Genomic DNA, 72,089 nt, shown 5'->3' on the forward strand with positions numbered 1-72,089 from the left:
TCATTTTCTTATAAAATGTTTTGTTTTGTTTGGAAATATATATCCTGGATAATTATACACTCAAAATGGATATGGTTTCCATTCAAATTAAAATAATCTAAGAAGATAAAAGAGTCTTAAGATGGAGATAAAATGGATAGGTCAGGAATGAGATAATCAGGTAAGCACAAAAATTAATAAAAGGAGGATTCTGGTTACTTTTCCCCTTACTTATAAAATTCTACTATGACTTTGTTTGCTGAGTCCCTTGTGTTTCTCTCCCATGGAGGAGTGCTCATGAATTGCAAGCTGATACCTGGTTCCATCAAACTGAAGGAATGAAAATATTTTTTAAAAAGGCTTGCAGAAAAAAAATCAGAAGAGAAAGCAAATTGTACTTTTACACTATCTCAAATGGAGCCTTGTGGACACTGAATCATGAGTGAACACAAGAATGTGCTAGGCAGAAGAGATAAGGTGATGGTATGGAAAGAAGTGAATAGGTGAGAAAGCCAGAAATTTCTTTCAAGGAGTCAAGATTTTTTAGAATGTGGAAGAGCACAAACTTTAATAAGTTCTTCCATGAGCCCAGGATAGTCATACAATGTCCGACAATATTGGGGTCAATAAAGGACTGCATAAGTGACAGCAGTCCCATAACATTATAATGGAACTTTAATCCCCTAACACTCACTGGTGTTATATTCTCATCATAACATTACAGCCTAGCACATTATTAAACAAATTTGGTGATGTTGATTGAAAAAAACCTACTATGTTGCCAGTCACATCACAGCATAAAACATATAACTATATATAGTACATAATGCTTAATAATGCTAATAAATGACAGTGTCTTATATAATTTCCAATACCAAACAGTTTATCATTATTTTATGATGTATTATTATTATTATTATTATTATTAATTATTATTATTATTATATGATTATTATTATTTTATGATGCTTTTACTTATTTAAAAAAATGTTACCATAAAATAGAATGTGATGTTACACCAGCAGCAGCCTCACCCTTCTCATGTTCATGGAGTCTCCTAATTGTATTATTTTTCTCTTGTGTTTGGTTTAATCTTGCATTTGTATCCATCATGGCCCCTGGACCCATAAACTATACAAATGTGTATATATATATATATATATATATACACACACACACACACACACACATATACATGTGTGTGTATGTGTGTGTGTGTGTGTGTGTGTGTGTGTGTGTGTATAGAGAGAGAGAGAGAGAGAGAGAGAGAGAGAGAGAGAGAGATAGTATGTGATAGTGTGTATATGACAGTCTAGGTGTTTCCCAATCTAGATTTGTGCAAACATGCTCATACTTTATAATGTTTGCCCAGTAATGAAATCATCTAATGCATTTCTTAGAATGCATTCCCATCATTAAACAACATGTGATTTTATTTAAATATATTTTAAGAATTTTAAGATATTCAAGTAAAAACATGATTCCTGTTTGGATTTTACTTCTTCAACGGCATCATCAATTTATGAGCAAGAACCTTGTAGACCATAGCATTAATAAGGTTGCAGAACACTTATTAATGCCTTAGCCATCTGACCCCATCCCATCTGTTTGGTCCATGGCCTGAGTCATCTCTGGGCTTCCCAGTTCCTCCTCTGGAACCAAATAAATTATAGCACCTCATAATTTAAGAATTTGCAGTTTGTCAAATAGCTATGTGAACAAAACAAGTTCTGTTTCCCTGTACAGGTGAATCAGATATCTTTGAACTGCCATTGAGAGTCAGTCACACTTTAGGAGTTTATAGATTGTCAAATTTGACCCCTATTTGCCTGAATCTCTTTGGTGTTTGGGATCCAATTAGCTTATTTTATAATCCTGGATCCTGGTGTTACAGAGGAGCACTATTATCCTGCATTCCATTATCAGACAAATATCAGAATGTGTATTCATTTATTTATCCTTTGTCTATGAAATAATATAGAAAATATAAGAAAACTTCAGCAAAAAGTTAGCAGATTAAAGCATGATGAAACAAGATAAAGAGTAAAAACAATAAAAACTGTATCAAAGAGATTAAAAGAGAGAGAGAGAGAGAGAGAGAGAGAGAGAGAGAGTAAATGGACCTTCTAGAATGCATAGCTAAAAATAAGAATATATCATTAAGTCAGGGTTCCAAGATACTTTTTTAATAATTAGCATAAAAATAATTTTCTCAGGGACATATGTAAATGCAGATCATTGCACATGGATAACCTAGCTGTTTTGTAAAAACGAAATATAAAAATTTCTAAAAATACAAATTTATTTTTTTTAGCAAGGAGAGCTTAGGGGTTGAGATAAACAAAGACCACATTCCAGGGAGATATATATTTATATGCTAGGGTCACTATCATTTAATTGATGAATATGTCTCTTTCTTCAACAATCCTCTGTATTATATTAATTTTTGCCTTGTTTACAAAATCAATATTTTTGCGCATAATATAAATTTACTTGTTTAATTTTTTTCTTTACAAGTCCCATGTACCAAAAATATTTGTATTTTTATTTGACATTAATTGTTCCTTGTCATGTTCGATTCTGATTCCATGTAAAACCTTTTTTTTTTTTTAACATTTCTTTGATGAAAGTGTTTCTTTCTTCTCTAAAATCAAATGTAAGATAAACCTGAATTTATCATAATAACAAATTTGGTTACTCTTTTAGTTTAAAAACATGCCATAATAAATACCATGGACCATTTGATTTAAGCATCAGAAATTTATTCTTCGGTACTTATGGAACTTAGAAGTAAAGATCAAGGTCTCAGCAGGATTGGTGTCTTCTGAGCTCTTTCTCTTTGATGGCAATAGCTGTGTTTGGCCTGGTTACCTTTTTTCTACATGTTGTCTGCATCTAAAACTCTTCTTATAAGTTCACAGTCATAATGTTCTAAGGTCTACTCACATAAATTCATTTTACCATAATTACCTCTTTTAAAGTATCATCTTCTCATATTGGCACATTATGAGGTATAGAGATTAGGACTTCAATATATGATTTTGGAAAGGACCCAATTTAGCTCATGAAAGTTATCTGGTATTCTTGTAGCATCTCTGCCTCAGGTCTCTCCTTTATAAAAATCTCATCAGATTCTTCCTTGTACCCAAGTTAGAAAGAACTGTCCAGTGTAATTCCATCTGCTATTTGCAGAGGTGTAGCCTATGCAATGGCTTTGTCAGCTCTTTAGAACATTTTATGCAAGAATAAAGAGGACAAAGTTGCCTGCTGACAAGCCATATTTTTATTTTCTTCTTTCTTATATTCAGTAACACCAGAGTTCAAAATCACCATCATACATATAATACATAAATAATTTTAAATTGGGGCCAGAAATTAGCTACAAAAAGCATCACGATTTATAAAAAATGGAAGAGATGTTTCAAAGAAGTGAAGAAAGCTTTTTTTTTTCTCACAAGGAAACACAATTGACAATACTATTAGAAAAACTCAGTAACAGGAAGGATTTGTCCTGGCTGTTATACTTGCAATTGTTATGATGTCATTTAGCACAAACCCTATGAGAATGGTCTGATCATTCCCATTTACACCTGAAATTCAGAACTAGAAAGTGACTCACCAAATAAGAGGTGAAACCTAGATTCAAACTCTGCTAAAATCTAATAGCTCTTGTATCCTTAAACTGCACTGCTATACCAGAATTTCTCTGTACAGATAGTTAATTTTTTAAAGCAAAACATTTAATATATCCTTATTAAATCAATGCCTTATAACTATAACTTTTAAAGCTTTATTTTATACCCTAAAATATTTTTCTTATAGATCCCTAATTTCTTGATATTTAGTCTTATTTAGTAAATACAATTTTCTTCAAACTAAAGCCCAATATACATTTAATGGCATTGAGTTTGAATGGTTTAATATTAAGATTTTTTGTTCTTTTAAAAATATTTCTTCCAATTTGTGTTATCACTTCCCTTTCAAAAAGTTATTTGAGTCATATATACTTCAAACAACAAAATACTAAAAACTAAAGGTCCATCTGTTGAGGAAATGGGGGACATGAAATTAAGGAAAGTAAGCAAGAAATACCCATAAGCATGGCACTCCTGCCATCTTGTGGGATTTCTGTGTTATCCACTGGCCTAGATCAGCATTTTACTTCCCCTCCGGGTGTATTTTGAAGGAGCATGCTGAAACTTTTTAAGACCTAGAAGGTCAATTACTCAAATCTTCCATACTCATCAACTCATCAACAATAAATAAAGTAAGTAAGAGAATACAAAGTTCAGCTTATCTCTTAAGTAGTTCAGAGGATTGTATCTATGCTCATATGGATAACCTACACCTATATTTCTATCTTCACTTATACCAACATGTATACCAATATCTATACCTCTGGATAGAGAGTGGAAAAGAAAAAGCACTAATGATAGACAAATATGGTCAAATTATATTAATATATGATTTTTGGTAATGTACTCATTCCTGCAATTCTTCTTTTGGTTTAAAATTATTTGCAAATAAATTGCTAACACACACACACACACACACACTGTATCTTACCTTTTTAAACATTGTTTTAGCAATTTTATCTCTTCATCCTGCATCATTTAGTCTTTCTACTGAATCAGTTTGAAAAGCTGTTACCATTTCAAGTCTCCATCAGCTATTACAAATTTTCTTTTTAGCCTCTGTCAGCAAAATTCCATTCAAGAAGAGTCTATTTTTCCTGTGTCTTTTTATTCCTCCCCAGCTCTGTTGTAAACCTATAGCTCATACATAAAATCATTAATAATTAAAACTGAACTCCTGCCTTCCAAACCTCCTCTCTCAGCAGTCTTTGCATTTAATGGAAACCCCTTTATAGCCTTCTTACTTGGGTTACTTCAATAGCTTTCTAACTGGTTTAATCTCCATTCTTGGTTCTCTAGAAGTTATTCTCAGCAAAGTATCCAGAGCTACTCTTTTAAATGGAGTCAGATCAGGTCACTACTCTATTCAAAATTTTAACTGCTTCACTTTGGGAGTCCCAAAGTCCCTACAAAAACCCACAAAGCCTTTTATGACCTGCTCATTTTCTCAGCACTCATCAGTCATTCCCAGGCTCCTCTATTGTTTATCTGATGACTTAAACTCTGGTTTCCCTAGACTCCTTGGTTCCAGTGAACTCATTATTTTTCAAGTATATGAAGCATGTTCCTATCTCACTGTCTTTGGACTTCCATAGCCTGCCTAAAATTCTTCTTCCTTCATTATTTGCATTTGTGTATTTTATTCAACTTAAACATTACCTTTGCAGTGATCAAGTTTACATTCATAACCACTCCATCATGTACCTAGGCAATCCCTGTTGTATTCATCCTATTTTTCCCTCTTTTTATTATACTCTGTGACAGCTGGGGATGTGACTCAGTGACAGAGCACTTGCCTAGAATGCAAGAGTCACTGGATCCCCTTCCCTCCAGCACCAAAGAACAAACAAAAATGATATTACTATAAATCCACCAGATAGGCTCCATATTTGCTTGCATATTTGTTTATATCAATGTACCGATCTATGATGTCAGTTCCTTGTGAACAAGAACTTTGTTAGCCTAGAAAAACATCTTAAATCATTCTCAGTAATAACTAAATTCTATTCAAGAATAATTGTCTAAGTTGTCTTTTCTGATTAAAATTGAAATAACAGTGGACTTACTGAATGATTGATTAAAAGGAGATCCATATGTCACAAAAAACAGATGGACAGTATTAGGTTGGAGGTTATACTTTTGTTTCCAGAATTTAAAGAATACAACCTGCTTCCTTGCAATGGAAAACTTAGTCAATATTTAAAATAGTTTCACAATCTTATGGCAATATGTCTTATTTGTCCCTCTATTCCCTCCATTCTTCTTAACACTCTGTAAAATGTTTATGTATTCATTCATTCTGAAAATATTTATTCAGGGTTGACCTAGAAAAACTTAATATTCCCTAAACTTGACTACATTTTAGGCAGTTTTCTAGGCCCTTAATCTCTCCTTTCTTAAAACTTTTACTTAAGAAAATCTGTAACTGTAAATTCTTTCCCTGTCTTTTTGAGATGTAAATCTTTTTAAAAGCCTATTGCCAGTTTTATAAACTAAGATTGTCTTTCTCAAGGACCTGAGAACCATCTCTTTGAGATGAAAACATCAGGGATAGAAGTAATGCAGTCTCCCTGCCCAAGAGAAGGCAGAAGCCTAATTTTGTGGGCACCTTATCTCTAAGTTGTAAAATTACCTCTGTCATGAAGATATGAGAAAATTTATATTCTTTTGGGTAAAGTCAATTAACAAACACAGAAAGTCTAAGATTCCCCACCCCAGCTCTTACTAACTCTCTGGTCCCCTTTTCCACCAGAGCTGGTCTATATACTTTTCTCCTGTTGCTAGCAAGAGTATTAGAATAAAATTAATTTCTGTTTGCTCATCTTGTCCAGTGTGACATTTTTTCTCTACAGAGTACATTTTGTGCCAAGAAAATACTTTCTATAAATAATCTTTGCAATAAGGACAAAAAATGTGCCAGAATAGAAAATAATTTATATCAATCTTGACTTTTTCTCAGTGAAAGAAACTTATATTGAAAGTTAGTTTTCCTGATGCCATTTTTTCCCAAGGAGACTATGCCATAAAAATATAAAACCTGATTTATTAAGTTTTATACTTAAATGTGCATGTTTTCCCCCGCACACATGGGAATCTATTAATTTGACCACAAAAAATTATAAAGTAAAAAAAAATGCATTTGAAATAATACTAGTGTACATTTTTTTTTTGTACTAGTAATTGAACCCAGTGGCACTTAACACTGAGCTTCATAAGCAACCCTTTTTATTTTTATTTTGAGACAGGATCTCACTGAATTGCTTAGAGCCTCAGTAAGTTGCTGAGGTTGGCTTTGAACTTGAGGTCCTCTTCTCTCAGCCTCCCAAGCCACTGGGATTACAGGTGTGCACAACTGCACTGGGCCCATTAGTGCACATATTTAAAGTGATATTTGTATTTAATTTAAATTAATTTGATGAACTATTAAAATTTATAAATTTTAATATTCAAAATTGTTAATTTCAATATTGATATTTAAATAAAAGTGCTATTTTCTACTTCATCACATATCCATTTTGCCTATTATGAACTTTAAAAAAATTATATCAATCTCACACAATATAATTTAACTAATTGATTTGAATAAAAACAAAAAATCATTGATTTGTTTATTAATATTTAATAAAATATTAAAGCACTAAGCTAGATATAGATATTGTTTTATTTTTTACAATTTATATGATAGCAAAATGCATTACAATTCTTATTACATATATAGAGCACAATTTTTCATATCTCTGGTTGTATACACAGTATATTCACATCAATTTGTGTCCTCATACCTGTACTTTGGATAGTAATGATCATCACATTCCACTATAATTAATTACCCCATACACCCTCTCTTCCCCTTCAACCCCTCTCCCCTATCTAGAGTTCCTCTATTCCTCCCATGCTACCGCTCCCTAGCTCCCTATCCAGCTATGAATCAGTCTCCTTATACCAAAGAAAATATTAGGCATTTGTTTTTTTAGGATTGGCTTACTTAACTTAGCATTATCTTCTTTAACTCCATTCATTTACCTGCAAGTGCCATGATTTTATTCTCTTTTATTGCTGAATAATATTCCATTGTGAATATATGCCACATTTTTTTAAACCATTCATCTATTGAAGGACATCTAGGTTGGTTCCATTTCTTATGAACTGAATTGTGTTGCCCCACCCCCCCCAAAAAAAAAAGATCTATGTAGGAGTTCTAATTCTCAGTACCTCAAAATATGACCATATGTGGAGACAAAACAGAGGAAATCAAGTACAATTCAGGTCAATATGATAACTCCGGTTATTGGTGATAAGTTCTTCTTGTCACATGTTGAAGTATAACATTAGATAAGCAAGCCAAGGCCAACATATAAAGCAGGGTTTTGTTGTTTGTTTATTTTTAAAGGGGTAAGGGTAACATGGACTTCTCCAGGGAGAGAGATGAATGCCAGAGCTGGTATCCTGATATCCCAAGAAAAGTGTATTTTGCCTTTTTATGTGTCCTAGGCTTCCTTTGTTCTCTTGCTCTCTTCCCCTTATCTTTCTTCTTCCTGTGAACATGACTAGGCACAAAAAATGCCAAAAGCTGAGAAGCAGAGGGATGGGGGAAGGGCCAGATGGAATAGCCCAGGACACATTAATTAACAACTTTATAACTTCCTGCAGAGAGGGTCAATTCCTGGGACAGGTTACCTTAGCAACAGTTTGCAGCAGGGCCAGGATCTTGATAAGGGTGGAAGAAGGACTCTGAAGGAATTAACATTTCATTCCCACGGGGGCAGTCTCTGCCTTCTGGGACTCTCTCAAATTGGCCTCCTTGATCTGACCTGACTCAATTTACCTATCTATACTGACTGCCTGTCTAATTCTGGCTTCAATTAGAGTGTACTCTAATTCACTATGATTGGTGTTATTGAACCCGCAAAGCAAAAACCACTGACTCTAATTTTAAACCAAATTAAAGCAATATGAATTGTGTACATAAGAGAGCTGATCAGCAACTGCCTCACCCAAAGGTTTGGCAGAGGACAGCACAGGGTCTAAGGGCAGGGAAGGTTTTTATAACAAAAGTTACAGAAGCAGGTATCTTGGAAACTTATAGCTAACAGGGTTCTGGCAAGCATAATACAAGAGCAGATAGCAGATTAATGATCTACATGGCTTAACATCTGAAGGTAGGGAGCAAACTCAGATTCCAACATCAGAATTAATGAGGAGCAGTTGGTATTTCAGGGAGGGTTGTTATCTGGTCAGGGAGAGCTGGGCACAGGTAAGTTCAAAGCACAGGCAGGAATCCCAAGCAAGTTTTTAAAACATCAAAGTATGGTCAGGTTACAATAAAATAGAAATGAAATTTCCATGACCTTGTGATAAGATGGTCCTCAATCTTAAAATGGAATTAGGCTGGGTTCATCAGTATCATCAGATAAAAAGGGAAATTTGGACACAGAGACATGTATATGAAGAGACTGTAGTGGCACCCCCTCCTCCACAAAATGTCTTAACTGGGCTTCTCCAGAAATCTTCACCATGCTTAATATTAGGACTGTCAGCAAAAGAGTCTCTACAAAAGAGTTCAATGTAGATAAACTTAATTTTCCTGTCCTCTCACTTCTCAGGAGGAAATGTGATAGGGATTTAGGATAAGAAGAGAGAAATACTGAATTTAAAGGCAATGCCCACAAGCCACTGAGATGCAGAAAGCATAGTTTTCAATCTTAAGCAACATGCTCTTGGCCTATGCTCCTATAAAATGAGAGAATCACACAAATGTAGGGAAAACTGGCCTGAAATTGTGCAGCTCCACCCCAACTCCACCTCCAGGCCACCATCTGATGGAGCACTTCTGTATTGAACACCCAGCCCAACTCAGGGATTCTCTCTAGATAGCCTGAATTCTCCCTTGAAGGTATATCTATCTACCTAAATAAACCTTTGTCTATACCTTTGTTGGTTTATGCTGAAATTCTTTTCTCTGAAATGAGCCAAGAACCACACTGGTCCTCAGTTGAGTTTCCCCTCTTCTTTAGGAACTCCTCAGAAACTTCTCTGAACACATCTCTTTTCCTGTGATAGAACCAAGCCTGCAGAAACTTGATTTTAAACTTCAAAACTTCCAGGATTATGACAGAAAAAAAAATTCTATTGTTTAAGTTGCCAGATTTTGCTGAGAGCCATAGCCAAGTAGGAATGACGCATGTCATTTTTGGTTGAAAGGTGACACCAGCAAGCCATTGAGATGATAGATTATGTTAAGATCTGCATTCAATTGGATATTAGAACCCTGCTGACCACCTGGGCCTGCTACTTTGGAGCTCTAGCAGGACTCCAGGAGAGTTCCCATTGGTTGGGGAAATGCGGTAGGAGGGATTTCCGGAGGAGGGACCTTCCTGTTGGAGTAGTGTGTCGGGGAACACCACGTGTGTGGTTCCGCACATATTTCCCGGGAGCGCACGTGGCATTGGCAGGAGTGTCAGAAATAAAGTTTGTTCCTGCTTCAGTGGCTCATGATTTTTTGCCCAGCCAGACTGCGGCAAGATTTGTATTTTGTTACGGTAGCTATCACAAATGAATACATCCCTTAAACCAAATAAAACCTGTTTAAGGGGCTGGGGTTGTGGTTCAGTGGTAGAGTGCTTGCCTAGGGTGGGTGAAGCACTGGGTTGGATCCATAGCACCATATAAAAATAAAATAAAGGTTATTGTGTCCACCTACAACTAAAAAACAATTCTTTTAAGAATCTGTTGAGGGCTGGGGATGTGACTCAAGCGGTAGCGCGCTCTCCTGGCATGCATGCATCCCGGGTTCGATCCTCAGCACCACTTACAAAGATGTTGTGTCTGCCGAAAACTAAAAAATAAATATTAAAAAACTCTCTCTCTCTCTCTCTCTCTAAAAAGAATCTGTTTACATATGATTATACTTTTTTGATGGTAAGTTAAAAATTAAAATGGTTATCACAAGAAATAAAGTTATTTGAGGAAATTATTCTCTATTTGGTTATTTCATGCCATTAAAGAAAAGTTAAGAAAAAGTTATTTATTTTTTATTTGTGAAATTGTTAAGTAGCTACTCAGACATGAATGGTTGTGCAGAGAAAAGATAATGAAGGACCACTGGAAGACACAAGGGAGCATTAAGTTGCAGATAAGCACCTGGAGGAAGGGGGCTTGGTATGCTAAAATCTCCCTCAGTCTTAATTAAAGAAAAACACAATTTCTGAGACATGTCTTCATTATCTTCCAGAGCAAGTCCAAAACCCTCTCTTATCACTATTTCACAGGTCCCAAACTTTCTGATAACCAAAACATTAATATATTCACAAACTCGATGTTACAGGCTATTCGAAGTATAATGAACTGATTAAGGGGGCAGAAAAATGAGACAAAAGTAGGGTGACTGAATTCCTTGAAAAGTTTTACTCTGTGAGCTAGGGGTAGCACACCATGCTCTCCTGGAGGTGGGCCATGCAATTCCTAAGTTGTCATTCAAAAGTCAGATGGTGACATCGGGTAGCATTCTGAAGAGACTCCTGGAACAGGAAGGACAGGAGGGACATGCAATTCTTCTCCCTTCTGAAGGGACCTACTTAGTCCCTGGAAAGTCTCCCTCTTTACCATCTCTTCTAATAAGTTTATATCTGAATCTTTCTAATTTGAACACAAGAATTTGGATATGAAAGGGAACCTTCACACTGTTACCCAAAGACCTCAGGTCTATAACAAAACCAATATATAAGATTATTACTCATCAAAATCTAAACCATCTCACTTTATGTACCATACCTTATTAACATCTACAAACTGCCAAAATATATGTAGTTGTTGTTATGATTTAGATATGAGGTGTTCCCCAAAAGCTCATGTGTGAGACAACATAAAAAATTTAGATGTGAAACAACTGGGTTATAAGATCCTTAAACTAATCAGTGTCTTAATCCATTTATATGGATTAAGTAGATGTAGCAATAGACAGGTGGGTTGTGGCTAGAAGAAATAGGTCGCTGTGGGCTTACCTTTGAGGTATGTATTTTGTGCCTGGTGAGCAGACTTTTCTCTCTACTCTTTCTGGTGTCACATTTCCCTTGCTTTCCTCTGCAACACTCTTCTGCCAGGATATTATGCATTATCTCAGGACCACAGCAATGGACTTGGCCATCTATGGACTAAGACCTATGAAATCATTATATCCAAATAAACTTTTCTTCCTCTAATTGGGTCTGTCATGGTCTTTTGGGCACAATGACAAAAAATATATATATATAACTAAAACTGTTGAACTGAGGAAAGATATTTTCAATTCCTTCCCTTTTAACATTTCTCTCCTTTTATTGAATATGACAATATAGAAAACAATGTTCAAACCTATTGGCATCAGATTATTGGTGATTTTGTGAAAAGAATAAATCACCCAAAGTCTATATAAATCTCCAATGACAGCTGCAAAATTGATCAAGTTCAGACGATTTTTACTATTTTTTTCGCTCTTTTACTTCTTCACTCATCTCCAGTATAAATTCCACTGGGATATTTTTTTGAAATTTTCATTTATATACCTGAAATCATCCTTCCAACCCCATAGTATCCAATTCTATTTATATTGGATTTACTTTAATTCAACTATTTGATCTTCATGCTAAAATTCTCTGGAGTAGTTTTTTTTTTTTTCATGTTTCATAATGTAATATCACACCAATGTTCATTCACAGCCCAATATTAAATTTTCTGTTTTGAGCCTACAATGCTAGATAATTGCCTATTAGCTATTATTATTCATTATTCCCTCAAGGTATTCATCATTTTAAAATATCCATGGCTCCCAACATTTGTTTATTTGTTTGTTATTAGGATTTATTTATTAATTTAATTTTGGTCTTAAATTATTTTTTTATTAATTTCTCAAAAAAGGTAGAGGAGGGAAAATGAAAAACTTCTGAAGTTAGCTAGTTTTGTTATTGATGTAGGCAAAGATGAAATTTGCAAGAAAAAAATATGATCTTCCTATTTTCATGGATATCATGTTTATGGCTGAAAGGAAAGCTTGCATTCAAATTATTTAACTTGCCACAATGTCAGTCTGCATCACCACATTTTTTTTCTGTGTCACCTATAGATATAAGGTGGATAGGAGAATTTAAAATGGACAAAAACACAATATATGTAGACAAAGATTAATTGACGTTCTGTGTCATAGATTGAGGTTATTTACATCCTTTATTTATTTTTAGAGTTACATTATGTATGTGTACATTATAGAAAACTGATAAATTAAATAATAACTAGTCACTAAAATACCAAGTAATGGTATCCAATTGATTATTGTCTTGTGGATCAAGTATATTTTGCATGTATTTATTAAAATTATTTTAGCATTTTATCACTGCATACAAATGTGATTTTTTAAATTTTCCTTTAAACAAATTGTAACATCTTTTTAGTTTTCTCATTAACTTATGAATTAAAACAGCTGGACATGTGTTCATTGCAAATTATTCATATGAGAATTCATGATTATGAATTCTAAAATATTCTTTGAAATACAATGAATAAATGCAATGCTTACTTTATGTTAAACAAATTATTGGGAACTAAAGAAAATATGTTAGCAAAGCATATTAATAACCTTTTCTGCAACTCAAGCATTACAGGTTACCTTCTCCTAGTGACTACTACCCCAGCTCTAAAGATAAGCAGATTTCAAACCTACTAACATTGTGGAGAGGAACTTCAATCACATTCAACATGAGTATATATGTGTGCTCACACATTTGTAAATAATACTTAAAATTATTAGCATAAATAAAAGAATATTTTATAAAAGCCTGCTCAATTATACAATCTTATAAATTCCCAGACTGCCTCTGTCTTTCTTCCAGATTAAAAATGTTTGTTTTGTCTTTTCTTATAAATTTTATTTATTTTTTATTTCAAATTAAATTATTTTAGCTGATACAGAGAAACGTTAGAATTGTACATAAAGAAGTATATACATATTGATTACTTATGTGATGTTTGTTAAAATTTGTATAATTTGTATATAAATTTATAATTTGTATAATTTCTATTTTTCTAAAATATTTTCTAAAACACATCATTCAGATATTTTAATGTGATATATGATATTTGTTAAAATATCACATAAGTACTCAATATGTATATACTGAGTTTATACATATTGAGTATGTATATACTTTTTTGAATTCACGTTTGAATTAGGGTAAGCCTATTTCTTTCTTTAAACATTCACTATTTCTTTTTAGTGAAAATATTCAAAATCTTGCCTCTAAATTTTTTAAATGTGCACTATATTTTGTTATCTATAGCTCCCCCACTGTGCAATCATATACCAAACTTCTTATCCTAGTTAGTATAACTCATCTTACCCAGTAATCAACATATTCATACTCCTCCTCTTTCAGATTTTTTTTTTTTTAAAGAGAGAGTGAGAGAGGAGAGAGAGAGAGAGAGAGAGAGAGAGAGAGAGAGAGAGAGAGAGAGAGAGAATCCTTAACATTTTATTTTTTAGTTCTCGGCGGACACAACATCTTTGTTGGTATGTGGTGCTGAGGATCGAACCCGGGCCGCACGCATGCCAGGCGAGCGCGCTACCACTTGAGCCACATCCCCAGCCCTCCTCTTTCAGATTTTAACCACCAAGAACTCAGCCCTCTTTCTCCAAGTAAATGACTAACTCCCAATGGAAAAAAAAAATGTCTATCAAATTGATATGTAGCATTCATATTCTTCATAAGGTTTTCTACATGGATTCATTTTTTACAAATTCAGTGAAATACTTCCCTTTAGTAGGTGAAGGCTATCATCAACAAATCATTCTTTCCTCTTTCTTTTGCTCTATTACCTGTCCCACAGCGTTACATTTCTGAGATTTTTCAATTATTGCTTTCACAAAAGTTATTTATTCTCTCCAATCCCTCTGCCACTTGACAAACCAATTCATTTAGTATTTGGTGTCCTATACATACCCACAAATACCCATTCAAATTCTCTTGTCCATGATTGTATAATTTCTGTTTTTCTAAAATATTTTCTAAAACACATCATTCAGATATTTTAATGTGATGTATGAGGCCTTTCTTGTTTTCCAATGTTTATTATTATGTTTATATGCTAAGCCCAAATTCAAATTAAGCTATCACTTTCTTAAATGTCCCTGTTCTCTTTTGACCTTGGAGTCTCAAATTTGCTGTTTTCCCTATCTTTAAAACTCCTTGAACTCCTTCTTCCTTGGTTTACCTTATACAGTCTTCAGGTATCAGCTCAAAGGTAACTTCTTCAATGAACTCATCTCCCTTGTCTTTAAGGAGGTCATATTATGTTTTTCTTCATTAGAATGTTTTACTATAACTTTTTGCTCAATTGTCTGCCTTACCTACTTCACTGCCATTTCAGAGAGTGAAGAAATGTAGTCTTCTTCTTGTCCATTCTTTCTCACCAGCCTTTAGTAAAGTATGACAAACAGTAGAATAAAGATTTGCTGAAATCAGTCAATTTATATATGTGTATATGCTCATAGATTATGGACAAAAATATTGCAAGATATTGCTTATAAGTAAACTTAAGGAAAATATTTTGACTTGTACTTAAATGTGGAAATTAACATAAACTAATGTTATCATCAGTTTTTATGCAATTTAATATTATGCTAGAACTCACTGGATAATGTAGCTATTTTTATGTTCAAGGCAGGTGAATTGCTACATTCATTTTTGTATATTTACATGCATTCATACAATTTTATAACCTTTTATCTGATAAAACTACTTTTGGAAATATATTCCAAAAGGAAATTAAAAATAATTTTCTATTTTACCTTGTAACTGAAGTATTATTTCTAATAATGAAGAATTGAATAGTGTTGGAATAAAGTCACATGCTTTACTTCAGACAATGCATCCATAATAACTCAAAACATGGGAATATTTAGCATTATAGGAAAGTGCACAGAAAAATTACGTGGAAGCTAAAATACAGTATAGCATGACTACACTTGTATAAAAATTTTATGTTTTTGTTAAAAGGAAATTACAATAAAGTAACTATTGATGCTAGAATCACTTATTGTCTACAAATATTCTGAAACTTCTGATTTATTTTTATATGCATAAACAATTTTTAATATTTAAAAATATATCTTATGCTAAAAACTGAAATACTTCATGTAAATTTATTTTGTTTTTAAATAAATATCTTTGTTTATATTAATTTTATTCATTGAGAAGATTCTTAAGTCCAAAGATAGTAGATACCTTTAAAGAATGTTTACTTGTTGATCTGAAGCACCAATTTGAGCCTATTCTTGTTCTTAACATTTTTTATTCATTTGTCTATTTGGTTTCTTTTAAAATACCTTGGGTTACATATACACGATTTGGGCAATGAATGACGTTCAATATTCGTCGGTTTTTAGAGCATTCTTCCATTTACCTACAGTGGGACTCTGTTCAGATGAGCTTGGTTAGGGAATGAAAGATCATACACTGATAATTGAATCTATCTCTGCCACTTTTAACTTTTATGTTTTCGTACCTTGTTGCTTTTCCTATCTGTTTGTAGAGTCTCTGCAACTAGATGTATCAACTAAGTCTTCCATGAAGCAAAGGTCGAAATGAATTTAGAGATGACACCTATGAAAGCTCAAAGGGAAAAAGAAAGTGGCACTAGCCAGATAATGGCATAAGACCACAGTGAAAAGCAGATGCCTGAGAAAGGGAAATGGGATGAAGCATGATTTGCACAAATAGAGGCCTCACATTGTGATGCATGTCTGACAAAGCATCAGTCAACCCAGTCAGGATCTCTGGAGCAAAGACTGATTATCAGGAATCCTGCATTGCATAAAATGTCCAAACCTTAGTGCCTCCACCATACCCATTGTTGACCTGTGTGACCTAGGTGAAGAGTGATGTTTTCTTAAAAATTGAGGTGGATCGCAAGGAGTATGTGGAGCTAAATGTGCTCTGGAGCTGAAGAGCAAATTCTCTCTTTGCTCAGGTGTCTCTACCAGTGAGCTACATCCTCAGTGCTTTTTATTGTTTATTTTGAAACAGGATCTCACTAAATTGCCCAGGCTGGCCTCAAACTTGAGATTTTCCTGTCTCAGTGTTTTAGTCAGCTTATTCATCGCTCTGACGGCGGAATGAAATGGACATCATTATCCTGAGTACATGTATGAAGACACAAACCGTGTGAATATACTTTGCATACAACCAGAGGTATGAAAAATTGTGCTCTATATATGTAATATGAATTGTAATGCATTCTGCTGTCATGTATACCAAATTAGAATTAAAGAAAAAAATCCTAACAAGACCAATTTCAGAGGAAGAAAAATGTATTTGGTGCTCACGGCTTCAGAGTTCTCAGTCCACAGATGGATAAATCCATTGCAATGGGCTGGATGTGAAGTAGTACATCTTTATGTAGGAGTGTGGCAGAGGAAATCAGCTCAGGACATGGAACCAGGAAGCAAAGCCAGTGATAGACTCACCAGGTCACCAGGGACAAACTATATATCTCAAAGGTATGCCCTCCAATAACCATCATACTCCAGCCAGCTAATCCTCATCAGCATATTAATGCACTTATAAGGTCAAAGCTCCCATAACCTAAAACTTTCACCTTTAAGCTTTTTTTTTTTTTCTGGATTGTCTCACACAGGAACTTCTGGGGGACACGTGACATCTAAATCATGACATTCAACCTTGTGAGTCATGGGCTTTACAGGTCTGTACTAATGCTCCAGTTTCCAAGTTCCTTCCTAAAGTGAGATGCCAGTGGCACACTCCCAGACTGCTATATCATAATGAAAAGTTTGGTACATGATTTTTCCTATGTAGTAAACACAGTGTTTAGCTCATTCCGGAGTTCTCTGTTTTAGTTCTCTATATTTGACATAGTCATACTATTCCCAGAAATTGGTAGCTACTCTTTTAAAGTTTGTGGTCATTTGAAAAACTACTTGTGTAACACTCATAAATAAACAATGGAACTTTGAGATACTAGCATTAACACTTACATACAAAACTAAGTTAAACTATCCATTGATCACTTTCCATGAGAAATTAAAATTTATATCATTAAAAACCCTGTTTCTGGTATTCCTATATTATCTTCACTACATGTCTTTTTATTTCAGAATCCCAGTATAGGGAAATAATGCATTTCCCATCCAGAAACACCATGGTTGGACGTGTGACTTACTTTATTGAATGAAATAAAAAGCAAAGTGACATAAAATACTTCTGAAGATATGTTTTAAAAGCTGTCACTGTCTTTTTATTGGTGTTTAAATAATATATATTTTCTTTTCTACAAGAATAATCCATAATAGCACTCAAATACAGGCTGCAAATTAAAAAAAAATAAAAGAGAAGATGGGAAAATAAGAAAAATACACAGCTGGCCTGCAATAGATAGAGTTTGGGATAGATATAAACTATGTTTATGAAGTCATTGTAAACTTGTAGGATTGCTCACAACCATGGCTTAACCTAGCCTAAAACAAGTCATGCACTTTGCTTTCCCTGGTCAACTTTGGGGGTTAAGCATAAAGGAGTCAGGACGTATATTCTTGGGCCAGTTATTTTATATCCCATTTCTCCACTTGCCTATTTCATAGAATAAGATTTACTTTACATGAATGTCATGATACAAAAATTAGGTAAAATCCATGAGGCACTAGAGGAGTATTGAGATATATGAATGTTCAATAAAATTGTTGTCACTGCCACTGAAACTTATGACAACTGCTAGTAGTGTCACTCCTACTACTGCTGTCATAGTCCTATTGTAGACACTGATTCAATGTCTATTACCTGATTCAACCACTTACTACCTGGGATAAATTGTTTAAACAATCTGAGTCTCTGTTTCCTCACATAAATTATTTTACAGAAATATCTACTTTTTACATTTAGAAATTGCCAGGGTCCACAGTCCCCAGCTCAGCTCATTTTCTGAATATAATTCACAGATAAATGGCTTCTTTTTAGTATTAACTTCTTTTAGTCCATATCTAGCAATTTCTTTATCATCTTTTGCTTTCTTTTTAAGCATGCAAAGGTAATCCTTTAGTTTTCAGTTTACCGTTACAGATATTCTCATAATATACTTTCATAATATTAATGTACTCTTTGCTCTAAACATAACTCCAAATAAATCATTTTATCTATCAACCTTTCTGTTGTAAAAGCCATTCTGCTAGATTTTATGCTGTTAGCAAACACTTAGAAACACCTGAAAGGATCATAGGTTATGTAGCTTCTAGGGAAATGTTCCTTTGAAGCATTATTTTCTTACTAGCACTAGTCAAGCATGAGGGATAATATTTATCTTTTTCTTACCAGGAACAATTAAACAAAAAGACACTTTTGGTTTTTAGAAATCCAATAGTGATTGCTTTATTAATTTTTATGTGTCTCTATTATTCCCATACAAAATATCTTTTATTATCTATGTGTGATATTGATTTTTTTCTGAATTCTACACTGAATTGCATATACTAAAATGTAACAAAACTGAACAAAAGCATATTTTCCAAATATACCTCATTTATCAATGAAATAAAATAGAGAGGTTTTACTTAATTATCTGCTAGAATTTTTTAGGTACTACATATTTTTCAACCTTTCCCCAATTTTCTGTCCCACTTGAAACTTGACTCACTTTTCAATTCCACTCATTTTCTACATATTATCAACATTATCCTCATATAAACTGAATATGATTATTTTACCTTCTAGAGTACAATCTCCATAGAGTCTCCAAACTGAATAGGCTACAATTATTTGACATCATCAATTTGGTAAGCCTTCTTTCTTGAATCCCCTCTTTGGTACCTGTCATAACAATTCCTGTGTTTATTCTCCAGCTCCTCTTCAGTATGCTCATACCTGATGCAGGTGGGATTGACATTTTCTACACATATGACACCTATGTCTGCCTTTCTCATTTCTGTCCTACCCCATAGTCAAGTCAACTGCTCTCAAGCTGCTTTTATTATTACCCATGAATATCTGGACATTAAACACTTCCACAAAGGTCACTCTTGTGGTTTTAATGATTTTATCAATACATTCCTTAATAGCACTTCATACTAACTATGTTTCATATTAACTATATTTCCTATGCATCCATTCCCCTCACCTATTGCTTCATAGAAAATCATCTCTTTTGTCTTTTCTTCTGTCAATGACTCCATTGGCTCCATTGGCATCTTAAACATTAGGATTTTTGTTTGTTTTTGGCTGAGAAGTGTCCATAGGGGTGCTATTTATTTTTATCTTTTGATTCAGGGTCTCACTAAGTTCCTGAATGAGCCTTCAAACTTGCAATTCTCTTTCTTCAGACTCCTAAACTGCTGAGATTACAGGGCGTGTATCTCCCTGGTTTACTCTTAGATTTTCTTACTACTATAGAACTATGAAATTCAATGACTTTTTATATATTATCGAAACTATAGCTGAGAATTCATATATTTTCTCTACAAATTTGACCTCTAGCCAAATTATCTGTGAAAACTTAATAATTATAGGCTAAGTTGCATTTTTACAGATTTTTCTCAAAAGAGATTTGCTAGCTTTGTCAAACATGAATATAAAAGCCAATATTCTAGGCTTATTCTTTCTTTTATTTTTTCCTGAATTTATTAATTTACTTATTCCGTCAATTATAATTTCATCAATTGAAATTCCACCAATTCAATTTCTTCTAGATCCCTGAAATACTTTATTTTTCCTTTTATGCTTTCCTGAATTTGGACTATAACATGGACCTCCCTCCACTCCCCAATTGCTGAATGGTTACTCAACTATTTCAAATATGAGAGGAAAAGACCCTAATAGTGAGCATCAAGGAAAATATCTGAGATGCTTGAGACTGGGCTGCTCATAGAACTTTCTGTCTGGTGGTAGTAACATTCTGTTTGTTTTAACAGGTGACTAATAACTGCATATATATATATATATATATATATATATATAAATTATATATCTATATCTATATCTATATCTATCTATCTCTCTTTCTCTCTCTCTCTCTCTCTCTATATATATATATATATATAGAGAGAGAGAGAGAGAGAGAGAGAGAAAGATGTTGGTGGACCTTTATTTTATTCATTTCCTTATATGTGGTGCTGAGAATCGAACCCAGTGCCTGAAACATGCAAGGCAGGTGCTCTACCACCGAGCCATAACTCCAGCCCCGTGTTTTTTTTTTTAATAATTTCTTTATACTTCCAGAGATAAGAAATTAGCAAATCCACGTGTGTTTCTTCTTGCCTTAGCCTCATTTTCCCTCTGTTCTAGATTATTGATGTATAGCTGATTGAAAGCTGTATTAAGAATAAGTTCTGTGCTGTGATCTGAACTAATGCAGAAAGGGCATGGGGTCACTCCCTGTGCTTCTTATTCTTCCTGAGGAGGTTTGGCTAAGAGTACCTTTGTGGTAAATCTATGAACATTTATGCTACAGTTGTCTTGAATGGAACTTTTGCCTTTGCCATCTCCCAGAGAAATTCCACAGCCTATGTAAATATGTTTGTTGCCATTTTTTGCTCAGACCTTTCTGAATATGCCCTTGTCAGATTGGGGTCACAATGTTAAATCTCTCCCTCCAGTCCTGAATAGTTTATACTTTCTTTAGTGCTTAGGTTTTGTTTATTTGCTAACTATTATTTGCTTCAGTTCCAATATTTTCTCATATTTGCGGATTGAGGTCTGAAAGACAACTTTTTGGTAAAGCCTTGACAATTGGAATAGACACTTACCTGACCACTCTGCCTTCAGTGTTCCCAGAATCCAATGTTGTTTTTTGGGGAGGTGGGTTCTGGGGATTGAATTTAGGAATACTCAACAACTGAGCCATATCCTGAGCCCTATTTTATTAGAGACAGTTGTTTAGTGCTTCACTTTTGCTGATCCTCCTGACTCAACCTCCTGAGCTGCTGGGATTACAGCCCGGCACCACTGTGCTTGGCTCCATTGTCTTTTATTCCTCTCTTTGCTTAATTTCCTTGATAAAATTTTTAATATCAATTCTCTTCTAAAGAATATAGAGGGTTCCCCACAAACAATTAATATTCAAACTCTCTGTCATTGAATTAAGCAAGATTTATGATCCCCAAACCCCAACTTTAGAGACTTATTTCCATGTTTCATTTGCAAATTTCTACATTCATCGTTTATTTATCACAAAATGTATCAAAATTTCTTAACTTTCTGCTGGTCATTTAATTCATTTTCAGAAGACACAGTTTGAAAGCAGTATAAAATCATCAATATTAGAAAATAGTATACATTCTCTTTATGTATAACAATTTATTTTAATAAAGATTGATAACTGACCATCAATAATTTACAATGTTAAAGTGGCCAAATCTTGCTTAGACCTTAAGAATAGAACTTAAATTCATCAGCAAATATATGAAAATATTATCTGTCACTCAAGCCCTTCATGAAAATCTTTCTTGTCACATGAGGGGTTAATCCCTTCCTAAGAGAGTAATCTATAAAATGCCTTCAGAGTCTTGTAATGAGTACACCAAAAGTACATCTGTACTCCTATGTTCATTAGAGCATTATCCACAATACTCAACATAGGTGTCCACCAACAGATGAATGGATTTAAAATGTGGTATATATGCAAAATTAAAATATTATATGACCTTACAAGAAAGAAAAATCCCATCATTGTTAACAACACTTTTGAATCTGAAGGACATTATGCTTTGTGACATAAGTCAGGTACAGAAAAACAAATAATGCATGATCTCATTTGTATGTGAAATCTGTAAAGTTAAACTCATGGGATAGAGAATATAATGATGGTCACCAGAGATTGAGGAATTGTAGTATGGAGGGTGAGAATAGTAAATTGTTGGTCAAACGGCACAAAGTTTCAGATTGGCTGAAGAAATAGATTTGAGAAATGCACAAAAGGGTGACTGTAGTCATTAATAATGTATATTTCAAAATATCTAGCAGTAAATTTTCAGTCTCATCACTAGGTGATGAATATGTTTGCTAGCTTGACTAAGAAATTCTACGATCTATACATATATAAAAACATACCTGTATATAATTATGATTTGTTAGTTTAAAACACTAGTGAGTGTGTGTGTGTGTGTGTGTGTGTGTGTGTGTGTGTGTGTTGCTGGGGAAAGGACCTTACGGACTCAATGTGCTAGGAAAGCATTCAACCACTTAGCTGCACCCCCAGTCCTAATATTTGTTTAAAAATGGGACTAAATTGCATTCCAGATGTTACCTTAAATGTGATATATACTCTTACCTACAGAGTCTGCACCTTGTCATTAAAATATTCAAGCTCCTTAGAAAATTTTAATGTTTCAAAAGGTGAAAGAATGGTGGAACTTGATATATATGTCTCTTGGGCCAGAGCTGGTCTTTGACATCAAATCCTTTGCTCACTCTCTGAAAATATTCCTATATGCAGTGGATCTATTAATAAGAACATTGAGTTTATTTTCCCTTACACTGCTCACAGATCATAGTACACATTGCCAACATGTCATTTATGTCCTTATCTCTACTCACTGGTATAACCACAATTGCACCTGGGAGAATACTGTAGATGTTTAGTTGCCCATGCTATTTATCAAACTGCCTGCCTGGAAAAGGAAACTCATTGCTGTGAGAAATAATGCTTTAGTTTTTCAGACCTCCACTGAGAGAAAATAACCAGAGTTCACAAATTCCAGGCAATGCAAATTAGCACTTTTTCTAGCACCTGTTCAACAGGGGAATTCATAAGTGTCTTTGGAAAATAAATGGGAGGTTGTTGACTTCTGCTCAAAATTTCCTGTGACATAGGAAATGTCACTGGTTATAAAATAGTATTCAGTGATTGGGCTCAGGGACACATTTGTACTAAACTAATTTAACATGCTTAATTAAATCTGCAGTAAATATGGTAGGTAAAGCAATACAGTAATTCCAATGGATTTAATCTTCTCTCTAATAAAAATCTTTTCTAGAACTTATGTATTGAGAAATTAAAGGAAAATTAAAATCTTCCTTAATATTTTGTAAAAAACACAGCAGAGAAAGTGGGAAGAAGAGATAAAAACAAATCTATCTGAAATAAGATGCTAAGTGTAAATGGTTTCCTTTATTAATAATATAGTAACCAAATCTAATAACAATTACATAGGAATTTCTTTATATGTGAATCAAGGTCTAAACAATTTTATTTATATTGCTCAATTCCAAAGATGAGCTGTCAAGATATTTTCTTAATTTTATTATTTTCCATGTGTCTAAGAAAATTGCAACTAGTGAGAGGGTTAAATAAAACTTTCCAGTCCTGAGTCATAGCTTTGAAATTCATTGAAAATATTTTTTTGTCATTGAGTAATAAAAAATAGTATGTGACCTGGCCCTACTTTCTATACTTTCAGTAGTAATAAGCCCCATAGCTTTCTTATGTTTGTTAATTTTATGTGTGAGTTTGATTGGGCTAAGTGATACCCAGATTGCTGGTTGAATATTACTTCTAACTAGCTATCAAAATATTTATAGAAGTGATTAGCATTTAATTCCATTGACTGAGTAAAAAATATCTGTCATCATCTTTGTGGTAGGCATCATCTAGTAGCTGTAGGCATAAATAGAACAAAAAGGAACAGAAAGGATGGATGAATTTGTTGTCCTTTTGTGGTGAGACATCTCTCTTCTCCTATGCGTGGACATCAGAGATCATGGTTTTTAGGTCTCTGGGCTTAGATGAAGTGGCATTGTCCTATCTGTTGATATCATATGATTAGAACTTCCAGACCTCTACTCATGTGAGGCAATGACTCCTTTATGCCTCTCATTTATCTATAATCATATTGATTCTGTTCCTCTGGAGACTCCCAATATTTATGGAATCTCAAGGCTGTATTTTAGTGGCTTTTCCACAATTCTTACAGAGGAAAAGAGAGAGAGAGAGAGTGTTCTTGGCAAAACTTTTCTATTAAAAATTTACTAGTACTGTTGCATTTACAGGAATGTTATTGTAAATGTGAAATAAGATACATTTACTTATTTGAAAAATTACAAAAGCAAATATTTTCTAAAGAATAGATATATCTGATATAATAATTCTTTAAATGCTTGTAAATTCCACTCAATTAAAAAAAGGTACTGGAAAAAATATTTAATAATGAAGGGAAATTCTAAGTCTTTCACTTATCACTGTTATCATTTTCCAGGTTATTCTAAGATAGTTGGGTGACTTATAAGATGCACAGTTTGCTAATTTCACACTTGTGTAAATAACAAAATAAACAAAATATAAATATATCTTTATCTGGTAAAAATACTTTCTATATTATAAACACTAGCTTTTATGTTTTATCAAAAAGTAGATCATACTTTGTATGTTTAGACATGATATTTATGTTTAAAACAGATTCAACGATTCTTATATTTATTTTACTCATATATAAAAAGAATTGGAAGAATATATTTATTTCAAAACCAAACAACTATTCTGGCTGGGGATGTGACTCAAGCGGTAGCTCGCTCGCCTGGCATGCCTATGGCCAGGGTTCGATCTCAGCACCACATACAAACAAAGATGTTGTGTCCGCCAAATACTAAAAAATAAATAAATATTAAAATTCTCTCTCTCTCTTTTTTTCTCTCTCTCTTAGAAAAACACAAACAACTATTTATAAAGAAAATATTAGTCTTTCTGTATTTTATCCTCAATCTTATATATTTTCTTACTTATTAACCTGGGTGTCAGCTCTTACTGTGTCCCTGGCTGTTCTACCTTGTCTCCAGGAAAGTCTACTGTACTTTGGTCAAAAGAGGAGTTAAGCAAACTAAATAGTAAAATTTTCTACGTGCTTTTTAGAGTCTGTTTAAATATTCTCAGAAGAAATCCTGTTATAAAAATGTATAGACTGACATTAATGTTTTGTTGTTTGTTTGCTTGTTTTAGTCAATATAGTCTGATTTTAGTTGTATAACTACAAGTGGACCATGAAAGATGCCTTGTGAACTTGTGCCCAAAGATTTCCCAAATAACTTGGTGATTTTTTTTTTTTTACATTTAACTTTGCCTTTGATCATTCCTTCAATATCCAGTCCTGTGTAACACCTATTAAATTGTTGGCACTGTAAACAAAGTAAATGAAATTAGTTTTTGATGCAAGTTTGGCTCCTAGATCATGTCTGGTGTCATTGGATCACACAAGCTAATGAGAAGAGACCATAGCAGAGGGACTGATAAATCTAAAACTGAAGAAATAGCTAAATTATTTAAAGAATATTGAACAGGGAAAGACAACCAAAACCAATAATTCTCTATTTTGAATTACTGGGACTATTTTAGTGCTAATGGAAAAAGAAAAGGCCCAAGGCTAACAGCAATATCTTTATAAAATACAGAATTATGATTCCAAAGGGAATAAAGGAGACACCCTATGCTTTCGTAACAAGTGATGTTTTTCTTCTGATGTTTCAAAAATGTTGGCAAGCTAGCCAAACTAGGATTTATTTTATGATGATACTAAAATGTGCATTAGTTTCAGGTCTATACCATGTCAATCACATGATGATAGAAAATATTCCAAATGCTTGCACTACTTCAAAACCAATAGTTAGAGGGAAAGATAACATAAAGCTGGTGTTATGGGTCTGTTAGCTTCTGTCTGCAAAATGCAGGTAATGATGGGAAAATATTAAAAATTATTTAAAAGAGAAAAAAGTGAGACTGAAATTTAGAATAACTTCAAGATAATTCATCCAATGGAAATGGTCATGTAGGTTCACTTGAAATGGAAAAAATTTCTAAAACTCAGAGTAAGCCACAAAATAAGCAAAGCAATCTTTTAAAATATATTTTTTAGTTGTAATTGACTTTTTTAAAAAAATCATATGTGGTGGTGATAATTGAACCCAGTGCCTCACACATGCTAGGCAAGTGCTTTATCACTGCACTATGACCAGCCCAGCCAAAGCAATCTTAAATAAAAACAAAGCTGTAGGCTTTATAAATTTCAGATTCAAACTATACCACAAAGTTTTAATAATAAAATAGTATGCCAGTCATAAAAATAGCCATATAGATCAGTGAAACAGAATTGAGAGCCCAGAAATAGATCTGTTTCAATAGGGGTCAAGTGAGTCACTTAAAAACCAATGGGCAAAAGATAGTTTCTTTTGATAAAGTTTTAGGAAAAATGGAATTTAAGATACAAAAGAATGAGATTGGATTTTCATACCATGTACAAACATGAACTCAAAGTAGAATTAAGATTTAAATATAAGACCTGAAACCATAAAACATATAAAAGAAAATCTGAGGGAAAATCTTGTTGATATTGATCTGGAAAATATTATTTTGCATATGGCATTAAAAGCACAGGTAGCAAAAGAAGAATAGACAAGTGGGATTATAAAGCAAACAATCAACAATGAAAATACAACCCATGAAATATTAGAAAAAAATTACAAATCACATATATATAATGTATCAAAGGATTCATGCAATCTGAAATGATTTAGAGATAATGTGCATCCCCAAAGCTCCTGTTGATGTAGGAAAGTTCATAGGTCATGATTAAATTTGATGGAGGTAACCAATAATGTTTTTCTGGTTTGAATGAACTAACTGGTGGTAACTACAGGCAGATAGAAGATTGCTAGAGGAGGTGGGTCACCTGGGTCTTGCCCTGAAAGTGTTTATCTTCATTGTACTGCTATTCCCTGCTCTCTGCTTCCTCACTGCCCTGCAGTGAGCAGATTTCCTCTGCCTTACCCTTCACCCATGATGTTCTACCTCCCCTTGGGCCCAGGGCAATGGAGCTGGGCAACTGTGAACTGAACCTCTGAAACTGTGAGCTCAAAATAAAGTTTTCCTCCTTTACATTGTTCTTGTTGTGTATTTTTGTCACAGCTATCTAAAACTGAGTAAAAATTCATTAGAGAAACAAACAAAACTAATTAACCCTCAATAAAAATGGGCAAAGACCCTCAACAGTTATTATTCAAAAGAAAATATATATGGTCAATAGGTATATGAATATGTTCTCAATATCACTTTTCACCAAGGAAATGCAAATTAAACCACAATGAGATATGATCTCATACCACTGAAGATGTTTATTATAAAAATGATAACTCATATTCACAAAGACATAGAGAAATTGAAACACTTGTATATAGTTACTTGGAAGATAAAATGGTGCAAACACTCTAGAAAAGAGTATGGAATTTCTTCAAAAAATAAAGAAAACACCACTATGTTTGGAGCCAGAAACCTCACCTCTGGGTGTATCCAAAAGTTTTAAATCAAAATCATAAAAGAATATACAACACACACACACACACACACACACACACACACACACACAAGATTTTTATTCAGACTGAAAAAAGAAGAACATCTTGCTACATGCAATGCTGTAGGTAAAACTGTGGGACAATGTGCTGAGTGAAATAAGTCATGACTCAAAGATGAAGGCTGTTTAATTCAATTTGTATGGAGTATTTAAAATCTCTAAACTCTTGGAAGCAGACCAATAGTTGCCATAAACTAAGGGGAGGGATGAAAATAGGAGCTGCTATGAAATGGTGTGCACTTTCACTTTTGAAAGTTGAGTAATTCTAGAAATCTGCTCTGCAGCATGATGCCTGTAGTTAGCAATACTGTATTGTAGACTTTAAAAGGTGGTAAGAATAGACCTCATGTTAAGTGATCTTAGCACAATAAAAAAATGAACAATAAATAAAATTATGCAATAAAAATAAAATAATTGAGTGGGAAACACGAGATAGACCTAAACAACAACAAAAATATACTGTGTGTCATCTTTAAAATGAAAATAAAAAGTATAAAGATTAAGTAGTTGCTTTCTGCAGAAGTCACTTACTGTAGCTGATAATTAGTCAATTTTTGAAAAATATCAGGGGGAAAAATACATTTTTATGGTGCAAAGTATAACAGAAGACAAAGATGGAGTTTTAAAAAGCTCAATCTACTAACTTACCTGGCCCATTCCTTTGGGATGATACAAATTATATTAGAAGTGTCAGCCATTGTGCTTGTGCTGTCTTGTGCCTTTGGCAAAAATTCATGTCTGCCACTAGGCAATAAGTGGTGGGAATTTGGAGTATAAAATTGCCAGAAGCTGTTGCTCTATGAATTCCCTTTGAAATACAACTTTTATCTGTTATTGGGCTTTAATTGAAACTGTTGCTGTTATGAAAAGACATAAAATTATTTTGAGACTTTAAATACCTTGCATGCCACTGTTTATGTCAGAAAAATATTCCAATAGAGAGGTAAACATGCAGAGGGGGTAGGAATGCTATATTAAAATATGCTATCTTTATACCTCTCATTCAAAAACAGGTGGATGCATTGACTTTTTGGGTCTGATATTAGTTCTACCTGAGGAGTTAGGTAATCCCAGAATTGAAAGAATATATCCTTAAGAGCAGGTAACAGAGGAATCTGAATAGAAAGCAAAGTTTATATATAGGTCATGATACCCATAGTACATTCAATAAGAAATGCAGCTGTATTATTTCTGCTCACTTATTGGAATTTGCATCAAAAGGTAAAAATAAGTTTGTGAATTAACATAATTAGGAGCAGTGTTCCTTATAATCATTAGAAGTACTAGATGACAATAATGTAAAAAGCAGTGTCATACCAATTTTTAGGCATTAATTGGTGGAATCTTAATATATTTCCAAAATGAGCTTTGGGTAGTTATAAAAGGAATTTTAGTATAGGGCACTAATTTATGCCTGGTGAATAATTCAGCTTTATGCATGTTTATATATTCATAATTGATCCATATATGGTTTTGAAGAGAGGAAACTGAAGTCAAATATAATGATATATGTGTGTATGTGTATTAGTATGAACAAAACACTTCAAAATATACTTTAAATTTTTTAAATATTTTATGCATACACACATCTCAAAATTGGATTATTTGGAAAAAGTGAATATTTCTTATGCTGATCAGAAGTGACCCCTTGAGTATGTGAGATGAGTAGTCAAAAAGCTACTGAGACATAGGAAAAAATGACAGAAGAAAATGTACATTTCATTATCCTCCAAATCTAAAAAATGCAACTAACCTTGTTTTATTTTTTTCAGTAAGAACCTCAGAGATTAACTGTACCTAAAGAATCTTGGCTGGTCTGTAGCTGACCAGACCAGTGAGTGATATTGTACATGGGGCCAAGTGGACACCAATGGGTCTTGACTAGTATAAATATTCATTGTAGATCTGTAGTTGCATACTCAATAAACAAAGCTAAAACTTCCAACACTATTCAATACCTACAGTAGGCACCGATCATGTGCTAGCACTTACATTATAAGGGTCAGAAATCCATCTTGTGGCAGGTGGAATAAATAAAGAGCAAAGATGCATAATATACTAAATTTTTTTCATGAATCATGCAATACTGAAAATAGGTCACTATGAAATTTGCAGCCATTAAAATATCTGCTTTCTAAATGACCAGTACTTAGACTTAAGGGATGTTTTGCAAGATAGAATGAATTGTGTTTTGAATCTTAGTATGTGTGAAATTCAAGGGACTCACAATTAAATGAATGGAAGAAACTGTAGAGGAACTATAGAAGAGGATTCTGGGACTGACACCAGAGTAAGAACACCAATGAACTTATTCTGTATTTCTATTTTGTTTCTCTTTGACACACATACTGACCCCCAAAAGGCTGTTATGTCTGCCCTTCAGATGGAAGTAGTGTAGTCCAAGGTTAAATAGCAGGATCATGGCAAGAGGAAGCACAATAAATAATCTTATATAAAACTTTTGGTCCTATGATAATACATTATGAACACTGTATACTCATGGATATTATTTAACTGCCAATTCACTACAAATATACATAATTTTTAGGACTATGCCTACAGAACAAAGACTCAAGACTAAAAATCTTTTAAACCAGTCTATGATTTTTATCAAAGGGGATAAAATGAGAGAAAGAAATGAAGAAAATGAGTATTTGGGAACACATGGCAATGTAGATTTTCAGTACAAAAGGAGCATATGAAATGTGGAAACTAGAATTAGTTGAGACTTGGTGCTTTGATTTAAGGATATCTGTGTTTGATAATGCTAATAGCAATTATCAGATAAACTGTAAGATTAGTTTGATATCTCCATAAATTTTTTTCAAATTGAAGGTGATTGAGCAAAGGAAAAAAATAGCTAAAAAAATCACTTTTTTAAATTAAATATATCTATTGATAGCTTTCATGAATTTCAAATTTCAAAAACCATCATAAAATTGTGTGAAAGTACTGTCAAATTCATGCATAGCATGCATACTTATGCTGATATATTAAGTAAATTTAAAATGCCTATTTAAAACATTTATAAGTAGTCATAGAGTTATACAAATGATTAATATTTTGTACTCATACTTCTGCTTTTTCTGTTGAAAGAAATGTTTAAGCAGCTACAAAATGATTGATGAGGATAATGATCAAGTATTCATAGTAATAAAAGTTTGACTTAAGGACAAGAGGTTGACCTTTTAAGACCGAAGTTAATGTGCAGTTTCTTTGAGACCATAGTGTGTTTATCATCAAGGAGCCAGGAACCATGATATTGGTCTTTGATCAAATGAAGGAAGACACTTTCTGATAGTGATCATTATTATACTTGATACTGCTCCTAAACTCCTCTGGAAGCATTTTGTACAAGTTTGTCTACATTGTTCATTAAAAATGCATAGATGATTTATTTATATGGTTACACAGCTTGGTTTTAGCTATGTGAACAACAACAACAAGAAAGGAGGTGAACAACTCCCTTCATGCATGTGGCTTGGTTCCCTTGAGATCAGGGAGTCTTGAGAATATCTTGGTGATTCACAGTCCAAAGAGGAAGCAGTTCTGCAACTTTGAAGAGGCCACAGAAGCTTTAACTGGAAACCTTGTGTATCTGTTACACATTCAAGTGATTTCTTTCTCCTGCTGCAGCAATTTCTTTAATGCTAACATGGTAACATCATTAAATGGTTACATCATTAAAGTTTTATTTGAACAATATCCTGAAGTTTTATGAGTCCTTTAAACTATCTCTTGTGAAATTTCTGCATTTCACAAAATCTGCTATTTATGCTCAATTTCTCCTCTTACACTTTGAAATATTTTGCAGATATTTGATATGCAAAATGCAGAAAGTCTATTTAAACCCTTAGGTAAAGGGCATAAAAAATGATCATTGTCATTGCTTTTCCCAGAATAAAAGAAAAGGATGTTAGCAGTTATGTACTATGAAAAAGTGGTATTGGAAGTCATCTGTCCTGGGTTCAACCATAGGGAGTTACATTGTGCCCAGAGATGTTTAGTAATACAATAATACAATTAACTAAAATTTATTGATTTTATCACCACCATGAACTAACAATTTTAAACAATGTCTGTGATAAAGTATTCCTTCCTGCTGGGGTGGGCTATTCTCTTACAATGTAGGTCACTGAATTTAGCCCTGCCTCTGGCTTGAATTTAAATGAATCATGTCCACTTCAGCCATATTTTCCCCTTGGATCTCAGCTGGGAAGGATATATATACACTATAGGAGAGGAAAAGATTTATCTGTCCCTTCTTATGATATTTTAACTGGGACTCAGAACTGAACTAATATGAGACAAATCAAGTAGAGAACATTGTATACATTTATTTAATGTAAGTTTTACATGACAGGAGCCTTTCTAAGGAAACAAAGACTCAAAGAAACAGAGTAAAACCCTTTTGTCCTGAAGTGGTGACAAGGCAAAGTGGCTGGGTCAAAAAGTGACCAGAAAAATACAAGTTGTTTGTACAAATTTCTCTCTGCTTCAACTCCCATCCTTGATGACAGAAATGCTACATTAACTTCCTTCTGAGGTTTGGGAGCATGTCTTTCACATGGGAATTTAATTTCCTACTTTTAAGAAACAAAGGGTCAAAAAGTACTTTCTGCAGTTTGCCTGTTTTTCAAGTGCCTTTGACTCAAAGAATTCTTGTGCCAAAGTAACCAATTTGGTGATGATGTGCTCTCAACCCCTTCAACATAAAATCAGAAAGTTGCAGCAGAAGAGTACTGAGACCTCTTTATTCTCAGGTTTTCCAAAATACTTTGTGATTCAAGCAATACTGAAACCAACATGTTCAAAAAAATGTTATATTCATGAAAACATACAAGTATATTATCAATAAATAATAGAACAGATTTAGGTCTAGACTATCTAACAGTTAACACTTAAAAACCATATTAAATGTAATTAAAAAGACATGCAAGATCAAAACTATATCTTCATTTTTGGGTTCTGTACTGAGTGATTATGGATTCAAAGACATCTAACAGACAACTCCTACTTTTTTTGCCCACATAGTTTATAGAGGTATAAGTTCATCCTCAGTATACATTTTAATGAAAGTGCTAGACAAAGTAAACTGTGATATTGATACATAATTATATTGATGTTTTAATTATTCTTCACTTGGTAGAGAATAAGGGGACAAAATGAAGGGAGTATTTAATGTGTCTATGAAAAATTTTACTTAAGTTAAAAATTTTTTCTTGTTAAAAAAAGGTTTCTTTTAATCACAAATACACTCAATTTTGCTTCAGCGTTTTAAAATTGATTGGTTTATCTTGTTTGATTTTTCTAGTATAAATATTTAAACTAGAACACACCAAAAATTTATGTAGGATCTCCTATATACACATATTTATTGAATTTGTTTCACAAAGCTCCACCAGAAAACTGATACAACTAACAAATAAGTTCAACAAAACAATAGGTTACAAAACCAATATACAAAAATTAATAGCTTTTCTATTCAGTAATAATGAACCATCTGAGAAAAAATCAGGAAAACAATCCCACTTATGATAGTCTTAAAAATATATAGAAAAAGAAATTAATGAAACATATTAGCATCTATGGAATTATAGAACACAGAAGAAAATTAGTTAAGAAGATAAAAGAAGAAATAAAGACCTCTTATGTTCATAGATAGGCAGAATTAATAAGATGGGTATATTACAAAAAAACAGTATGCTGATTTAAAGTAATTTCCATCAAAATATAAATGACATTCTTCATAGAACTAGTAAAGAAAGCATTCTAAAATTCGATTGGAAGAATGAAAGACCCATAATAGACAAAACAATTCTAAGCCAAGAAAGCAGTGCTGGAGGCATCACGACACTTATTTCAAATTATATTCTGAAGTTATAGCAACAAAACTATCTGGTATTGGCATAAAAAAACAGAAATAAAATAAACCAATGGAACACAATAGAAGACACAGAGATAGTTATCTGATCCTTGACAAAGGCATCAATAACATGTTAGAGTAAAGGCAGGCTTTTTAAAAATGGTGGTGGGAAAATTGGTTATTTATAAGTAAAGGAAAGAGACTATATCGTTCTCATTCATCTTGCACAAAAGTCATCTCAAATAGATCAAGGACTCAGGAATTAGACCAGAAACTTTAAACTATTAGAAGGAAACATAAGATCAACACTCCAACATATAGGCACAGACACCTATTTAATAAATAGGCAATCGAATTCAGGAAATAATACCAGTAATTAATAAATAAAATGACATCAAATTAAAACGTTTCTGCACAGCAAAGGAAATAAGATTGTGAAAAGATAACCTGGAGAATGGGGAAAAGATCTTTGCCTGCTATTCTTCTGACAGAGGATTTATAAGCAGAAAATATAAAGAACTCAAAAAACCATCAAAAAGAACAATACAATTAATAAATGGGCAAATGATCTAAACAAATAATTCTCAAAAGAAGAAATGAAAATGGCCAGCATCTTTATTTATTAGGGAAATGAAAATCAAAACTATACTGAGATTATATCTTACTTCAGGTAGAATGGCAGCCATCAAACAATAAACAATGATGGAGAGAAAGTGGGGAAAGGAAATATTTTTAAACTGTTGGTGGGATGGAAAATTAGTACACCCATTATGGAAATAAATATGGTGTTCCTTTAAGAGACTAGGAATGAAACCACCATATAATCCAGTTATATCACTTCCAGTACTTACTCTAAAAAATGAAAATCATTATAATATAGTGATGTATGCAAACCCATGTTTACAGCAGCACAACTCATAATAGCCAAACTATGGAACCAGTCTCGGTGTTGGACACCGAGAATGGATGAATGGATGGGTAAATAGAATGTAGTACATATACACAGTGGAATTTTATTTAGCCATAAATAAAAATGAAATTATGTCATTATCAGGAAAAAATAGTACTTGAGAGCATTATGTTAAGTGAAATAAGTCAAATTCAGAAAGTCATGAGTCATATTTTTTCATATGTATGAAGAAGCTAGAAATAATAAAGAGAAAGTAAGATGGTGATGAAGTTCTTATGAAAATAGAAGGATGACCATAGAATAGAGGACAAGGAACAGGGAAAGGGAGGACAACAGGGAAAGGGGAAACACTGGAGAATAATATTGACCAAATTATATTGCTAAATCATGTATATGTGTAACACGTGACAACAAATATCATTAATATATTTAGTACACCAATAAAAATAGGGAAAATTGGAAATTTTTTTCACAAATTATGTTTTGAGAATCTTGTACAATAATCCCTGAACTTTTTATGGTTTCTAATCTGCCAGAAATCAAATATGCAAAGAAGTATGTGAAAAACAATTAAACCTGTGATCTCTACTATTTATCCATTCTCTTAAATGATAATAACAAAGGAAAAATGTTTTTCTGTTTTCTAAAAATAATTATTAATACTTTTCTAATGATGTTGAAACCATGTTTGTCAGCTCATACAACATTAATATCACAGCAGGTATAATCAGAAAATAGCAAACAGATTAAAATACAGTTTAAAAAATAAGAATAAAACATTATTTAACAAATGTGACAAATAATGAGTAAAAACTCCAGTTTGATATTGCTTTTTAGTTTCAATCATCAGCATAATTTTTATTTGTTTCTTATATTTAGAGGATATTTTTTCCATGTTAATTTCTAGTATTTCTTCTGTAAAAAATATCTTAGGACTTACATAAATTTCACATTAGAAAATTATTTTAATAGGAAAACCATAAAAATATTTGACCTTCTCTCCATGACCTCAGTTTGTCAATCCAGTTTTTTTTTGTTTGTTTGTTTTTTAGTCACTTGGATTTAATTATTTATTGGGAGCACATGTGTTGACATTTTTTTTATTCAGTTATATGTTTTAATCATCTTCTTTCTGTCCAAAGTTATGAATTTAATTGTGATGTCTTTACTTGTTATTGGTCAATTTTTAGAAGTTTGAACTTTGACTAATCCACATACTTAGTTATTTCTATGTATGTTCTTGTTCTAATTTTCACCACTAAAATTATTCATGATTCCAGTTCCAGTTCAATTCTAAGTACTTGAGAACTTAACTCACTTTCTTAACTTCTAATTCAAGAAAAAAAAATCTAGTTTAAAAGAAATAGAATTTCTTTCTGGTAAGTTCGTTCTCTCTCTCTCTCTCTCTCTCTCTCTCTCTCCCCCTCTCTCTCTCTCTCTCTCTTTCTTTCTTTCTGATAAGTCCTCCCTCCCTCCCTCCCTCCCTTCCTCCTTCCTTCCTTTCTTTCTTTCTTTCTTTCTTTCTTTCTTTCTTTCTTTCTTTCTTTCTTTCTTTCTTCTCTCTCTCTCTCTCTCTCTCTCTCTCTCTCTCTCTCTCTCTCTCTCTCTCTTTCTTTCTTTCTTTCTTTCTTTCTTTCTTTCTTTCTTTCTTTCTTTCTTTCTCATTGAGGTGCTGGAAGTTGAACCCAGGAACTCACACAGGCTAACACTCAACCACTGAGCTACACTCCACATTAAATTAATTTTCAGTTGATAATATTCATAGTACAAACTCTTCTATCATTTATGTGTCTTGTGTATTATTTTTACCTTAAGGTAAATAATCTCATTATTAAACAATCTTAGGCATTTTAATATCAAACTTGGAATGGGCAGACTTCTGATGAATTATATTAAAATAATAGTGAAAATGGGCCTACATGTAAACAGAAAAATGACCCATTTATTAATCAAATTTTGATTTAATGTTAAGGGCTTTGTATAAATTAAATTTAACATTCTAACATTTTATGAATATCGGACTAAATATACTTTCAGATTATGGACCTGGAATCAAAATTTTTATATGCTCTTAATTAAAACTTAACCTTCTTTGTAACTTTCTTGCAAATTATCATTATTGTTATTTTATCAGTTGAGATTTGAAAATTTCTTATCTCCTTTGTAATATAAACATTAGAGAAAATGCTGGTTCAAAATTCTACATAATGACTATAAAGTGATATGATTATCTAATATGATTATTTGTTACTAGTTAAAACCTGGGCCATTATGTGGTCTGAGGGTTATTTTAATAACAGACACCTTTAACTTAGCGATAAAACTATTAGTGCTTTCCATATATAGGCAGGCTATGAAAAGCTATTATTGGAAACAAAACATTCAACATTACAAAAAGTTTTATTCTGAAACTATGCTTCCTAATTTTGTTTGTTTATTTTGCAGTTGACACAATTTTTTTTTTCAATAAATACAGTAGAGATTAGGGAAATTAGATGATACCTGTAATGTTAGCAAAAATCTGCTACAGCAGATAAAATTTAACATTATTAAGAAAGTTCAGGGAAGAGTGAAACCATTCCCAGTTAAATGTCGCTAATATAACAGGACTGAGTTTAAGAAATCTGAGAGATTAGCACCTCTGTGCTCTAATCTTCAAAAGGACTACTATTTTTTTTTCTTTTAAAGTCTTGTATTTACAAAGAAAACTTCTACAATACAAATGAAGCTCATTAGTAATTAGAGTAAAGAAATTTAACAGAATCCCTGACCTGCATTTCTAGAACTCAGTTATAATCTCAAACAAAGCATCAATAAATCTTTCATAGTACACACAAATAGCGAAGTAGAAAATATTCTACCCAGAGATGCTGTAAAATAAAACAATAATAATCTGTGATTTTATGATACCTTATTTTTACAATCATGGCTTTAAGACTTTTTTTCTAGGTCCCATTTTATTTGGTGCATGTAAAAACAATAATGCATTTTCTTTTTTTTTAATTTTTTTTTATTGGTTGTTCAAAACATTACAAAACTCTTGACATATCATGTTTCATACATTAGATTCAAGTTGGTTATGAACTCCCATTTTTACCCCAAATACAGATTGCAGAATCACATCTGTTACACGTCCACATTTTTACATAATGCCCTATTAGTAACTGTTGTATTCTGCTACCTTTCCTATCCTCTACTATCCCCCCTCCCCTCCCCTCCCATCTTCTCTCTCTACCCCATCTACTGTATTTCATTTATCTCCTTGTTTATTTTCCCGTTCCCCTCACAACCTCTTATGTGTAATTTTGTATAACAATGAGGGTCTCCCTCATTGCAATTTCCCTTTTCTCTCCCTTTCCCTCCCACCTAGTGTATCTGTTTAATGTTGATCTTTTCTTCCTGCTCTTCCTCCCTGCTCTGTTGTTAGTTGTTCTCATTATATTAAAGAAGACATTTGGTATTTGTTTTTTATGGATTGGCTAGCTTCACTAAGCATAATCTGCTCTAGTGCCATCCATCTCCCTGCAATCCATGATTTTGTCATTTTTTAGTGCTGCATAATATTCCATGGTGTATAAATGCCACATTTTTTTTATCCATTCATCTATTGAAGGGCATCTGGGTTGGTTCCACAGTCTAGCAATTGTGAATTGTGCTGCTATGAACATCGATGTGGCCATATCCCTGTAGTAAGCTCTTTTAAGGTCTTCAGGGAATAGTCCCAGAACGGCAATAGCTGGGTCAAATGGTGGTTCCATTCCCAGCTTTCCCAGGAATCTCCATACTGCTTTCCAAATTGGCCACACCAGTTTGCAGTCCCACCAGCAATGTGCAAGAGTACCCTTTTCCCCACATCCTCGCCAGCACTTGTTGTTGTTTGACTTCATAATGGCTGCCAATCTTACTGGAGTGAGATGGTATCTTAGGGTGGTTTTGATTTGCATTTCTCTGACTGCTAGAGATGGTGAGCATTTTTTCATGTACTTGTTGATTGATTGTATGTCCTCCTCTGAGAAGTGTCTGCTCAGGTCTTTGGCCCATTTGTTGATTGGGTTATTTGTTTTTTTATTGTTTTGTTTTTTGAGTTCTTTGTATACTCTGGATATTAGGGCTCTATCTGAAGTGTGAGGAGTAAAAATTTGTTCCCATGATGTAGGCTCCCTATTTACCTCTCTTATTGTTTCTCTTGCTGAGAAAAAATTTTTCAGTTTAAGAAAGTCCCATTTGTTGATTCTTGTTATTAACTCTTGTGCTATGGGTGTCCTATTAAGGAATTTGGAACCCGACCCCACAATATGTAGAACGGAGCCAACTTTTTCTTCTGTCAGACGCAGAGTCTCTGATTTGATATCTAGCTCCTTGATCCACTTTGAGTTAACTTTTGTGCATGGCGAGAGGAGGGGATTCAGTTTCATTTTGTTGCAAATGGATTTCCAGTTTTCCCAGCACCATTTGTTGAAGATGCTATCCTTCCTCCATTGCATGCTTTTAGCTCCTTTATCAAATATAAGATAGCTGTAGCTTTGTGGATTAGTCTCTGTGTCCTCTATTCTGTACCATTGGTCCACCCGCCTGTTTTGGTACCAGTACCATGCTGTCTTTGTTACTATTGCTCTGTAATATAGTTTGAAATCTGGTATCGCTATACCGCCTGATTCACGCTTCCTGCTTAGAATTGCTTTTGCTATTCTGGGTCTTTTATTTTTCCATATGAATTTCATGATTGCTTTATCTATTTCTACAAGAAATGCCTTTGGGATTTTGATTGGGATTGCATTAAACCTATAGAGAACTTTTGGTAGTATCACCATTTTGATGATGTTAGTTCTGCCTATCCATGAACAGTTTATATTTTTCCATCTTCTAAGATCTTCTTCTACTTCTCTTTTTAGGGTTTTGTAGTTTTCATTGTATAAATCTTTCACCTCTTCAAAAGGACTACTATTGTGTTCCAATATAAACAGAAAATTATCAATTTATTTTCAATGTTTCAAGATGTTATTCTTCCAAATTTTAATTTATAAACTAAAGCATACAACAGACAGCAACTGCTGTAAAAACTAGAAAGAACAAATTTCATAGCATATGCATTTGAAAATTATCATTAAATTTGCAATGAGGTACTCATAATGTATTATTTATTAACTATACTTTGCTACTATATAAGATTAGTTTAACAGGTATGTGGCATCAATTCATAATAAAAGAGCCCAAAATGTTTTTTTTTTTTATATTTGTCCCCACAAACTTCTTTAAACTTATATTTATTTCTGGTCAAAATTAAGAACCCAAATTTACCGCAAGTTTTTCCCGAGAGAAAACAAAATGGTATTTAGCAATGCCACATACTGCTAAGGCTTCAGGGATAGAAGTAGATATCATATATATCTATAGTATTTCAATAGTGACAATACTGAAATTAAATTAATAACTCTGCCTTATTACAAACTTTTAGGTAGGATAAAAATAAGTATAACTATATGAGAGCTTATTTATATAGAATGAGTTTATTAAAATATAAGATATTTTAATATGCAAAGATTAACAAATGCTTTTAATAATAGAATTTAGAATAGTATCTTATTTATAGACAGAAACATTATACCTATGATATAAATAAATTATATTACTTTGTATTCTCATATTAACTTTAAAATTAATCAAGAATAAAAATACCTTCTTTCCTATTTTTGATTATATGCCCAGAAACTATTTAAATTTTACATCTAGTCATGTAATCCTAGAAGAGATTGGAGAGAATGTTTAAACACAATTGCAAGGAAGAAAATATGAAGACTAAAATATGAAGAATAAAACTTTGAATAATATTTTCTTTAGAAAAGTCTTTAAAGTGTTCAACTCTGAAGTGGATTAAAAGCATTTATAAATTCTTTGCTACCTCTCGAATTGAGAGGTAGAAACAGAATTTCTTCTCCTTTAGTCTGGTGAGGCCTCAGAATTGTTCTCTAAAAATAACAGTGAAGAGAACTAACCTTCCTGACCTGTTAAGACTAGGCCTGAAGGGACCTTGCCCCTGAGCCTGGAGCTGCTTGAACACTTTCTGTAGAATCCCTGAACTGCAATGCATGAATTTCAATTACCCTGTGTCTGCAATTGAATCATTTCAACACAACAGCACACTTGAGAGTGACTTTGTGTTGGACTTTCTGTGTCAGCCCACTTGCCACATGAAATATAAAAGAGAACCATGTGAAATAGGAAAAACTCCTAATCAAACCCTACCTGAATTCCTGATCCACCTTATTATGAAACATAATAAATTTGTTATTGTTTAATTCCTCTGGGTATTGAGGGTGTTTAAATGGAACAAGCTGTTTCCTCTTTAGAAGGGAAGGAGCATATCCAGGTTTCAGAGCTTTATAGGAGTTCACAGGAACACTTTAAAATGTCACACAATTTTCACATTTACAGATGGCACTACCCACTTCATGGAAATCACACCTCTGTCACACATCCAACAGAGACTGTTTGATTAGGATGAAATATGGTAGGTTAAAATGTGCTTCCAAAAATAAGCTGCTGAAAGTTGTGATAATGACTTTCTATAATCCGATTTAATTCATATAATGCAATCACATAATCTTTACATAACTGAATCCATCAGATTTTCACATTACAAAGAATGCCTATACTTTTTATTCATGAACACATTTATGCATATACACATACAAGCATGCATACACCATACACAGTCACATTAATGTGTTACTGTGTCAGAACAATAATTTGATCCTTTGATGTGTGCATGTGTGGTGTGTATCTTGTGTGTATAACAGAACAATTTGAGCATATAAACCTTGTCTCTTACAAATACTTTCAATAAATTACTACAATTTTTCTGAAGTTATACTGTAGATCCTTCTACCCAGACCTGCTTCTAAGATTTTAGAGTTAACCATGCAAACTCAGGCCTCTGTGCCTTTGAAAACAACTAATTCTACCTTTAGATAGTGTGTACATGTTTTTCTACATATCCTGTGGAGTACTCAAAGAAAGTAAGATAAGGTAATTTAAAGAAATCATGAGTTGTTTATTTATGACATTTAACATATTTTGCATGAGGAAGAATAGGCATCTACTATATTCATTCTATCTACTAATATCCTTTTATAATTGCCAGACTTCCTTTTAGTTAGCTAGCAAATAAGGTAAATATAGGTTGTCACTTCACATTTGGACCTTAAAACAATGTAAACACAAAACAACAAAAGTCAGTTGTAGCAGATTTGAAAAAATAATAATTTTCTAATAACCTGAAAATAATTGTCTCAGATATAAAAATAGATTTGTTTGGTACCAACTTAAATTGAAGTAAGAATTTTTCTGATATTAGAAAGTGGAAACAATGCAGAGTTTAAGGAGTAATGGAGCCTGAACATTATCTTAATTATAATGTTTACACACTCAACACAATAATATTCAAATTTCTGTCTATGGATTAAAGTATATGAATTTTAATTACATCCTGTGAGGCCACTGGGTAGATACAGTTGGGGAGCTATTCACAATTTGCATTCATTATTTCTTTTGATTAGTAGACATGGAAGGTATTAGAAGTTGATTTGGTAATGCATATGTCATTTGTAATATGGTATTATTTTCAAGTTGATGTTTTTCTCTAGTATTCTAGAATAAAAGAATAATTCCATTTGAAGTATAATCTTCGCTTCTAGTAAATAAAAGCACCAAATTATTTGAGCATCTTTAAAGTTAAATGTCTTAGTATGAATTCCAAGTGATCAAATATTTCTAATTCAAATGGAAACAAAAATCCTGGTTGATAAAAGAATTCTATGAATTTCAAAAGGAAATTCACATGAAGAAAATGATCATTTTCACTAAAATGATTATAGAAAAAGTAGCTTTTTGTAAGATTATTATTTTTTTCCATTAAAATCAAAAGAAATTGAAAGTTTATGAAATGTAAGATGACAGTGTGAAGAGTATGAATTTAGTGCCAAGCCAGAGAGACCTAATCTAATATACCAGACCTAATATACTCAGTATGAAATATTTTTCAAGTAGAGATGATTTACTTGAAAAATATTTCATACTGAGTGGAAGTTTTCAAATTCTGATGGGTTCAGAGTTGATTTTTTCAAACTTAGTTTAGCATTATTTATTGTCAAAACAATTGTAAAGGCTTAAGCTGATCCTTGAAAATATGTACTATACTTAGGATCAAATGCAGAGATTATGGATGAAAATCTTTGGCAATTAATTAACAAGTATTTTTAAGGAACAGAATCATCTCTTCAGTTAATTTTTTGTTCATTTTATCCCAAGTGAAAATTTTAATCAAGTGGGTACTGTTACATTTGGGAGGGGTGAGTGGATCTCTGTCATCAAAAGTAGAATAAATAATATATAACATACTATAAATATTTACATCAATATGAGTGATTAAATTATTAACTAAACTGATAGAAGAAAGTAATTTAAGTTGGAAAAGCTATAGCACAAACCCAGTCTGCATTGAGACAAGTGCTTCAGATTACAACTCTTTCTATTGAACAGCAGGCTGAAAAAAATTATTGCACTACTGACACATGAAATTTAATCATCTTGGAAAAATTTTACAAAGGAAAAATAAGCAAAAAAGCAAACAAAATTCTTTCTTGAGAATAAGAATCACAGTTTGTTATTATGAAAACCATTCTATGATCCAGAAATTATGCAATGTGTTGCTCAATACACCTAGTTGAAATAAAGATATATTGTTTCTGGAAGAACCTCCTTGTACCCAGGCTTCAAAGGATTACTGCCAATTAAGTTTTGCTAAGCCTGAGCTTATAATCTACAATTATGGAGTAGAATTGCAATCAACTTCTATCTCTATGTTTATGTTTATTTATTTATCTGAACAGTAAAAACAAAATTTCAAATCAGAGAACAGTACAGAGCAAATTGACACCTGTCCCCTGATGCACCACTGGGTGAAAGAACATGAAACTGATGTTATTTGTCTTTACTTAGATTGCAACAAGGGAAAGAAATCTTAAAGCTAAGAAAGTGGAGTTTCTGTACTGTGGTAAGCACATTCTCTGAAGAAAGAGGAAGAGAGAGAGAGAGAGAGAGAGAGAGAGAGAGAGAGAGAGAGAAAAGATCTTTTCTCTGGAATAAAAAATAAAAATCCTCTCTGGGGAGATGAGTATATCCCCAAGTTTTTTATTATCATTGAGAATATAAATAAATTCCTCCATATGTTAAAATAAATAAATGCATGAATAAATACGAAAGAACTTGAGACCAACATACAATCTGTAAATCCCAAGGTTGTTTACCATTCAGTCATCCTTTAATCTTGATTTTTATTAATATTTGACCATGCAAAAATATTAGCACATTCATTGAGAATTGTCAGCATGCCTTCCCGGGGGGAGGTGATGGGAGGAGGCAGTAAAACAAACAAATCAACAAAGGAGGGAAAAAAAAACAATAAATAGAATATCAAAAAGTTAGATACTTGGGGCTGGGCCTGTGGCTCAACTGGTAGCTCGCTGGCCTGGCATGCGTGGGGCGCTGGGTTCGATACTCAGCACCAGATAAAAATAAAAGATGTTGTGTTCACAGAAAACTAAAAAATAAATATTAAAAAATTCTCTCTCTCTCTTTAAAAAAAGTTAGATACTAGAATTACCAGGAGTACTATATAAAAAAAAAATGCTTCAAATGTTTGAAGAATTAAAAATCAATATTAAGCACCTTCACTGAATTAGTCATTACTATTTTAAATGCCAGGCCAATTGGAAAAATATATAAACATAATTTACAAAAGTGAAAATTGTCATCAATAAATTTATAAAATATAAATGTTTGGGAGTGAACAAAATAACTAGGGTATAGGGTAGAGGAAAGTATAGTCAGAGAAGATAAATGAAATTAAAGAGAAATTAAAGTGGAAAGAATCCTACTCTATTTACATTTATTACATTTATATATTACATTTATTTATTAGTTCTATTTACATTTAGAAGAAGAGAATGGAAAGAACGAAGAAGAAGTGACCTCAGAAAAGTAATGATTGAGAACTTTTTTTCTGAGTTGGTAAAAGATTCTAAGAGTCCAGAAGCACAATGACTTAAATCATAAGAAAACTAAAAGGGATGCTGAAAATAATCTCCAAGCACTTAGGCAAAGAGTAGAACAAACAGAAAACACTAATTATGAAGGAAGGAAAAATGAAACACATAGCAGATTTCAGCATTTTAACAATAGAAGCCAGTGAAACATTCTTTTCAATGTGTTGAGGAAAAATAGCTTCTTCCTTGCAATTATTTACATGGGTAAAGTATTAATTAAGAATAAATTTGAGATAACTTTTTTGTTTGCTTTTGTTATACAGACACTTAAAGCATTCTAAGGAAAGGTACCCATGTCTACCTAGGAGAATGCACATACACACAGAAATCTGCCCCAAACTTCAGAGCCATATTCCCTAAAGCCTGTCTTCTTCAGCTAAGTATATTTTACCTACAAATCAAGCTTTACTTTACGAGGATAAATATCCCATACCTTTTAGGTTCCATGTATTATATAGTATGAAATTTCTTTATAAAAAATCATTTTCACAGATTTCTTTAAAGGTATTATCTATTGTATTATAGCACACATATTCTAAAGCAACTTACATAGTCACAGTACTTTTTCTAACTTTTTCAGGTGATTCATAGACACTATGAACTAACTCTAAGGAAGACTCATTGCCCTAGACTTGTATGCCAACTTGAAGAAACCTCTTTTTACAAGGTAGGAAAATTTGGGGGAAAAGGAGTGTAAAGGAGTAACTAATTTCCTCTCCTGTTACTACTAATACCTTTTGACATTCCCAAATATGGTTCTAAAGAAACCTATACATAACAGTGATTCTTCATCTTTGAAGTTCACACACAAATTAGTATAGCAAAGGGAAGTATTTAGTCTCCTTAAAACTGAGTCCCTCTAGATGCTTGAAGACCCATTGTAATTGCCATATATATATATATATATATATATATATATATATATATATATATATTGTGTGTGTGTGTGTGTGTGTGTCTGTGTGTGAAATACATGATCTTTGCTCCAACCTCTCCACCCTAAATTGACCAAAACAGGAGACTTATATAAGCATTGGCTCTGGGATGAGATTGACTGCCTAATTTTAATCTTAGCTCCACAGCTATTGCAATTCAATAAAGGAGATGCTACATCACCACACAGATGTAGTTTTCTCATTGAAAACTTAGTTTCATTTTTCATATCTGTACATACATAATCATGACCCATCAGAATTGCTGTCAGTATCAAGGAATAAATCAATTTATATCATTTATTATAATTACAAGATAAAGTAAGTATTTAAGAACTATTAGCCCTAATTATTATTGTTTTTAAGTAATTGACCAATTATATTCTGCCTCAGTTTGGAAAGAGCTCAGTTATTTCAGGATAGTAATATTGGTGTTGATAGTGGAGAATGTGTAGATTTGAAAGGTAATATCATCCAACTAAATTGAGTCAATTTATTTATAAATGATCTTAATTCTATACTTAAAATAATTAAATATAAGAGGCAGAATAGACTCATGGATATACTTTGAAAACAATATTCAAATATTAGTTAAGATACTAATTTAAAATGTATAAATACAAGATTTAAAGGATTTGTTGTGATTTGTATGTAATGAAAGGTGATTGTGTTTTATAACGGCAATTTCCTGTGTTGTTTTGCTCCTACAAACAAGAATATCTAAGTTAGAATGTTTGATGTAGCCTTAATGAATTTGCATTCTGCAAATCAAATTTTAAATAATAGTAGACCAAAGAAACATTGAGCAAAATGCTGGTTTTAAATAGAATTATTTACATACTGGAAACACCCAAACATTTTCCAAAATCAAGAGACATAATCATATAGAATTCTATTCACTTTAAAAGTGGAATTTCTCACTATGAAATCAAGTAAGTTTATATTAAGTATATTTGATATTTCAAATTTGTTAACAAGAATATATATGTATAGATTTTTAGAAATTAGACAAGTAAATAAAATGAAGAGATAATATTATAGAGTCAACTATTTAAAAAGCGAATATTTCAGGAATCTTGTGGAAATTTAAAATATAGAACCTGTAAAACATCTTGTTTCAAAGATAGATATAAAAACATATAGCAAGATTTTTTTTTTTCATTTTTAGTACTGGGGATTAAACCCAGGGGTGCTCTACCACTGAGTTATACCACTAGCCCTTTTGATTTTTTAAAAAAGTTTACCTGTAGATGGACACAATATCTTTATTTTTATTTGTTTATTTTTATCTGGTGCTGAGGATCAAACTCAGTGTCTCACATTTGCAAGGCAGGTGCTCTACCAGCTACAAACCCAGCCCTTCCCTTTTGATTTTCTATTTTGAGATTGGGTTTCCCCTAAATTGCCTAGGCTGGCCTGCCATCTTCCTGTCTGAGCCTTCCAAGTAGCTGAGGTAACTAATATGTGTCACTGCACCTGGCAAATACATAGCAAGAAATTTAAAACTAATAGAGCTCATCTCACTGACTAAAAACCAACTTGAGTTTGGACATTCTGGGATTTTAAATAAATACAACATATACTTTAATTCCAACAGAAAGTTTTTATGTATTATGGGGAATTTCCAAAGAACAAATTTCTAAATGTATATTTAAAGATTTGTTTGTGAAAATAGTTTTAAATCATAGTGAACTAATTTAACTATCTTCAGTAGGAAGCCTGATTACAATTCTTAATGATCAAAATCATGTTTTTGAATATAAATTATTTTTTATGTCATAATAGTAATACTTTAAAGGTAAGTGGAGAATGAGAGACATTTATTCTCTCAAGTTCTTCAAATTGCTGAACGTGGGAGGTTTAATGTCTTTTTAAAACATTAATAGTCTAAGAGATGAAAATCAGCATGGATCAGCTTGATCAGAAATGGCTTCAGGGACTCTTGCCATCCTGTGTGTTCCTTTCTTGTTACTTTTTGTATGGATGGTGGTGATAGACTTTTCATTTGTTTTCAGTGTCTCCATCTCACCTCTCCCATCTGTTTCTGTGTTCTGCAGGGGATTAACATTCTAAACTTCTGCTTTGATCTTGTTACTCACTTATTTTCAAAATATCAGTTGCTGTCCATCTGTACCTTGACACAGAGCATCATTCTGGATGATTGGATGATCTCCTATTGGTGGCATAAAAATATTTTTAAATAGTTAAAATTTATATTAAAGGAAGCATTTAAAATTTAGAAAGAATTTAATGATTCTGTACACTTCTAATTACTAACCACATATACTTGTAGAATATTTGGAAATAGTCTATAATACCTAAGTACAAATATACTAGCCTCTTTTTTTGTTGTTTTAATATTTTTTGTAAACATTTCCCTCCTTATGAGATCTATACAAATTACTGTGTTCAGTATGCTAAACATTCATATTGTTCTTTTAAATATTCTGCTTAGCTTATGTAATTGCTGCCCACAAGGATGCCCTTGCTTTCTTACACAGGCTTTCAAAGTCCAATCTAAATTCTAGCTATTATATGAAATTTTAGTTTATTATATTTTTACAAGTGGAAAAGCTCTGTCCTTCTGTTATCATACTTGCTGTTCTACTGGTGTTTTGAGAGTTGTATTAGTTTTTTATAGAGCTGGAACATGCATCATGTCCCAACAGTAAACCTGCAAATCTCTGAGTAACTGTACTAACTAGGATGGATCTTTATTACTTAACATGACTAATATAATTATTTAATTAGTATCCTTGAATTAATATCAAGTTATAGAGCTAATAACTATTTTCATATTTATATGGTTATTATATTTCCATGTGTCAATTAAGTATTTAATATTTTCTCTATTCATCAGTGGTTCTGGAAATAGGTTAAACAAGATTTACTAGGGATCAGTTCTATGAAGATATTTGTTCTTAACAAAAATGATTTTGATTACAACTTAATTTAAATTACTATGATTAAAAATTTTCCTATGTAGACATTTTTCCTAATTCTAAATAGTATTTATATAAATGGAGATAAAAGTTTCCCTTTTTTTTTACCTTGACCAAGAATTCACAAATAATTTGAAGATAATGTTTTATATATCCATTCTTTTCTGTCAGTTTACAAGTAGTTTTATTGAATAATCCTTTGCTATGATCTTATAAGAAAGTATTGCTTAGTGATTCCATCTCTTCCTGATTATGTTATCTTGGGCAAGTTACCTATTTCCTCTGAATTACTATTAAACTTCTATAGTAAACTATAGTATGTGTGCAAGTCTGACAAATACATATTACTTCTTGCAATCTTTATCAAATATTCAATACCACTTGTTTAATTGAAACTTTTTTTAAGTGGGAGAATCTTTTTCCTTCATCTGCGGTGAGTGTGTGTATGTGTGTGTGTGTGTGTGTGAGAGAGAGAGAGAGAGAGAGAGAGAGAGAGAGAGAGAGAGAGAGAGACTGTAACTGAAAAAAAATAAAACAAGCAGATGCGCAGATAGAGGTAGATTGAGGTGCCATTTTAGAAAGAAGAATAAAAGATGAATTATCTGATTAATTGGCATTAGAGCAATGGTTTTGATGAAGTAAAATAAAGCATACAAGTTGGGTTAAGTTTGTTGAGGGCAGTTTAGCAAGAATTTAGTCTGGATGGAAAGTGTACATGGAGGTAGAGAAGAAAGAGGCAAAATCAGAGAAGCAACTAAATTCAAAAGCAGATGGACTTGCAGACTATGGAGGAATTTGAGGTTTTGCCTAAATATGATGTGAAGCCAGAGGGGCCTTGCAAATAATATTATCCAAGAAGTAATGAATTTAATTTATGGTTATTGCAAGTATTATAATTACTGAAATGTGTCCTCAGCAGGACAAAATTTTCCTTTATTCCATTAAAAACAAAACCCACCTGCTGATATTTAAACAATAAATTTTCCTTCCTGTATAAAGTTTTCTTTCCCTTGAAGTGTTTCATAGTTTTTTATTTTCTGTTTTTCTGTTTGGTTTCATCTTCGGCTATATCTTTTTAAAATTATAATTCTACCTGAAGAAAAAGTTTGGTATCAATGAATCTAGTTTAGAATATTTCATTTTGTTTTTTCTTTAGATCTTGTTTTCATTCTTCCACTTAAAAGTAGCCATGAAAGGAATTAAGCATCACTGGTTTTCTTATGGGATGATCTAATAAAAAAAATTTAAGGGTTGTATTGAGGATTGGTTTAATATTTCTCATAAATAGAATCCTAGTCATAGCAGTTGTGGGGATTTATTGCATTTCCTTTATAGAGATAGGACCATCTACTCTCTTCCAAAAGTATAACATTTATGCTCACAGCACACACAAATATATTCTACAAAATACAAGTTTTGCTAAAAATATATCAGCTTTGCTGTGAGATGGCACTGTATAATTATTTAAAAGTGTTTGCTATGTCATAAACATGATTCCAAAGTGCCAGAGAAACAGTCATAAATAAGAAAACACTTTTGTCATAATTCTTTACATTTCAAAATATATCGAAGCTCTTCATCTACTTATTTACCTGGTGAGGAGAAAATAAAACAAGTTTCATCAAAGGCTCTCATTCTCTCAATATATCCACAGATTGAATTAATGAGCATGAACTTCATTAATAACACATTAATGGTAGTATTCAGTAGAACAAATATTACATTTTAAAACAGCAAAAAATTCTTCAGAATATGTTTTGCCTCAAAAATTGACAAACTAAAATGAAACTAGTTTTGTGATTATGTGTTAGGACATTATTCTAGACAACTTCCAAAATTGTGTAATATAAGTGGATCTCAATTCACTGTATGTGGTGACATATTCAAGGGGATTAGATGGAGTATTTTAAATAAAAGAAATTTGTGAAGAAGGACAAATTTTCTCTGTTGTTTCAAAAGATACCAAATACATAAATTTCTTGGTCAAATGGAAAAAGGATTATGGTAATAGCATGTACTTGCTTTAATTAAGTAGGTGGTTAACATGGTTCCAAATTTTCATGAGTTTAGCATACATTTTCTATTTCTAGGTACTGACAGAAATTATTATAAATAATCCAGGAGACAGCAATTAGGAAAAGTAATTTGTTCTCCATTACATTTTATTAAGCTTTTGTAAATTCACATTAATCTCAAAAAAATTATAATTTCATATAAAATGGATGCCAGGTCTTCTTCAAAATTCTATCACAAACATAAACATGACTTCATTTTCTGTATTTTTAAGTAAAGCCTAATAGCTCTTTTAAAATGTATCTACTTTTTCTTATTCTTCATTTCAAAAGCTTAAATACATTTAGAAAGTCCCAATTTAAAAAAGTATTTATCATGGAATATGAGGTATCTCCCCCTCTAAAAAATAAATTTATGTGACAATGCAGAAATGTTCAGAAATAAAATGGTTAAATATTGAGAATGGGTTAATCAACTGATGGATTGAACGGACTACTGCATGGTAACTGTAGGCAGATAGGGTATCGCTATAGGAAGTAGGTCACTGTGGTGTGCCCTTGGGAATCTTGTCTTGTTTCTAACTACTCATGGTCTCTCTCACACACTCTCCGACTCTGTCTCTGTCTCTCTCTTTCTTCTTTATGGCTATCCTGAGCTGAATTTCTTTCCTCTGCCACACCCTTTCAACATCATTTTCTACCTCACCTAGGGAGCAGAGCAATTTATTTGGCTGACCATGGAATGAACCTCTGAAACTGCTGAGTCCCAAATTAGCTTTTCCTCTTCTAAGTTGTTGTCAGATATTTTGGTCATGAGAACGAAAAGATGATGAAGGTAGCATAGAATTGCAATCATTCTTCTTATTTTTAATCTGTGGTTTTCTTTAGCCCTTAAAACTTGAGAATACGATTATTCTGTTGTAAGAGCTTTAGTGTTCAAGATATGGAATCAACTTAGGAGCCCACTGATAAAGAAACGTGTCATGGATACACAATGGATAAAGAAAATGTGGCATAGATACACAATACAATATTATTTAGTTATAAAGAAGAAAGAAACTCTTTCATTTGCAGCAAAATAGAATTGGAAATCATCATATTAAATGAAATAAAAGAAAAAGAGAAAAACTTGCTTTCACTCTCATATGTGGATGCAAACACAAGTTAATCTGAATGTAGAATAGTGATTTCCAGATGATGGGAGGGAAATCGAGGACAAAAGAAAGTTGGGTAATTGGTAATAAAACACGTTTTGAGAAATAGTGGCCAGGGATCCACAGTACAATGAATTAATTACAGTTTGCAATAACATATTGTATATTTTATGAAGAAAATGGACAGAAGATTTTTTTATTGATTTTAAAAAATAACAACAGAATTGTAAAAATTATAATTCTTATTACACATATACAGCACAATTTTCTTATCTCTTGTACTTGAAGGCTCCAAATAATGGCTAGGGTGCTAAAGATGTCTTTCAGCAACCTCAAAAAAATCAATAAGTAAATAAAGGATGAATAATAGCATGAAAATTAAATGATAATATGGAAATTAAAATAATAAAATTGTGCCTGCTATATGAATGGTCAGGAATATCACACTCTACTCCATAAATGTAACATGTGCAGTAATTTTATATGTTAATCAAAAATATATTATTTTACTTGTTATATGTGTGTGTTTATATATATGTAAAAATATTCAAAGATACACATATAGATAAAAAAATTAAGTTCCAGATGGATTCTAGTGGATGTTTTTAGAGAAAAATCTTTGATATTCATTAGAAACAAAAATGTGTGAATGTAAATCCTCTTAGATGTATTTCTGGAACGTCAGTTTTTAGTTATGAAGACAATGTATTTACAATGTGATTTCTGTCAAGAAAATGTATAAATATTCAAATTAGTAATTTCAGATGCATAATGAATCCTTTAGGTCAAAGAGTATTTTTTTCTTAAATTACAGGCAGAAAACTTTGACTTGTCACAAGAGTTTAGGGAATGGATATTTTCAAAATGGCTTATATGAATTTGTTTATTCAATGTAGACAATTAAAGATAACAATGTAGACAATTAAAAATAAGGGGAAAGTAATAAAAATGGTTAGGAAGCAAAGAAACAAAAATTCAAAAATAAACAATCTTGAGTTTGCAAAGAGAAAATGTATCATTTTCTAAAAATTTATTAGGAATTACAAAGCTTTCTTTAAAACAGATGATATTTTTGTTGACTGTAGGAAATAATTATTTCTCTAATGAAATTTTAACAGACATTTACGATACACAGAGATGTCAGCATCACTTGGGAGAGTGTCAGAGTCCAGCATAGATAAAAGCCACTCTTGCAGGTACCCAGAGTAGTCTGGGTTTTTACACTGTGGAGTGCACACATGAAGAGCAGAACTAGTTCATTCCTCATAAGTTGCAAATATGTTTGGTAATCTCAAATATGGTATAAAAATAAATGGATTTGGGTTTTCCTTGTTTTTGTCATTTCACTCTAAGTGACAATTATGTTTGCCTAGAATAGAATCAAGGTGAATGTGTCTTGATTTACCTTTATTCTAGAGGGAGCTCCTACAGATTCCTCAAAATCAAAACATTAATCAATCTCTAAATAATTAAATGTCTAGTCAATTGTTTTCTTTTGATTATCTTGTACATTTGGGACTTAAATAGGAGAATTACTGAATGATATTTACCTTAAAATGTGAAAATTTGCAAAGATCATGAACATCCACTTGTTAGTTATTCATTGCTGTGACCAAAATGCTTGGCAAGAACCACATAGAGGCAGAAAATTTATTTTGCCTCAAGGTTACGGAGGATGCAGTCAATGGTTGACCTGCTCCATTGCTGTGAGCCTGAAGTGAGGCAGAACATCATGGTGGAAGGGCATGGCAGAAGAAAGCTGCTCAGCTCATGGAAGCCAGGAGGCAGAGAGACAGAAACAAAGAAAGGATGGGGCTATAGACAAGATAATGTCCCCAAAAGGTATTCCCCCAGTGACCTACTTCCTCCAAACTCCCCTTCCTACAGTTTCCATCTCCTCCCAGTAGTTCTTTTAAATTATTAATCCATCAAGTGAATTAGTACCCTGATGATGTTAGAGCCCTCATGATTCAATCACTTCCAAATTCCCATTTCTTAACATTCCAGTATCAAGAACCAAGCCTTCAACACATGAGCTTTTAGTGAAAACTTCATATTCTAACCATAATAATGCATTTGTTTTATGTTGTTTACTAAGCTCCTAGAATCATGTTTTGACTTTAAATCTTCCACATGGGTAGTTACTAGATTATATGTAAATTAAAAATATATATATATATATAATATATATATAATATTCTTGGATATATAATTAAATGTGATATAACATTTATTTCTCATAGTTTTGGAAAGAATATATATATATATACACACACACACACACACACACACACACACACATTCTACTTATCTGGTTTTCATATTCTTTCTTTTTACATCAGATAATTTTCCTATGTTTTATACACAGGCATATTGCTATGATAGCCATAAAGGTTTTGTGAACCGGAGAGACACACATATCAAACTTTTTTTTTTTTAAAGAGAGAGTGAGAGAGGAGAGAGAGAGAGAGAGAGAGAGAGAGAGAGAGAGAGAGAGAGAGAGAATTTTTAATATTTATTTCTTAGTTCTCGGCAGACACAACATCTTTGTTGGTATGTGGTGCTGAGGATCGAACCTGGGCCACACGCATGCCAGGCGAGCGCGCTACCGCCTGAGCCACATTCCCAGCCCCACACATATCAAACTTTTGACAATAGGTGTTTGTGCATTTTAATATTACTAGAAGGTAATGTCTGGCCTATACAACATAAAATATAATCTCTTAGGATTAGTACAAGGCAATAGCTAAAATATATTATGCATGATATGAATAATAGATATTCTCCCCAGAAATTTTAAAAACTGATTTATTTAGAGAAATGAATGTGCTTTAAGTGTTCAGAAGCAAAGCTTTAGAGAAAATAATTGGTAAAGGACAGGAAGGACATTTGCCAGGTTTATTCTACCTGAGGTTCTTTGAAAATGGTATTATTTCATTCAGTATATTTTAAAATTAGAGTCTCCTCAGTTTTGGTGGATGATCATTTACATTCAGGAATGACCTGAATGTAGTTTCTGGGAGAGCATAAAATGGTACATTTGATATACTTTTTCCTCAAAGGATACTTGTGGACAGATGAGGCACCAATTTACACAAGTGAACAAACACATCTAAATGAAAAAAAAAAAAACTGGGGGAATGATCCACAGCCACATGTAATGTGATGAATAGAAGTCTTTAGTGGGTTGAATAACTAAAATTGAGATTGAGGTATCTGAGATTTCTGTGTATAATGGAATCAATCTAAAGGTCACCAGATATAGGTTTGAAAATGTTCAAAGAGAGGAGAAGGGGACCTCAACTAAGTCTTGATTACACCACAGAAAGGATGTCAAAACAGGCACAAAAATTTAGGAAAAAAGTTTATTTTTTTTTTTCAGTAAAGCAAGCGATAGAACAGGATAGGCCCTCTAGAGGAGAATGGGTTTCAAGCACTATGTTGAATAGAAGTGGAGAGAGAGAGCACCCCTGTCTTGTTCCAGATTTTAAAGGGAATGCCTTCAGTTTTTCTCCCTTTAGAATCTATGCTGGCCCAAGGCTTAGTGTAGATAGCTTTTACAATGTTGAGGTAAGTTCCTGTTATCCCTAGTTTTTCTAGTGTTTTGAACATAAAAGGGTGCTGTATTTTGTGAAATGCTTTTTCTGCATCTATCAAGATGATCATGTGGTTCTTATCTTTAATTCTATTGATGTGATGAATTACATTTATTGATTTCTGTATGTTGAACCAGCCTTGCATCCCAGGGATAAATCCACTTGATCATGGTGCACGATCTTTTTGATGTTTTTGTATTCAATTTGCCAGAATTTTATTGAGGATTTTTGCATCTATATTCATTAGAGATATTGGTCTGAAGTTTTCTTTCTTTGAAGTGTCTTTTGTCTGGTTTTGGAATCAGGGTGATATTGGCCACATAGTTCATGGCATTTGCAGGGAAATGGATGGCATTAGAGCAGATTATGCTAAGTGAAGTTAGCCAATCCCAAAGAAACAAATGCTGACTATCTTCTCTGATATAAGGTGAAGGGGGGTGACTCAAAATGAGGAAGAGAGGAAGAGCATGGGAAGAAGATTACCTCTACATAGGGAAGAAGGGTGGGAGGGAAAGGGAAGGAGAAAGGGAATTGCATGGATGGTGGAAGGAGACCCTTAATGTTGTACAAAATACATATATAAAGATGTGAGGAAAAAATAAAGAATAGCATTACCCTAGATTAGGTAGAGAGAAGTGATGGGAGGGACGGGGAGGGTTTGAGGAGATAGGAAGGATAGTAGAATGAAGCAGACACTATTATTACTGTGTGTATATATGTGAATGCATGACCAATGTGATTCTGCAACCTGCATACTCAGAAAAATGAGAAATTATATCCCATTTGATTCAAATGTAAAAAAAATCAATAAAAACAAAACAACAACAAAAAAGAGGAGAATGGGTGAGGGCACTGAATAGAGATATGTGCTTTATGATAGTAGACTCTTAATGAAAACTCTGTATACAGGTAAGATGGCCAATGGGGGGTGCATATGTGAGGGGTAGTGACACCAGGTTGGTGAGATCCATTCTCTAAATCAAGGAGCCCAAGGCAGGTCATGGTGGTCTAGTTCTTTTTGGATCTCCAAGTTGATGTCATCCAGTCAATAAGTAAAGTTTAGGATATATTTGTGTGATAAGTCTAACAATATTTCCACTTGGTTTTATTTTGTTCAAAGAAATTACACTGTGTAAGGTAACAGTGTTCATGGGCATCAATCACTTTAACATTCAGTACTCTAAGATTCAAGGACGCAAGAATTCAGACTTACAGAAAATCAGGTTTGGAGAGGGTATTCATGGAGATTATTAGATTCAAAGTTATAGTTTCTTTCCCCTTCCCACTTGGTCCTCTTTCTTCTTACTTTTTCTAGCCTACATCAATTTGATACACTCATCTGAAAAAACATACTCATCAGAAAAATTAAAATTTATTCGAGAAATAAAGTATTAGTTATGTTAATCACACAGATTTCATGAGTATGTGCTAAGCAACTATACTTTGGGGTAGAAAATTTGAGAAATACATACATTGCATACTATACCCAATCGATACCTCTCTGGAAAAAGTTCATCAATTGAAATTAAAGCTAAAAGACTGAAGGGTCATGCAAATTCAAATTTTAAATTACTGACACACAGACTCATGCATTTTATTCCCTCTCTTTTAATTTTGCTACTAAATACATATTTAATTTTGCTCAAATTATAACTTAAATTTTAACAAAATAGTGATAAGCCTCATAATAACAGTTATAATGCCTGAAATATTAAACTTAGAACTCAAAAACTTTCTTACTTCTCTCTATATACAAACTTTAGGAGACTTAAATTACAAAATTTGAACTTACATCTTTATCTCCATGTTAGTCCTGAATATTTTAGCTCAGATTGTAAAAGTTCTTAAAATTGAAGTCCGATGACTTTAGATTTTTTACCTCCAAGTACAGCCTTGAGGTAAAAATTTTATATAGAAAGGTCTTGCATTTGAGGATAGAAAAAAAAATTCAAAGAAACCTGGCAAAAATTCTGTTCTTTCCCAGGTATCAGAATGGAACAAGTACATTCTTCTTAGCAGAAAGGAAGAAAATATGTTGTTCCTGAGAGCTAGTTTTGGAAATTGTAGATTAGATCTAAGTTAGTAGAAAGAACAGCAATTCTTATACCTAAAATATTTTTAATTTGTTTGGATAAATGTGCTTTTCCCCGTCTTTATTTTTATTGGGTTTAAAAAAATATTTTGCAATTACAATTTTGCATTTATTCTGTAGATATCTCTCAGATTTTCAAATTGGAATTGCATAGTTATTTTTAACCAAAAACATTAAGTGTATATGTAAATGGTTATTTTTCATTCATGTGTCTTTTGAATAATTTTATGTATGCTAATTTCTGCAGTACCAACAAAGAAGTACCAACAAAGAAATAAGGTGAACATAAATATCACTAATTACCTGTTATATCTTCTCATCATTTAAACAAGGAAAAATAAAGCCTTGCATTAACATTAGCCAATCTCATTTACATCAATGCAAGTAACCTTCACATAAAGCACATAAGCAGCGTGAAGTGCTACAGCGTATGTTGCTAACTCTCTACTATCCTAAGGTTGCATACTGATTGTGTAGAGTACCTGTGGAACTTCCAAATTACGTGGTAAAAATGTACGATCTTGTGTGAACGATGTTACATCTTCATTGACTTCATGTCAGAAATATTTTCTGTTCTTTCTGAAGAAGCTCCCAGGATATGTAGCTAGCTAGAAATCTCTGGGTTTAAGTGTTGGTTTTTCCATCTGTGCTTGCAGCTTCTAATCTGATTTCTCTGCCTAACAATTTTTCCCAGTTGGTTTCCCTTATCTTCAACACTGTTTGTTATGAAGCTTTGGCATGGCAAAAGATTTTTAAAGTTCAGGCTTCTCACAGAGCAGAGAGTTAAACTGAGAAACATAAGAAGAAATTTTCCAATCAGCAACTCATCCTTCCTGCTTCTTTTAAAGTATGTGTACCAAATTAAGTAAGGTTTGGACATTATAGGAGTGGCAGATAACATTATTACTATCTACATTTATATACAATGTTAAATATTGTAGCTCTCTAGTATTCTCTACCCCCCAAAAAGCAACTTTGCAGTATAATCTTGAAATTTTTATTTAGTAAAAATTAAATAATTTTAATATTACATGATAAATAAGTTCCATATATATCAATATCAGAAAACATGTACAACAATATAAAAAATAAAACATTAAGCAAATCATTAAGCAAATATATGTAGGGTAGAATGAAATATGGTATGTCATGAATCTATATTATAAAATATTTATTAATATAAATTACTTTTATGTATTAAACAAATTATATTTATTCATATTTATGTAAAACAATGGCCATATATAATTGAATTAATTTAGTAATTTGATTTCATATAAATATACAAACTTATTATAATTTCTACTTCTAATTTAATTGTTTTAAGTTAGTTAAAAGCAGATTAGTTTTTTTTTTCTGTATATTATTATTATCGTTATACTAGAATTTAAACCCAGAATTTTCTTCATGCTTGTGAGGTAAATGCTCTATACTGACTTACATCTGTAGTCCTTTTTATTTGATTTTTGAGAGAGGATCTCTAAGTTTCCTACACTGGCTTTGAACTTGGGATCCTCCTGCTTCAACTTCCTGAGTACCTGAGATTATAGACCTGCCGATCATCCCTGGACAAATTAGTTTCAAAGAAATTAGTATTGCCACTAGAAAAAAAGATTTTATTTGTTTACAAAGTTGAAAGGACCTGTTAACAAGCAAAATTTAGATAAACTGTAAAAGTAATTTGCGAAGATGAAAAAAATTTGACTAGATTTGCATGTTGAAATACACTACACTTCCACTGCCCAAAATGATAACTATTAATACGATTACTAATATGACTAATGATCATTTTAAAAGTGTCTTGCTAAAAGTGTTAAACTTATATCAATTCAAAGACTTAGTATGAAATGAAGACTTTAAAATATGTCCTTAATATTCTTATCTCAATTACATATGGAAATTCCATTTTGAACATTTTTATCATTAAATTCATTTATTTTATATTTTTTTTATTTGATGAAAAATTTAAGATTACATATGTGACCAATGTTTATTCCTCACCTTATATTTTGGAGCACACAGTTCTAGATTAATACAAGGAACTGACAATATATTTTTGTAAAGATTTTTCTATTGGCTTTCACTTTTCTATATTTACTTTGAGTATCTTAGACAAGTCATACTTGTACATTATTGAACATTAAATACAATTTTTATCAAGTATATAAATACTAAAAAATTCAATTAATTTCTAATTATCATATAAACAATCTTTGAAGGCAGACACATCTTTTCTACATTTCTTTAATGTGGCTGTCACACCTCTATTTAGAGAAAAGTGTTTAAAATCTACCTTTGTTAAATTCTAAAGAAATAATCCAGTCAGAGAAAACATAATGTAAATGTGGACAGGATTTTATTCTGAACAAAAAAAAATGTACTGGTTACTAATACCAGGAGAGAACTACCAACTACCTAGGGAACATTGAAGATCATCAGCATAGCAGAGTCAAGGACTGGATGGAAAAAATAAATGTTTTATCATATAGAGGAGGCAGAGCAAGATCATCTCCATCAGAGTGCCTAGGTACACTCCTAGCATCTGCCCCTAACTTCTAATCTCTCTACAGTCAGGAAGTTCATCGGCCTGCCTCCTCTCTTGCCACAGTGGAAAGGCCCTCTCTCTTCTCGGAGTAGTCTGCAATACTCTGCTGAAAGTTGGGGATGTGTCCAAGACCACCATTTGCAGACATACTTAAGAAGTAAAACAACATTTGCAGTTTCAATGCATCTGAATCAAGGAAAGAACCTTAAGATAAAAAGCCAGGCTGTGTAGGCTCCTTATAAATTGGTAAAGAATGTTCAAAGCCCAAGGCTCATTTTAATGTGGCAGAGCAAGGGTTGAAATACTGTTTGGGAAACTGCCTTTCTCAACATATTTTATTTTCATCCCTTGTTTCTTGGAGGTCTAAAGATGAAAGAAAGCATTTTTACTTTATGCATTTGTGTTTATAGATATTGTGGGAACAAATCTTTTTACTTTATTATTTTATATGACAGTTTCTGAAAAGGTTTGTGCTGAAAATATTATTCCTTTTAATAAAGTTCCTAAGTGTACATTTATATACTTTATATATATTTTAACAAAGGTTCCTTCTGAGCAACATAGAACTAAATAAAACCAAAGAAATTAGAATTGTCTCTATAAATAGAGATGGGCAAGACAATGGGAGTAAATAAAGTGTTAGAAGTGACATTCTGTTAGTAATCATGTCATATTTCACTAATAATACAATATTTAAATCATACTGCTATGGTTTAAATTTGTTGTGGGTTTTTTAGTTATATTTTGCTAAATAATTTTAAAAAAATGTAAATAGTATTTAAAGCTATTAATCAGTGACTTTTTATCTATCTGGAAGTGGTTCTTGATGACTATGACTTCTCAGGATGAAAGAATAATGTTAGTGTGAACTAAGAAAAATAGTTGTATTAATATGTTAAATAGAAGTGGTGAAAGAGAGCATCCCTGTCTTCTTCCAGTTTTTAGAAGGAATGCCTTTAATTGTTCTCCATTTAGAATGGTATTGGACTGGAGCTTAGCATAGATAACCTTTATAATGTTGAGATATGTTCCTGTAATCAATCCCTAGTTTTTCTAGTGTTTTGAACATGCTTTCTGTCATTGTTAGACCTCATTCATTCAATCATTCTTTCATTTGTGATTTCTTGGTCACTATTTTGTAAATGGGGATAAGTTTCAATGGTCCTTATAGAAGCAAAAATAAGGTAGTGCTCATCTTTAAGTTTGTCTGATTCTAAATTCATTAAATTTTATTTCTAAAGGTGGTGTATTCAGATATGTAAGCCAGATTTTTTTTTACTGAAAATATAAATTTAGGCCAAACTTTAAGATTTCCATGATTTCTCCTTTTAGCCCTATATGTAGATAATTGATAACTACAGAGTCATATAATTGGCTCCTTAACTGATGATCTGAAAAACCAACATTTTTTGGATCCCCTCTGTGGTGCATGGCATTACCCACAGCTCGTATCTACTGTTTATTGAACACTTAAAGGCACATCCATGATTCCTTCTCCCTCTTATTAACAGCTGAGTTGTAGGCTAATCAAGAGACAGTTGTGAATATTCCAAAAAACACATATACTGGCCATAGGAATATTATCTCAAGTGACTAAATATAAGTATAAAAGGAATAATATGAAGAGTTGTCAGTGTTTTTGTTCTCCTTAACAAAAACCTAACATAGAAAAATGCTAAATGTTCTCACTTATATGTAAAATCAAAAATAATTGAACTCATAAAAGCAGAGAGTAAAATGGTGGCTACCATTAGTCTTCATGGGTGGAGGAATGGAAAGCTGATAATAAATGGGTACAAAGCCTCAGGTAAATAGGAGGAATAAGTTTGAACATGTTTTTGAGATCTATTGTACAATGTGGTGAAAATAGCTAATGATTAATTAAAAATAATTATTAATTAAATAATATTCAATTAATATTCAATAGCATTAATTCATAATAATTAAGAAGTATTAAACATTTAAAAATCACTGAGAGTAAATCACAACTATTCTCATCACACACAAAAAAGTATTTGAGATGATGGATAGATTAGTTATCTTTGTTTAGCAATTCCACATTTTATTTGAACTTGTACTATCAGTTTGTACCATACAAATTAATATAACTTTAATTTATCAATATAATATAACAAGTTTAAAAGGCATAAACTTTAAAAAGGTGTCTCTGAACAAATCCTAAATATAAGCAGCCTTTTGAACTAATAGGATCAGAAGGAAATTAGGCCACCTATGATGTTTACTATTTGAAAGTAGCATATTCAAATCAAACAATTGATAAGAATACACATCAGGATCATTAATATTCTTAGTGACTTATATTACTAGCTTCAACTGATCAAGAACCTAGTCAGTAAGGTTCAATGACATTAAATTTCACCATATAAAATTATATTCTAAACAAAGGACATATCTAAAGATGTTAAGAGAAATAACTTCAGACCATTTTTTGTAAGTGCAAACATTAAATCAAAATCAAATAATTTGTTCTATACCCTAGATTATACTAAATCTATTTTAAGAATATCATAAATGAGTGTATACATTATATCTATCTACCTACCTATCTCTCCAATAGCATCCAATATCACATGTATCCTTAACCTTTATGTGTTACAATATTTTCAGTCAGCTAGAGAATTGTCAACTTATAAAGTCTTCATTCTATGGGAAATTTAATTTTAATATTCATTTATCTATAGGTTTTACCCCAGCAATATTCTCAAAGGTACAACAACTGTGTCAATATAATTGCTAGCACTTAAAATGTGGCATAGATTTATCTCCATAGCAAGGACATGACAGTATATGTTTACCTTGTCCATTTCAGTACCCATCAATCATTAAGTAAGCATTTAGTTCATAGGATTAACTTCATCCTTCATGAAATAATACGTATACATCTTTAAATCTGGATCCAATTTCTCTACACAGTTTCAATCTATCACTAGTCCCAAACTCTTTAATCCCCACTAAAATGGAACTCACGAATTCCATTGCTGATATGGTTTGGATATGAGGTGTCTCTCAAAAACTCCTGTGTTGATGCAAGAATGTTCAGAGGTGAGATGGTTGGATTGTAAGAGCTGTAACCTATTGAGTTCATCCAGTTTGAATAGATGGGTGGTCACTCTAGGCAGGTGGAACAGGCTTGGAGGTGGTGGGACACTGGGGACGTGCTCTGGAAGGGTTCCTGCTCTCTGTGGCCCTTTCTCCCCTTCCCTCTCTCTACTTGTTGACTGCCATGTCCTAAGCTGTTCCCCTCTGCCTCTCACTTTTGTTGTGATGTGCTGACTCATCTTAGGCTCAGAGCAATGAAATCAGCTCACCATGAACTAAACCTCTAAAACTTTGAGTCACTATAAACTTTCCCTTCTCTAAGTTGTTTTAGTCAGGTATTTTGGTCACAGTGATGAAAAGCTGACTCACAAATGCCTACATAATGCACTCTCTTTTCCCTATACTCATGTTGTTCTTTCATCTCTCCACTGTGAAGTTTCTCCCCAAACTTTATGGACCAGTTTGTGCTTCACCTCTTGAACTAATTTCATAACTCAGTTTTGCAAATCTGGCTAATCCTTCTCTCCTACTTTCATAGCCTTCCCTTCAGGTCTTGTATTATTTTTTTCACCTGTTTATAGGTCTGATTGGCCAGTTGCTGTTATCTGAATTGTGTCACTCTATCATTTATATGCTGAAACTCTAATTGACTGTGATGGTATTTAGAGAAAAGATTTCCAAAGATAATTAAGATGAGGTTGGGAGGGTAGAACCACATGATGCAATTTGTGTTCTTATGAAAATAAAGGAAAAGCTACCAGAGCATTCTCTCCCTCTGTCATTTAAGGACCCAATGAAAAGGTGGCTTTTATAAACCAGAAAGAAAGCCCTAACCAGAATTCAACTACTACCACCCTGATCTCACACTAGCAGTGACCAGAACTGTGCAAAAATAAATTTCCTTTATTTTAGCCACCCAGTATATGGCATATTGTTACAGTAGTCTGAATAGAGTACTACACTAATAAACTGATCTCATCAAGAACAAGAGTTGTTTGAAGTTCATTTAAGTGCATTCAAGAATTCAGTGCCCACTGAGTATATTCTAGGGGGTATTTTCTATGAACAGCTCTCATGAACCCATGAACAGCTTTAGAATGGATATGAAGATATGAATATTTGAAAAAAGATTATGTAGGTTCACATTTAATTTCTTGGAAATGGACCATAATTTTCATCTGATTTTGCAGGAGGAGAAGCACAGCATTGAAGATTAACAATGGACTTGAATACTTCAACATAAAACAAGTATACTGATGTTTTATGTCAACGTGTCATTTCTGAATTATTGAATAATTTAATTTGAAGAGGATGTTAGTATGTTGTAGGCTTGTTTACATCTAATCAATTTAGGAATCCATTTTTATGAATAAAAACTAAAAAATATCCCTAAAAATCATATGTTTTTTTACAAATATTTCTCATTATAAAACAGGAAATATGACACATTAGGTGTCACCATTGTTTGCTTTCATAGAACAATACTGCAATTTTGTGCTATGAGAAGGTTTTATATGGTAACACTTTTTTAAAAAAAATGATTATTAACTTGCTCTCTTATTAGACTATAAGCAGCATGTCTATTTTAATCACTTATACACACCTGGCAGCTGGAAAGATACCATGTATTAGGCTCAATAAGTTCTTGCTAAAAGAGTTATCTGATTATGTGAATTTACAAATTGTTTTTATTTTCCCTGTTTCACTTCTGTTTTTCCTTCTTCATGCATGACTCTCTTTTCTGCATGTTCCCATTCAATGTGTCTTGAGAGAATTCCATTGCAGTCCTTGAGCTCATCATTTGTCTTGCCTTTCCCCCCTCTCATTCAGAATCCCTTTCTCACCTTATGTGTATTTTTCTCAAATTTGCATTCTTCTCTTGTCTTCTCTTTGCCTATCCTTTTAAAAAATATTTTTACTTATTGAATTATTGACATTTTCTCCCTAATTATTTAAAGAATAAGTTCATTGTAATGTATTTATAAGTTTTTCTTTCTCTAAAATGAAATACATGTTTCTCATTAGAGCATGGTCCAGAATTTTTATGTTTTTCTGGGAGTCCAGATTATTTTTTAACAATGGCTCACAGAAATACATGGTAAGAAATAGGTCTATACATAGATAAATGCTACCCAAGAGACTACATGGAAAATATTCTAAAATCCTTAAATGAAAGTTGCTTTTTCGATTGTAAGCCCTGTAAATACCAAACATTATTCTGTATTCTTATTGTACCTTATTTTTAGAAATGTATCATTCAGTGTAAATTAAATCTGGAGACATTTTGACTGAAGATGTTCTAGCATAAAGTTATTTAAACATGTACATGTGTAAATTAAGTAAAATATTAAAACACTCATTCTATGACACTCACAAAATATATAACCCAAATAAGCACACTCATTAATACCAAATAAATAAATAAATTTAATAAAAATTAAATTAGAACATCAATTTAATGTTGGGAATAATTATTTTAATGAAACTATATTGATGATTATTTCTGAAGAATAACCATATATATTTAATTTAATTAACACTTGGTTTGAAACTAAATGCACCATAATATTTTGTTCAAGTAATTCCTTTTTATTTTAGAAATGTTATCATTATAATCACTATTTCATTATTTTGAAAGACCAATTATTTAGCTAATATCCCCTGAATAAAATATATAAATACAAATGGATACAAATGATTTCTTATTTAGTACTACTATAGAATTGTTCAACTTTGCTGCAAAAAATCATAATTATGAAGTACTACTCAAACATTAGTATCCCATTGACTTAAGAATATATTTTTTCTTGCTATTATTTTAATTTAGTTTTCTTACCCTACTTTGCACATCCTCATCAATCAAATTTCAGTCTCTTTTCTACAAGTAAACCAAATAAAATTTTCATTTACATTAATTTCCATAGTAACACTTAAGGTTGCTGGACATAGATAAGCAATGAATTCAAGAATTACATAGTTATATTTGGTTGTAAAGCGTTCCTGTCATCATCTAAAACTTGTTATATGTTTGATATTTGATGATGACAAAATTTAAAACACATTTAAAACCCAAAGAATTGTTCATGAAAATATCAACAGTTTTAGTAATATAATAGCTAGAAATTAGGTAAATTTATTTAATGAGGCTTTATCAAGTCAGATTTATTATGTTCTCTTTACAATTATAGAAACCAAAGCTCAAAGAACCTAAATAAACAATATTACTTATATCAATCAGCAAGGCAAGTTTCAAATTCAATTGTTTTGTTTCAAATCTATGTAATCATAATACATTAGTTTCTCCTATTATCTGTTATAATACATTTTCCAATTGTTTTAGTCAGCTTTTTGCTGCTGTGATTAAAAGATTCTACCAGCACAATTGTAGAGGAGGAAAGGTTTGTTTGAGGGCTCTCGGTTTCAGAGATCTTAATTCATAGGCAGCCAGCTCCATTCCTTGCTCCAGATAAGGCTGAAGCATCATGGTAGAAGGGTATGGCAGAGGGAACCAGCTCACATGATGATCAAGAAGCAGAGAGAGAGAGATACTCTACATATAAAATATATACCCCATAGCCACGCCACCAATGAACCACTTCCTCCAGTCACACACCATTCACCTCCAGTTACCACCAGGTTAATCTCATCAGGGATCAATTCACTGATCAGGTTAGGGCTCTAACCCAATCCTTTCTCCTCCAAACCTTGCATTATTTCACATGGAGCTTTGGGGGGACACCACATCTAAACCATAACACAAAATAATTGTTTTATTTCTTATAATGTATGTGTTTCTAATTTATTACTATGAAGTAACCACTCAAAATTTGAAGTATTACCTCCTAAAAGTAAAATATGAAGTCTAGAAATTGGTTCATACAAATATAGCCAATAGTTTTTATGCAAAGGCACAAAGGTGAGTGTTTGTAAAGTTAATAGTCTTTGTAACAAATGGTTCTGCAACAATCATGTGTTCTTTCCCCGAATAAAGCAGTGAGACAGACCTTGTATTTTGCACACCTCTTAATTCAACATTATTTCCTAAGGTCACTGTCTATCTTCCTGTCCTGACATTCAATACTTGTCAATTTTAGTGTACAGATGCCAGATCTTCTTGCCTCAATTTGTGTCCATCTCATAGGCCAATTTAGTTACATGGTATCCATTGAAATGTCTCTATTGACTCTATTGCTATCCAACTTCTCCTTCTTCCTGTGTCTATCATACTTTTACATATGTTATTCTCAGATTTTAGTGTTGAGTAAATATCCATCACTCCACCCTGTCTCAAAATTTGTTTCCTAGGAAATTTGACCTAAGATAAACTGGAGAAAATGAATATAGCTTCTGGAAAAGTGTGACATTTTACAGAAATGGGGAAACTGAGAATTGGGGAAGAGGAATCCAAGGAGGCTGCACTTGGAGAACATGGCTGTTTATCAAGAACCTGTGATAATTTCTCTACATTGGATTTCCTAAGCTACTAATTGCCCTCACTCTTGATTTTCAAGGGATGCAACGTTATATTCTTTTTTAGCCTCTTTTAATTAATCTACAATGAAATAATCCGTCCACCTATATATTTAGGCTGCCTTACCAGTGCTGTAAGATAAGTTACTGTGTTCAATTGAGTATTATATAGTTGAAAATGGAAAAAGATGATTAATATATAATTATAATGCATAATTTTTGCCTGTTTGCTCTCAACATAATTGATATGTCATCAAGTTTGTCAATAAGGAATAATTAAATATGTCAGCCTCATATTTTTATTTTAGACTGAGATATATTTTCTTTACTGGGTTGATTGATTTAAGCCACTCTTCTGTAAGACTAATAAGCAGTTAAATAAAATAAAACATATTTTGTAAATGCCATTGTATATTTTGCACACAATAATGTGGGATTTTTCCCCCCAGCACTGATTCTCCTGTCTCTTCTAGAATCACTTCTTTTTCTTTACCTTGCCTTAAGTAAATTCTGGGTAAATATTACGGTAGCATTAATTTTAGTGTAGTTTTAATTTTATATCACCCTTATTTTTCACCATTTTGCTTACTGTTATAAAATCCTTTCAAGGCAAGCACTCTACCAAATGAGCTATATCTCCAGCCCCCATTTTGTTGTTGTTGTTTTTGTTATTTTGCTGGTGTTTGAACCCAGGGCCTTGTGCATAGATGTCCTTCAATAGATGAATGGATAAAAAAATGGCATATATACACAATGGAATATTACTCAGAAATAAAAGAGAATAAAATCATGGCATTTACAGGTAAATGGACAGAGTTAGAGAAGACAATTCTAAGTGAAGTTAGCCAATTCCAAAAAAAAAAAAAACAAATGCCAAAAGTTTTCTTTGATATAAGGAGGCTGATTCATAGTGAGATAGGTAGTGGGAGCATGGAAGGAGTAGACTAACTCTAGATAGGGCAGAGGGGTGGGAGGGTATGGGGTAATTAATGATGATGGAATATGATGATCATGATTACACAAAGTACATGTATGAAGACACAAATTGGTGTGAATATACTATGTATACAACCATAGATATGAAAAAGTATGCTATATATATGTAATAAGAATAGTAATGCATTCTGCTGTCATATATAAATAAATAAATTACATAAATAAAAAAGCCTTTCTTTTTGAACCAATTGAGATTGATCATGTTAAAATTAAATTTTTACCTTTGCTTGCTGGATATTAAGAAACTTGCACTGCATATTATTTACGTAATTTAAAACCACAAATTAAATTACAAATGAAGCATAGAATATACAGGAGAAATGAATGTATTTTACTGGGTACTGGGGAATAATGAGAATTATGTAAAAATAAGAAAAGACTATTGCAAAATATCTCACTTAAGGAATTAAAGTGGCATTTACCAATACATTTGCTAAATTTTCTTAAAGTATAAACTGGTACAGAAAAATTAATATTTGACTTCAGTCATGGAGTAGAACAGTAAACATGACCCAAGTAGGATCATGTCATATTGAACATATGGCAGTGACATCAGTGGTGTGATTGTGTCAGCACACTAAAATGAAGGTCTCCCCCCACATACCTTACAATTCCCACTGGAGTTGAGGGCAAGAGTCCTCTGTCATGATTTATTAATGAAACAATATGGGGAGAAACAAATTGAAATATTGTGAAAATTATTTCCAAAAATGTCATAGAGCATTAAAAGCATATTTCTAAAAGTGTTACTAAGGGAATTGGTAAGTTGTGTTAAAACACAGCCTCAGTTTTTACTAGTTTCTCTAGAATATATGTCATATCTTCGTCTATATTTAGGCAGTCCTGGCTTTAGCCCATGGCAGGTACTCTTTCTCTGAAAATGTTCACATTTGAAGCTTTTCCTATTATTAAAAAGCTATAGCTAGAAAATCTATCATAGTGATTTATAACAGATAAAGCAGCAGAATGTATGTTGTATATGGGTGTAAATACAAGTGTGCATATACATCCATAAATTTAGGAAGAAAGAGAAAAAAATTACTTTTGTTGTTTTACTACTGGAAATCTCTCCAAATCATACTTTTCACAAAGGAACTTCAAATTTCTATGAATACAAGGAAACAATGTATTAAGAAGTAAACCTTATTCCTAAGTTTCTGATTTTGTTTTTGTCGAAGTTTTTATTTTTAGAGAATGTGTTTCTTTGTTCACAGTTGTTAAAGTCTCTAAAAGGCCTCAGAAGTCTTCTTATTCACTGTCTCTTTAGTGCTAGTTTTAATGCCAATATCTCTAACCCATAGGGAAAAAGCCTGCCCCACTTAAAATGTTGCACTTTATACTGTGTTCATTTGCAGTATTCACATTATCTTCCCTTGATAATGAGTTATATCCCAGTGGTAAGATGTTTAAGTGCATTCAGTAGAAATTTTCAAGTTTCAATTTTAATTGGTTCTGTGTTTGCAAATCTTTCATAATAGGAAGAAAAAAAAATCATTCAAGGGAAAATGGGAATATAATACAAAATATGAGTCCTTTGGAATATCTATTGATACAGAGCATTTTTATCATCTGGCCATGTTATTCTCATTTTGTAAATGAATTGTAGTGGAGTCAATACTATCTTTCTCCTCTTAAGGTCCCAGATGAGTCTGAGAATCAAATTTGCATAAGATAAATTAAAAAGAGAAGGCATACAAATTCTATATAATTTTAAATGCTACAAGAAGCCTCATAAGGAATGTGGACTCAAAGAAGTGGTAAAACCTATATGCTTTTGTATTAGGCTGAGCAAAGAGAGGCAATTGTGGGAAAGTTAAGTGATGTGGGAGGCTTACGGAAGATAGAAAAAATTTTTTTTTAAGTTTGTTTGTACAGAAATCCCTCAGCTATGTCTCCCTATAAAAGAATGTTTCTTTTCTCCTAGTATATAAAGAAGGCAGCTTTTGTATGGGAGTTTTTAATTTTCTGTATTATGGAAGAAAGAGGAAAGATTAGAATGCTTTCCTGCACTTTATGTCTTCCAAGTTGCTTTCAGATAAAAATAATTCTTATGTTAAAGTGCATATTTAGGGATAGAATTTTATTCTACCTTTCAGAATTAATAAAAATGGCAAGTCAAATTTTAAAATACAAAAATCTAATCTATTAGTTATTCTTACAGAATAAACATTTTAAAGTTAACTTAAGAAACTGTAAACCTAAAGCATCTATTAGAGCAATGCTGCCATACCAGGGGCAGTGTGAACAATTATTTGGGGGTAAATTTGAATTAAACATGTATGACAAATATTACAATAAAACTTAAAATGAAAATTCATTAGTTTTGACTCTTTCATGGACTACTTATGCATTGTCTTTTCATCACTGTGATAAAAATACCATGAAATAAAGATTTAGAAAAAGGAAAATTTTATTTGGGACTTAAGGTTTCAGAGGTCTCAGTCCATAAATGGGTGGCTCCATTGCTCTAGACCCAAGGCAAGGCAGAAAATTATGGTGGAATGGTGCGGAGGAGAACATTTTCATTCATGGCAGAAAAAGAAAAAAAAAAAAGGGAGTCACCTTCCAGGGCACAATCTCAGTGACTCACCTCCACCAGCCATGCCCACCTCTCTATTATTGTTATCCAGTTCATTAAAATCAGGATTAACCAGTTTGGTTATAGCTCTTACAACACAAATGTTCCTGCATTAACACAGGAGGTTTGGGAGTACACCTCATTTCCAAACCATAGCAATTTAAAATATGCATTCTTATTTTACAGGCTAGATGGGCTTTTCTTATCTATTATTTTAGATGTGTTTGCCCTGTTTACACTGTCTTTACATTTATTTAACTATCCAAAATGTGTCAAAATAGTATTATTCATACAATACAGTTGTGGAATTAATATCCTTCATTGAACTGACAATGTATTAGTTTGCATTTTTTAATGTGAATATGCTAAAAAATAAATGATTGTTTTAATTTGTTAGACCAAGCTCACCTGACTCATGCTATGTCTGATGTAGGCACCATGGAAGGCAGGGAGACTTTCAGTGCTAATATATTGAGGATAATACAGAGCCTTTTGAGCAGTTTTTGTTTGAATACAGAACCTAATTTAATCACACACACATTATCATCTTTCCCTTCCAGTGTAATTTTTTTATCCTATTTATAGCATTTGGACAGAATAGGAGTGTTTGCAATCTTAGTTTGCACATATGTGTTACACATTCCAAAATAGTGTATATTTTCTCTTCTATTTTTATTGATACATGTTACACAAATTATACTATATATGTGTATATATATATTAATGGTATTCAGTGTGATATTTCCATACATGCACAAAATGCCCATAGATTCCTTCCAATCATTCTCCCTCCACCCTTGCCATAATCCCCAACACCTCAACTAATCCTTCCAAGTTCCTATTAATCTCTCATCTACT

The sequence above is a fragment of the Urocitellus parryii genome, chromosome 2 (assembly GCF_045843805.1).
Source record: "Urocitellus parryii isolate mUroPar1 chromosome 2, mUroPar1.hap1, whole genome shotgun sequence".
Lineage (NCBI taxonomy): Eukaryota > Metazoa > Chordata > Mammalia > Rodentia > Sciuridae > Urocitellus > Urocitellus parryii.